We start from the raw sequence: 72,089 nt of genomic DNA on the forward strand, positions 1-72,089 counted from the left end.
TCGAGGCGATAGAAAGGGGGAGTAAAGAACGATATGATGCTGCCGATCCACGGGCCTCTGCGAGAGAAGATCGGGATTATTTGAGTGCCGGTAACTACTCATTTGTGGTGCTGATGGGATATAACATACGGCTACTTCTCGGTTCACTATCGTGGCGGCAGTTTCTCATAACGTGCATTAAAAAGCTCCTGAAAACCAACATACCTTTGGACTGCGGCCACCTCCAGATATTTATTAGTGTTCAAACTTATTCCCATCTTTTTTCATGAAATATTTGCTGGGGCTTATATATCCTTGTGATCATCTAGCGATTTAGTAAGCCGTCTAAGTGGAGTGGACATAATTCGCCACGAACAAGAGCAATCATTAATTCTATTTAGTATCAATTAGAGCTCAACTATCATCGCGTAGGATCATATAACTATTTTGGGCCTTGCGGCATTCCAACAATCTCATAAGTACACCTCGTATGACTTCTAGAAAATCAATCTCTTCGTCAAAGATGCTATATTAAAAGACAAAACAAAGAGAATTCACGCTATCAATACACAGAATCTTTACTAGTTTACAGCATCTGAGTTATCCTGTGCATGCTGAAGTGTTCCAATCATGTTCTGGGATAGGTTGAAATTTGGTTTCTTCCACCGTCCGCCGTCTGGAAAGACAAGGCGCCGTAATCGGTTGACGCAAGGGATCAATGATTGATAATACGGAGTAAAATAGTATTGTGCAATTCGAAGAAAATCCCCCTCCTCACTTATCACTCCTTGCTTCGCAGCCGCCAGCTCTTCAGTACTCATATAATTCCATTTCTCAAACCGTTTGACAGTGATCCCCTTCCCTGGGCTTTCATAGTGAATGCATATCCAGAAAAGAACCCAGAAGAATGACTCCAGATCATGCATGAAACAATGCTTTTCACCGTACAAGACACCGATGGCCATGAATGCTCTGGTGCCCGTTTTGCCCCGTGCGCCGGAAGACCCATCCCGTTCTAACTTGATTGCCAGGTCAAGGTCGATCAGAAAGGCAGGCCATGATGGGTTATTCTTGTCCTCATTCACCATCAGGTTCCGGGGGGAAATGTCGCATTGAATGAGGCCAGCCTCATCATGGAGTGACATGTATCCTTCAATACAGCGGGCCAGCCCAGTGAGAAGTATAGCCTTCGAACTACTCTCATAGATTGGTTTCCCGTAATCCCGGATAACGACACGGCGGTGAACTCGATTGAATGGGGCTGAGTCACCTGCAGATTTGGATGGAGAACTTGACTGGATACGCTTACTTGGAGGAGGAAATGCCTTGTCCATGCAGTCAGATGATCGCTTCTGGCCGGCGGTGCTGCCCTGGCTCTTTTTTCCTCTTTGAGCCCTACTACGCCGCACTCTCGCGTTAAAGCCACCCTTCTCATCTTTTGAAATCGGAATACCGAGGCCCTTTCTGATAGTCAAGACATCATCATCCTTGTTGTCAATGCGAACGGTCTCATGGTGATAATACCTTGCGACATTCTTGACCCCCTTCATCATCGCCTCTCGCAGCAACTCTCCTTCCTCAGTGCGTTCTGGATACTGCCAGGAGTCCTTGACAACCAGTGGCGTCCGTAATTTGTCTGTCTCACAGTATACCTTCCAGCAGGTTGTGGCTCGTCCGGCAACACAACGTGCTCGTCCAACAGTCTCATTGATAATCAGCCGTTCCTTTGTACCATTCCTATCAATTTCAATATACCGTTCGGTCCCGGTCGCGACGATGGTAGGATCAAACCCAAGCTGTTTCCGGCTCATCAAGAGGAATCCAAGAATAACAGACACAAATTGAAGGTCATTCTGATTGATGTTGAATTCCTCTGACGCGATTCCGCCCAGGCGGTCAAAGTTCCACAGTCGTAGGAACTGCCCGCAGAGGGTGAACCTGAGCACAAAATGACGGGTGTCCTGCGCAGCGAGGACCTCTCGGGCGTACCTGTCAAGATCAAACCATGCACCGGATTTCCTGTCATATTTCGGGTCGTTCTTCAGCTCCCCTGGCACCAGGATTTGTGACCAGTGACATTTCGAGTCCACTGTGGCTGTCAGATCATTGACAAGGCCGACATCGAGCTTTCTCTCCGCGACAGACCCTTGTAGTGGCTGGCTTGGCTGTGCGAGAGGTCTATGGTCGACCTTCCAGGACGGCTCTTGTGCTTCAGTTAATCGTACGAGCTCAGTGATGATGTTAGCCAGTCATCTCAGAACATCTTTTTCTGCTGCAAGTTCAGGCCAGCCCTTCCAGCCCTCATCTTCACAGTAAAGTGGGCTGTTCCCCTTCTTGCACTCCTCCAACACCGCTTGTGAAACTGCAGTGAGTTGTGGAATGTCTCCAAAGTACGCGTCAAAGAATCTAGGGATGTCGACGTGTATCTCCCCAAGTTCCTCCTTGAGCACAATGTCAACGTGCTTTCGATATTCTGTAGAATTGGCGAAACTGCTAGTGTTGCGCAGCCAGGGCGTCTGTTGGATCGATGATGTAGGATGAGGAGGAGGAGGGGGAGTGCCTCGCGAGACGGCGTCAATAAGACAAAAGACGGCGTTCCAGATATGGACGTCCAGGTCTTTTTGGATGACGAGCTGCGCCAACGCTCGGCAGTGGTTGTAGATGAGGTGGCCTTGTTGGAGGCGCTTGAATAAACTGGCGAGATCGGAAGCAAGGTTTTCATCGCCGGTTCGTGAGCCAAGTTTGAACGCGGCTTTCTCCCCCATCAAGGTGATAAGGAGTTTCGATATTGCCTGTTGGCAAATTTCATCCTGATGGTCAGTGGTGTCATTATAATTTTGTTCCGCCTCATGAAGTAGATCTTGTAATCGGTAAAGTGAGTCGTTTAGAGGATGCTGTGCGATGATGTCGCAATCGTGGACCGAAAGCTCAGCCATGTATGTGGAAGCAAACACGAAATAAAAGTACAGAATTGTTAGCGAGTTATGATACCTGCGAGAGAAGTTATCAAAGCTTGGCTTTGATGCACAACGCGAAATGTGGGAACGGACAGAGCCGCTGAGCAAGGAACCAGGTGAATATTAATCTTATTTGATCGCGACGCAATGGTAATAAGCGCGAACAAAATATTGAACCCGTGTTGTGATTGTGAGGAAGGTCGGCTATTCAAATTTAGGATTGGTGGAGGGTGTTTTCAAAATATACCCGGAAATAAGATAATCCGTTCCGTTCACCTTGTTTACCACGTTTGCTCAAGGTGGCTTTCCGATTTGTATTTAAGCAAATGTGTTATCTCAGCGGGCTCAGACCCTCTGGCTCGGTTTGAACGGGTTGCAGCATTATTATTAACTAGTTAATCCGGCATGACACTAACCTACTTTTGATACAAGTCATGTGCTCAGAGCAATCCTCGCCAGAGGATCTGAGAAGAAATGATTCCATCTTCAATGAAGATTCCTGAGATTTACAAGGATTTTTTAGATTCTTTAACTTTGACTTTCTATTACTATATATTCACATATCTTTGAGATTTGAAAATCATCTTAGCTTATAGCTAAAGAGAAGAAGAATAGAAATATTTCTTTAATATTTCAAAAAAATCTATATTTAAGATAGATGTATACTCTTGAAAATAATCATATTTTTTAATCTCAGAATTTCTAAGAGCTTTTTTTTATATGAGAAATTGAATTAAAATTCCTGTATTCAAAAACACACTAGTTAACTTTGAGATGATACTTCTATTCTAGAAACTTAAGATATGAATATAAAAATCAGATACATTACAAGAACATTATTATTCTAAGATTTCAAGATAATATGTGATTCAAAGATTGCTTAAGCCAGCATACAATTACAGGCGTACGCCGGCTTCTTATATATTGTAATATTATACACTAAATTAATTAGTAGCTGCTATAACTTCTCTTTACATTTGTACACTAGTAGTTCAGAAGCAGCTGTGTTATTATCTGATAATTGTATATTCTTTCAAATCATATTCTCTCTTATCAGATTCAGTCACACTCACATAATCATGTCATATATTCTAGCTTCATATGAATTAGCTCATCACTAGTGTTTCACAATTATGTAATCTATCTCTGATTTGACTAGTATCTTATATACACTCTTATAAAGAAACTTTCACTATATTATATTACTTATTTACTAACTTTTCTCATTCTTTAATCATCTTCTCTATCATTATCATCATTAAACATTATTATTATTCAAGATTTCTATCTCTTCTTCTATTCAACTCTTTCTATCTGTTCATCTATTATATTATATACATTTCTGACAATGATCTCTCATTTTCATAACAAGCATCATTGTAGTACTTATACTGAGCAGTTCATTAGCAGTAAGTGTAATATGTTGTGAAATATAATCAGAACTTGTTTATCTTCTAATAATTGTCAGAATATACTATTATGAATGATATATCTTCTTCATCTTCTTATACACTTTCTTCATCTTCTTATATACTCTCAATTATTTCTCTTCTCAGCAGATTTCTAATCATGTTTTCTGGCACAATTTTGCATAAATGCAGATGCTGATATGTTGTTTTTATTCACATAGAATCTTCACATATTGACAGATTCATATCTACTGATAATAGTGAACTCAATATTAAATCATTAATTGAGAACTTGAAGAATGTAATAATGAAGAAATTATCTATATTATATGTAGCTGAGTCTTCTACATTTCTTTCTGATCTTTCTGTTTCTTTCTCTACTGCTTTCTCTTAATCTTCTATATCTGTCTCTGTGTCTGATTCTCCTGCTTCTGCTATCTCTGTTCTCACAATTCTTACTTCTATCACTTCTGATTTTACTGTCTCTGCTTTTGTGACCAGCTCTCCCTGTTTCAAGAAGATATTGTATAGACTTAATGAATCACATCTCTCAGTATGTATACTTCTGCTCTTCTTATCAACTCTCAGAATAATTTATTATATAAAGACTGTGTATAATATGACTATCTGAAGCTCAGTTGTGAACATCAATTATTATATTTATTTTAAATATTCATGATAAGATAATTGTTTATTTATATCAGAGAATCACTCTCTTCTTTAACAGTGTTAAGATTGTAAGTTTTTTTCTTTTTCATCTTTTCTTTCTAATACTGATTTTTCTGTTCTTAGAGAAAATCATTATGAGTTTTACTGTGTACAAAGTTATGATGTTCACAGATATCAAGAAGCTTTTCACAACTGTAAAGTTCAATATTACAGAGACATTCACTCTGATGAATTTCTTTAGAATAATAGATCTGTATTAGTCTATTCTCTGACATCTGTCATCTGACTTTGTGATGCAGGTAAAAGATATCTGTGTTTTCAGAAACAGGAACATGAATGTCATACTCTTTTACACTCACAGATGTGAGGCTTGTACATCTTGTCTGAGATGTCATTATAAGAATGAGCTATTCACATGCTGTGTTCTACTTTCTGTATTCTCTCATATCTCTCTCTCTCTTTCTGAGAAGTCTCATGCATGTTGTAATTATGTGTACAACTCTAAGATCAGCAGATATTTGTTCAATAACTATTCTCATCTCTGATTTTACAATTTTCATATACTAATAATAATTCTTAGTTACTTCAGCATCAGAGATCATTCTGATTGAAGATGATAACACTGCTGACACTATTCTCTCTCACTCTCAAGCTTCTTCTATCACTTCCTCTTTCTTCTCTGCAGAGAAGACTGTGTGTACACTGAGTTATAAGTATTCAGTCTCAGATGACTTCTGTTATTCATTCAGTTCTGCATCTCTCTCTTCTATTTCTTCTGTCTTCATTTCTTCTTTCTTAGCTTCTGATTCTGTAGATTCTGTACTCTTCTTCAATTTCTCTACACATATGTGTATGCATTTTTATATTGGCATTTCAGTCAATCTTGTGATAAATGACATTAATGTTGTACACAGAGTGATAGAGAAATCAGAGACATGTATAATATTATTATAAGAGTGACTTACAGCTCTTGAATCTCTTGTAAACCTCAAGTTTTGAGATTTTCTTTATTTTTGACATTTTTCAGATGATATGACTTTGGAAATAGATTAACATGTGATATATGAAAATGAATGAGATGAGTATGATAACATTTGTCTTTTACAGCTGACTCTTATAGTTGATAATCAATTTATTATCTCTTTTCTTACACTTTTTCTTTATCTGCTAGTCACTACTCTTATACAATCTCTATATAATACAGTGTTCAGTGACTAGATTTGACAGCTTTCATGTTTTGTGATTCTATCTTATATATTATACTGTCTCTCTTCACTCACTCAGACTACTACAGTGAACAGCTCATTAAAACTAATCTTATCTGATCTCTGAGTGTTCTCAGAAGTTGAGATGATATGATTTCATGCATCTATGAATGTTTCAGATAGTTTATTCTCTGTGATCTCTGTGATTGAACTGATGTAAACAGTTAAATTCAACTCTGAATTCCTTTTTCTTCTGTAATCTGACTTATGTACAAGTCTGCTGCTCTGAGACTGCTCTTTATCACATTGTGTCTGCTGTCTGCAGTATGTTATCATATAATCAGCTACAGTCTCATCACTTATTGAAGTGTGATATTTATCTGATTTCTTCATTTCTTCTCATTCTTTCCTTATAATTGTGAAAAGATTGAAATAAGTGAGATCATCTGATTTGTAAGCATCTATGATTTCTCTTACTTCATAAGACTTTTTAATTGTAAGTCTCTTCTTTTTCAACACTGATAATAGTGCTGTGAATAATCATAATCTGCTCAGATCTTACATCTTTACTTCTACTAGTTATGAATCATTGATTCAGTTGTATAAGATCTGTCTCTCTGATTCTTTCAATGTGTACATTCTCAGAGAATGTGATTTGAGTATTTTATATGACTTAAATCATCTAGATTGAAACTTCTCAGAACTTTCATTGTGTACAAGAACTTATATTCTCATCTTGAGACTTGATTTCTTAACTAGTGAGTCTCATATTCTTTTCAATTGAATTGCTCAGTTCAGAAGTAACTTGTTAGCTTTTATATATATATAACTGATCTCTTTCAATCTTGATTTCATGTCTGTGACTGCTGTATCTGTAACTGCTGTTTTCTTCTTCATCTTTTCTGAAGCATTCTTCAGAATGCGTGGATGCAATTCATACAATAGATAGAATAATGAATGCTTAGAGACTGCATGCTGCTGAATTTGTGTGACTAATAGCACCTGACTGTGATATTCATTTCATAATCTTATAGGCTTACTCACTAGATATTTTGTCAGCATGTTGCTTAAGATTTCATTCAAGTGTTTCATCTTCCTGTTCATCTGCAGATGATATAGTATTGTTCTACAATATCTTGTCTGTAACTGGCTTATGAAATGCCTCATAAGTTCTTCTATGAGATTTGCATTATTATCAGGTAGAATCTTGCACAGCATTTCATAGTTAACATAGATCTCATTATATAGAAACTTCATCATCATCTTCTCTATCATCTCTGAAACTGCTTTCACAACTGATCAGTCAGTAGTGTAATCAATAGCAGTGATTATTCATCAATTTTTATTTGATGTTCACAGTAATATGTCTATGAGGTTCATTTCTCATTATTTGAATGATTGTATCATATACTTCATCTGATATTGTGCTTTCTTGCATTCTAATTCTTTCTTAGATTCTTTCACAACCTGATAATTCAGACACTTGTGAGTGTACATCTGAATGTTCTCAGTCATGCTTGATCAGTATGCTCTTGATTTGAGTACACTTATAAGTTCAGAGCTTTCTAAGTGACTGAATTTCTTGTATATATAAGTCACTAAGTTGTGTCTAAATAAAGATTCTAGATAGAGAGCTTCTGTGTATTCTAGATTACAGTAAAGCATAATGTTGTTTTTTAATTTTCTTAGCTTAAAGTTCAGAAGCATCTCTTCTACTACTTTTATAAGATACTTATCATCTGACATCTTGTCATTCTTCAAGTGAGAGATCATGATGTTCACTCATTCTGATTTCTTACATTTTCTCAGTGTGTTTAATATGAATGTTTCTTGAGCCTGGTTTGCAGAACTCTCACTCATGAAATCAGATTTGTGACTGATTATATCAGATATCATAGTATCTGATCTCTTTTGATATTTAATATGAAGATTATATACTTGAAACTCTGAGATTCAATATACTAAGTATTTGAAAGGTTTTATTGTTAATTATAGATAGATAAGACTTTTGTGATTTGTGATCATCATTGTCATATGTCTGATATTAATATATCTATTTCACAATATCAGCACATGCTTGATTACTAGCAATTTCTTTTCATGCACTGAGTAATTGAGCTCAGCATCTGATAGTTTTCTATCATTATAAATCACTGAGTGCAGCTTGCTGTTCTTACTCATCTGTAGAAGAGTGTCTCTGATAGCTCATTCAGATACATCTGTCTCAATATAGAAAGATTTATCACAATCTGATTGAATAAGCACTGAGAATGTTATTATACATTTTCTCAGTGTGAGAAAAGTCTCTTTACATGCAGTATTTCAGATAATTGAATGAAACTTCTTCTTTCACAGATTTGCATTCATTTCTCTTAAGAGATCTGAGAGTGATGCAGATATTTATGTGAAATTCTTGATGAATCTGTGATAATATGAGATCAACTTAAGAAACTATTATACATGATATACATTTCTCAGCTGCAGTTAATTCACTATGACATTCAATTTCTCTGAAATGAGATGTATACAGTCACTACTCATTATATATTCTACAAACTTCAACTCTTCTGTTTCAAACACATACTTGATTGATTTGATATAGAGCTTATACTCTGTCAGAGTTGTAAGTACTTTATTGAGATGCTTCAGATATTCATTATATGAGTTTGAAAAGACTAGAATGTTATTGAGATATATGAGATATGAGATTTCATTCTGTTTATGAAGAATTGTATTCATCATTGTTTGAAAGATGATGAATGCATTTATCAGACTGAATGACATTGTCAGAAATTCAAACTTCTCTCATTGTATATTAAATACAGTTCATGAGACTGACAGTTCATCTATACAGATCTGCTAGTATTCTGAGAGAAGATCAATCTTTGATAGATATTAAGTGTTTTTAATTATATTCAACTGTTATTGAATCTGTGACAGTGAATATTCATTCTTGATTATAAGCTTATTGAGTGCTTGATAATCAATATACATCTGTCACTTCTCACTTATCTTTTTCATGAATAGAACTGAAAAGTCTCATGTGCTTGATGAGAGTTGTATAAGACTATGTTCTAGAAGATCTGTGATCTGATGCTTTTATTCTTCAAGATGTGTTTGTGACAGAGAGTATGCATTCTGATTGACTGGTTTTGCATTCTCTGTGTCAATCTCATGTATGAATCCTTGTTTCAGTGACAATTCTGATAAAAGATCTGTTTGAAAGATCTTTTCATACTTCTTCAGAAGCTTCTTCATACACTTATTCTTCTGCATATCTTTTATCTTGATTTTCTCTGCTTGTGAGTTCTGTATGACATACAGAATGCTTTTGAATGAGGTCTTGTGAATCATTCTCTTTGCTTATTGATGTATAAGCAGATTTAATCCTTCTATATCAGAGGCGTGGAATGTTCTTCTTATATCAGTTAATAGAATTGTATGAACTGTTCTCTTTCTATCAGTCAATTGCATATAACATGTATACTATTGAATCTGCGGATTGAATCTTTGAAATCAATTGAGTCTGAGAATAAGATTGTATTTCATGTTCTGCAGCTCTCACACTCAAATATAGTAAGATCATTCTCTGAAGTGTAAGAAAACTCTTACTTTTGTAGATAATATCAAATATCAGTTATCAGATAATCTTATGTATCAGAGATTCTTCACTCAGTGAATCTCTTTCAATCTTCAGATTATATAATTATTAATATATTATATAGAAGCTTCTGTGTCTACTAATACTTTTACAGTCATCTCTCAATTCTTATTCATGTGTCTCTTATACATTAACATTTCAGGTCTCAAGATATTGAGATGAGTATTCACTTTATCATTCTTATCTACACTTTATTCAGAAGCCTGCTTCTTCTTTGCATTTGCAGAATTCAGAGAATCATCTAATACAGACATCTCTTTCACTTTGAAGACTTTTCATAGAATATCAGTAAGTGTCTCTGAGCTCACTGATTCTGCTAGTTTTTTAACTCTCTTGCTTCTCTTAACTGCACACACTGAGTGTAATCTTTTATATCATGATTTTAGCATCTGCAGTTGAAGCAAGCTTGATACTCATAATATTAAGATTTTCACTCAGAGAATTCCTTTTTTGAGGAATTCAGTACTTTAGTAATGATATTCAGATCTAAATTCATCACATCTGAGTGTGTGACTTGTGTTATAGAAGTCTGATTGTCTGTTCTCTGCTGAAACATACTCAATTACAGTATTTTCTATCACAATTGACTCACTTATTTCTGTATGATGAGAATGTTATATACTTCTTTTACTATATCTGATTATGAGATTAAGTATTTTCATTTCACTCTTAACTCAGATATAAGATCATGAATGAAGATCTGTAAACAGAAAGATGTTGAAAGTTCTTCATTCAATATAAGATAGTGTAAACTGAAGTATATGAAGTATAATATAAGATTATTCACTTGTCTACACTCAGTGAAGTGTTTGTAATACTTATCTTATATATTCACTTTCTCAAAGTTGTGTAAGATTTATTTGAAAAACTCATTTTATATTTATAGAAATGAATATCACTCTGAGTCTGTGAGATTTATCTTTTTATCAGTTATTTATAATGACTTTGCTTTTCTGTGTAGAAACACAGCAGCTCTTAAGACTTGTTAAAATTCTGTTAACTGTCTATCTGTGAGTTCTTATTCAATCTGATAATATGATTACATCTGACTTAGTCAGCTGATTACAGCATCATTTTTTCAGTTACTATTAAAGCTTAATAACTTCAGCAGATCTCTTAGCTTAATATATCTCATGCTCAGATTCTCATTCTATGCAGTGATCTCTGATGATGTATACACTTCTGAAGAGATTATGAACAATTGTAATGAAATCTTCAAATTCAGTGTAGTTATCTATCTATATAAATGTTAAATCTCTCACTGTAGATCTAAGATCTGGTTTTCTCTATTCTTATTAATAATGATGATTGTGTCAGTGAAGCTCTTCATAGTAAATACTTAATCTGCAGTGAATATCAATTGTTATTTGACTTCTGTCTCAGTCTGTCACTGTGTATGCAAGGCCTCAATCTTGTTTAGAATTCTTGTATATATACAGAGCTTCAATTCTGATTCAGTAATCTCAGCTGCTTTTCTTACTGTTTTAAGTAAATTCTCTGAGAGATTCTGCATATCTTTCAGTTCAGATAGCAGAGAAGAGTGTTGTTTATATTAACTAAAGAAGATATTCATTTCAGTGATTTCTCATTAATTATATAATATCTATTGTTATATTGCTGTATTATTATCACTATATTATTATATTACTATATTGTTATATAATTTCTGTTATCATTGTACAACTCTGATAATAATCACTTCTCTCTTTTTATTCTTCTTTTGAGTAGAGAGTGAACTTCTTTGAATCTGGTTCATCACTCTCATTTCTTTTCTCACATCTTATCTGTTTGTATATGTGATATTCACCTGAATGTGAAGTTGTTTCTTAATAAGTAAAGTAGTATTAATCAGATACTCTTTCACTCACTGCTCTTTATATGCTATCTTTTGAGACATTCTAGAATCACACTGATATGATAATTATGAATTACTTTGTAGATGAAATTATCATGTTCTGAAGAAGTCTATGCTTCTCACTGATTTTTAGACATGCTATCAGATGTGATTCAAAGGTTGCTTAAGTCAGTGTATGATTACAGGTGTACACCGGCTTCTTATATATTGTAATATTGTACACTAAATTAATTAGTGACTGCTATGGCCTCTCTTTATATTTGTACGCTAGTAGTTCGGAAGCGGCCGCGTTATTATTCAACAGTCATACATTCTTCCGAATCACAAATACAGAAATGATGAATCTATGAAGTTGAGTTGAAATTCTCTTTCATACTCAGAGTACTGAGTAAATTCTTTCTGTGTTACTAATAATCAGAAACTGTTTCTTCTCAGATACTTTGCAAGATATCATCACTCACATGACCTGATTTTACTATTTGAGATTAGCTCATGATATAATCATCAATTCAGTGTTAAAACAGCAATGGATATCTGAAGAAGTGTCTGAGCTTGCTGAGATAACAAATGTGACTGTCTGTTCTTGATGTTTACCTGTTGATTAACTATCAGTGAGAAGTAACCCAGCGCGAATCACGACTCTCACCGTGTGACTCTTTATTTCCTCTGCACACGTTTTGCCTTTTGGGCCACGAAGTCAAGTTGACCGACAGAGAAGATGTACCAGGTTATTATATTGATGATTGTATTAATAAAACAGACTACAAGCCCGCAAGAATAGTGACTCACTAGCACTGTGACAAAGATTGGAACAGACGACTGCGGAGATGGCTGTATTTCTAGAATGACTCACATAAGCTTCAGCAACAGGAATAACTGTTAGGGTCCCGCGGTTGATCGGCCCTTCTACCAGCAGTGCGGTGGTGGTGATTGAGCTCTTTTGCCTCAGTAGTCTACAGGTTATGAGACTGTTAAGTGTGAGTCCTGCTGTGATCAACATGCATGAATTCAATTTCAGAATGAACTTAAAAATTTCTAACAAATACTCTGAACATTTTAACAGTATTAAGAGAGATCTTAGAAGTATATTCTAGAAGTTTTATAAGTTCTAGAACTGACTAAGTTCATTATTAAGAGAAGTCACTGTGAGAAGATTACTGAAAAGAGTCACTGAGAGAAAGTACTATACTCTGTAACAGCTAATCTAAGAAGAAATATTAAATATTCTGTGATTAATCAGCTCTTCTATTAGTAGTGTACTAATAATAATTAAGCTCTTTTACCTCAGTAGTCTATAATAACAGAGACTTTATTATTATTATTATTCTTCAATTATAGATGTATACAGTTAGAGACTATGATATTTATCTAAGAATCTTTAGTTCTCAGGGTTTTTTCTATATCTATAGAGTTAACTATTATACATTTATCAATTTCAGATATGTAAAATCAGAAAATTTCAGCTCAGAATATAAAAACTGTTTATAAATTACAGTATTTTAACATCTTCTAATACTTTGAAATTATTTGAAAATATCATGACAAAGGAAAAGAGAATATAGTCTTAAAGATAGATACATTAAATAGATAGATAGAAAAGAATAGAAAGAAACAAGTACAGTAAAAAGAGACTATAACAAAATAAAATTATTAAAAGATAGTATATAGCTGTTTTAATAGACTATATCTAATTAATTTCTGTCTCTTCATATTCAGATACTTCTGAATTCAGTTATTTTCTTATAGCTGCTTGAGTTTCTGATAGAAAGTCTATTAAGTATTTAATTCCTGTCTCAGTTGAGAATAAGAATCTCATATTTAATTGATTTAAATCATACTTCTTCTTTAATCTGACTCTGAAACTATTGTATAATGTACAATATATTATAATATACTCAGGATTTTCATTCACATTGCAGAATGAGCTAGACTGGCCGCCGGGATCATGAATTTCACGTTTGGTCTCATTTGATCTGATCTCATACATTTCTTGACATGAATTCCGCTGAGACTAATCATTAAATAAACATGCAAAGTGACTATATATTAGATCTCAAAATGAAATCATGACTTGAAAAAAATGAGAAAGTGATCTTATTTGATTTCATTTAGTCTCATTCTTAGCATAAAGTTACTATTTCTATGACATTTTAAGGTTTTTTTTAGACTATTTTTAATTTTTTAAAAAGTAATCCTTTTTGATAACACTCAAATGAGATTTAAAGCCATTTAAAGCAATAAAAATAATTTAAATTGAGAAGTGAAAATTATAATCTCATTTGAAAAATGTGATAAGAGTAGACAGTAAGTCTCACTGTGACAGTATGAGACTACTATCTAATGTTAGAACTGTGTAATGGGATCTGTTGAATTGACAATGAGACTATCAAAAATTCTGGTCCTGGTCTCAGACACGGTCACACGGTCAGTCTAGAATGAGCACTCTATTGAATCAAATCTATCATTAAATCTTTGTATAGTGAATTTGAAATAATTATGTTCTAGTTTCATCTGAATTATAGATGAGAATATTTTCTTTTTACATTTAATTAAACAAGATTTTTACTTTGATTTTATCTCAAATCTTGAATAATGTATGCTCTTCTTTTGTTTCTGTCAGCTTTCATTTCACTTGTTTAAACAAGATTCTTTTATCTTTCTCTTTATAAAAGATCAGAACACTGTTTTTTAAGTAGATCTGCTTAATTCTGAACTCTTTTTTACAGCTGAATCAGTCAATTCATTGTCATGAATATTCATTTAAGCAGGAACTTAATGCAGATGAATTATCAGTTTTGATATTCTTGTCTTTTGAATTTTCAAAACAGAGTTTAAAATCAGTTCAAGATTCATTTGATCATTATAAATCTGACTATTTCTAAGTCTTTTTAAAGCAGCTTGACTATCAGAGAATATTCATGTCTCTTTCAAACTATTTTCTCTTTTATAAGATTTTATTTCAATGAGTTTGAAAGCTTTCACTATTGTAAATAGTTCAGTATCAAAGACTTCAGATTCACAGTCTAAATTTCAGAACTCTGAGATAAAATTGATATTATCTTCAGTATAAGCAATGTCTGTGCCTAATCTATTCAAATTCCCATTTTTTAAGTTATCTGAGTAAATCAGAATAGAGTCTTTTATATTGATTGTAGAGATCTTTTTCAAATGTGGTTTATATTCTCTCTCTTTAGAGAGTTCACTTATTTATAAGTCTATAAGAGATTTCAGCTTTTCTCTTCAGAGAGATATCTTCTCATGATTAAACTGACCGTGTGACCGTGTCTGGAACCAGAACTAGATTTTTTGATAGTCTCATTATCAATTCGACTGATCTCATTACATGGTTTTATCATTAGATAGTAGTCTCATACTGTCTCAGTAAAACTTACTGTCTACTCTTATCACATTTTTCAAATGAGACCATGATTTCCACTTCTCAATTTAAATTATTTTTATTGCTTTAAATGACTTTAAATCTCATTTGAGTGTTATCAAAAAGTGTTACTTTTTAAAAAATTAAAAATAGTCTAAAAAAAACCTTAAAATGTCTAAAAATAGTAACTTTATGTCAAGAATGAGACTAAATGAAATCAAATGAGATCACTTTCTCATTTTTTTCAAGTCATGGTTTCATTTTAAGATCTGATATATAGTCACTTTACATGTTTTTTTGATAGCCAGTCCCAGCGGGATTCACACCAAGAAATGTATGAGATCAGATCAAATGAGATCAAACGTGAAATTTATTATCTCGGCGGCCAGTCTACTCATGATCAATTTTCTCAACATTTAATGAAGAAAATTAATTCTTAATAAGTGAACATAGTCTATACAGTTGAGAGAGCATTTTCTTTAAAGTATTATTCTCATTCTAATCAAGAAATCTATTTCAATCCAGTTCATTTTCTGAGTTAACTGATAGAATAAACTCTGTAAGAAGACTTCAGTGACTTATTCAGTATTTATCTTATTATAAGATTTCAATATTACATCTTTACTTAGTCAGTCAATAATAATCATAATATTTTTACAATTCTTACTTTATTATTATTATTATTATTCTTCAATTATAGATGTATACAGTCAGAGACTATGACATCTACCTGAGAACTTTTAGTTCTCAGAGTTTTTCCTATATCTGTAAAGTTAACTATTATACATTCATCAATTTCAGATATGCAAAATCAGAAAATTTCAGCTCAGAATACAAAAACTGTTTACAAATTACAGTGTTTTAACATCTTCTGATACTTTGAAATCATTTGACAATATCATGACAAAGGAAAAGAGAAAGAGAACACAGTCTTAAAGATAGACACATTAAATAGATAGATAGAAAGAAATTGAAAGAAAAAGATAAAGTAAAGAGAGACTGTAACAAAACAAATTATTAAAAGATAGTATATAGCTGTTTTAACAGACTATATCTGATTGATTTTCTTCTCTTCATATTCAGATAATTCTGAATTTAGTCATTTTCTTGTAGCTGCTTGAGCTTCTGATAGAAAGTCTATTAAGTATTTAATTCCTGTCTCAGTTGAGAATAAGAATCTCATATTTAATTGATTTAGATCATACTTCTCTTTCAATCTGACTCTGAGACTATTGTATAATATACAATGCATTATAATATACTCAGAATTCTCATTTGCATTGCAGAATAAGGATTCTATTAAGTCAAATCTATCATCAAATCTTTGTATATAAGATTTGAAATAGTCATGTTCTAGTTTCAGCTGTATTATAGATAAGAATAGTTTCTTTTTACTTTTAATTAAACAAGATTTTCACTTAGGTTTTGTTTCAAATCTTGAATAATGTATACTCTTCTTTTGTTTCTGTCAGCTTTTATTTCACTTATCTAAACAAGATTCTTTTATTTTTCTCTTTATAAAAGATCAGAACATAATTTTTTGAATAGATCTGCTTAATTCTACACTCTTTTTTGCAGCTGAATCAGCCAATTCATTGTCATGAATATTCATATGAGCAGGAACTCAGTGCAGATGAATTATCAGCTTTAATATTCTTCTCTTTTGAATTTTCAAAACAGAGTTTAATATTAGTTCAAGATTCATTTGATTATTATGAATCTGACTATTTCTAAGTCTCTTTAAAGCAGCTTGACTATTGAAGACTATTCATGTCTCTTTCAAATTATCTTCTCTTTTATGAGATTTTATTTCTATGAGTTTGAAAGCTTTTACTATTACAAATAGTTCAGTATCAAAGACTTCAGATTCACAGTCTAGAGTTCAGAAATCTGAGATAAAATTGATATTATCTTCAGTATAAGCAATGTCTGTGTCTAATCTATTCAAATTCTCATTTTTTGAGTCATCTGAATAAATCAGAATAGAGTCTTTTATATTGATTGTAGAAATTCTCTTGAAATGCTGTTCATATTCTTTCTCTTTTAATAGTTCACTTATTTATAAGTCTATAAGAGATTCAAGCTTTTCTCTTCAGAGAGATAACTTCTCATGATAAACTTTTTCAACATTTAAAGAAGAAAATTAATTTTTAATTAGAGAGCATAGTCTGTACAGTTGAGAAGACATTTTCTTTGAAGAATTATTTTCATTTCAATTAAGAAATCTATTCAAATCCAGTTCATTTCCAGAGTTAATTGATGAAAATGAAGAAGAGACTCTTTCTCTGATTAGCCCCGGTGGCCGAATGGTTAATGCGGCCACCCGGTAGCGCCTTGGCGTGGGAAACCAAGGCGTGTGGGTTCGAAACCCGCAGGGAATACATTAAATCCGGAACTCAAGCACCTCAGGTTTCTAATAAATACAGAGGTGTATAAATCGCTTCAATAAATCGCTCTATGTTCCTGGGCTGAGAAGTTATTATCGCATGTATCTAATTGTCACTTCTTTGTATTTTCTATGTTCTGCAATTTGTAAACAGTTTTTGTATTCTGGGCTGGAATTTTCTGATTTTGCATATCTGAAATTGATAAGTGTATAATAGTTGACTCTATAGATATAGGAAAAACCCTGAGAACTAAAGATTCTTAGGTAGATGTCATAGTCTCTGACTGCATACATCTATAATTGAAGAATAATAATAATAATAATAATTTCCTATGTTCTTGTTATCTTGATGTGATCTCAACACCTGTATTTCCTCCTGTATAATTAACACTTGGCCTGTATTTAACATCACGCAAGGACTCATTATAAGCTCCGCTTGCATATGAGTATAATGAAATAATAATAATAATAATAATAATAATCTTTCTCTGATTATATGATTTGAGCTCATCTTTATAACTCTCAGAGTATAGTTCATACAGGCCTTTTCAAATCTAATAGCAGGAGAAGGAATTGAAGCTTCAATTTCCATTGCTTTAATAAGAGATGATTTGAATACTCTCAGAATTCTTCTCAAAGCTCTGTTTTGCAGACTTTGAAAGAGTTCAGTGAAATTCCCTTGATTATTCCATCAAACTTGAACTTCATAATCAGCTACTGATGTAATACAGGCTATATATAACTGTCTCATAGCCTGGAAGGATAGACCTCTCTCTGTATTTGATAGTCTGATTATGTTGTTCAATAGTCTTTCTGTCTTGACAGTTCTTTGTTGAATGTGATATTTAAAATTCAACTTGGAGTTTAATCATACTCCTAATCATTTGACATTTAAACTAGGTTTAATCTCTCTATTTAAAAGAGTTAGAGATAGTTCTTTCTCATTCAATCTAGAAAAGAAATGAATTAAGTCAGTTTTATTCATATCAAATTGAATTTGACTGATATCTGCTCTGACAAGGATTTCCTTTACAGCTTTTTCAATCACTTTCAAATTCTCTTTGATAGTTTTTACACTGTAGATGAGATCAATATCATCTACATAACTTGAAGATCACACTATTTTCATATTTCTATCTTTGAATAGATATACAGTGTATATTGCAAATAAAATGAGTGAGATTAGAGATTCTTACAGTACTTCTATTTTTATCTCAGTCTTATCTTATTTCATTCCATCAAAGAAAAGTTGTATAATTCTTTTAGATATAAAACAATTAACTTATTTTATTAGAGAAAGTGACAGTTTTAACATCTTCAAAGTCTGAATTAACTTTGACTTTGAAACATGATCAAATGCTTCTTTTATATCAATAAAAACTGCAGTTGAGACCAGATCTTCATACTTTGCTATTTGAATATTATGAATAACTGAGAGAACAGTGTCAATTGCAGAACATTATTTTCTATCTCTTATTTATTCACTGAATAAAAGAGAGTTATTAATAGAGCTTATAAAAGATAGTTAAGTAGCTATTATCTTTTCCAAAATCTGTTCTAGACAGTTTAATAGAGATATTACTCTATATAACTTAGAAATTGAAGTTTTTCTATTAGATTTTGCAAGAATCACTTCAGTGGCTTCTCTTCAGCATTCAGAATAATATTCATTTTTCAAGAGATTGAAAAAGAGCTCAAAATATTCATTCTTTAAGTAGAAATATGTATTTTGAATATTCAAGTGATTAATTGAATCTGGCCCTGCAGCAGTTTTAACAGAACTTGAGAAGATAGCTGACTCTAATTTATCTTGTGTAAGATCAGGCTATTCTCAGTCATTTTTATCAATGTAGTTGAGAAGTGATATATTCTCTTCTTCTGAATCTGAATCTGAATCTAATGAGTTCTGAAAGAGAATTCTCATGAAAGCTTGACATTTTTCCTCTAAAGAGTTTGCTGTATATGATTTATTCTGAAACTCATATTCTAAGGTTAGAAGTTTTGCTACACTTCTTGTTTTAGTATAGTTAAAAGCTTTAAAAACTTCTTTTTCTTATGCTTCTTCAAGAAATTTATTTCAGCAATCTGTTTTAGCTTTTTTAATATCTGAAAAATATTCATTTCTGACAGCTTTGAACTCTTCATCAGATATTACATCATTCTTTCAATCTCTTCTAGCAGTAGCTAATTCTTTCCTTTTAGATAAGATATTCTCATTTCATCAAGATTTTGAATACTCAGAAGATTTTCTCTTTGAAATATTATCTCTAACACTTGTTAGAATAATAGATGTAATAAGCTTCACTCTATTCTTAAGCATTTCATTTGAGATATCTTGATCAGAATTTCAATATAGCTTATTCTGTCTTTCAGATTTTAACAGTTTTATGCTTTCTTCAACTGCTTTTCAATCAGCTTTTTCAAAGTTAAACTGATTAGAGAGAGGAGTATTTTCACTCATTTATTTTTCACTCAGTTCAATATTAAATTGAATAATCTCATGATCTGATTCTGATGTCTTATTTAAATTAATAAACCAGTTTACAAGTCTTCTTTTCATTAGATTTTGTGACATGAAGATTAGATCTATAATAGATTTCTGTTTCATGTCTTTTCTAAAGAATGTTTGTTGATCAGACTTATTAATCAAATCTATTGAATACTGAAAGATTTATTTAATCAGATTATCAGCTCTCACTGCTCTCTTGCATTTTAAATTTCATCAGAGATGATGTGCATTGAAAGCTTCTGCAATAATAGAGTTTCTTGATAGAGTTATGTTCAGAAATCCTCTATCAATTGTTCAGATATTGTTATTTTTCTTCAATGACTTTTTATTATAGATATTTATAAGCTGTATAGTATCAAACTCATTTTCTTTATCTATAATATCACTCATCAGAATATCAGAATCAGACATGATATCAAATCTTAGATTAAATTAATATCTTGATTTCTTTCTTTCATAGATTACTACTCTTGACTTTATCTCAGACTTTTGAGATAGAAAGCAGTAGTAGCTTGAATGAGAAATAATGTAATTTTACTCAGTATCAAAATTCGGTTTCTGAAGTAGTATAAAATCAACTTTTTATTCAAATGCAATTTAAAGATAAGAATAAATACAATTTGAGTTTCTATTCACATTATTTTGAATAAATGTGATTTTTGAAGAGTTTTTAAACTTTTTTTGTTGTTTTTGTTGTATATTCATACTAAAAGAGAGTAGAGATAGAGTAGAATCTAGTCACTATCATCAGATAGTAGATTATAACTATTTTGAAAAGTAGAAATCTCAACTACTTGCATTATATCTAGTTTATTATCAGAGTCATTTCTCAATTCTCTAATCTTAACAGAAGTTTGAGAATTCAAATTCTGTTTACATTTAGTTGAAGAATTGAAGTTTGAAGATTTAGATAGTTAAGAGTTTTTTCTTTTTGAGCTTGTAGTTATAAGTCTACTGACTTGACTCTTCTCTTCAGTTCTAGATTGACTTTGAGCTTCATCTTTTCTTCAGTTCTTTTGAGTTCTAGAAGTAAACATACATTCTTTTGAGCTAGATGCATGTTTTTCTTTACAATTAGAGCACTTAAGCAGAGTGTGTTGACATATTTCATCTCTTTTTAAGCATGTTTCACATTTATACTCACTAGTTTTATGATCTCTGGCACAGAATGCACATTTTAAGTCTCTAAAACATGAGATTGCAAAGTGTCTATATCTTTGACAGTTTGAACACTGTGTTTGAGCTTTGAGATTCATTCTTGAGTCTTTGTATTCATGAACTCTCATTTTCAAACCTGTTACTCTTACTTCAGAGATCTTTGACTGTTCAAGTGTTTTTATATATACTAGAACAGAGGCATTTCTCCTGCTTTATCTGAACTCAATTGAATTTAGTTATACAGGCTTCTTTCTCAGTTGAATAGAGTTGTATTCTTTCAATTTATTTTTGAGAAGTAGCATTTCTTTGTGATTCAAAGGTTGCTTAAGCCAGCGTACGATTACAGGCGTACGCCGGCTTCTTATATATTGTAATATCATACGCTAATTTAATTAGCGGCTGCTATGGCCCCTTTACACTCGTACATGTACACTAGTAGTTCAGAAGTGGCTGTGTATACTAGTAGTTCGGAAGTGGCCGCGTTATTATTCAACAGTCATACATTCTTCTGAATCACATTCTCCCTCACCAGATTCAGTCATGCTCATGTGATCATGTCATACATCCTAGCTTCATGCGGATTAGCTCGCCACTAGTGTTTCATGATTGTGTGATCTATTCCTGATTCAACTAGCATTCTGCATACACTCTTACAAAGAAACTTTCACTATATTACATCACTTATTCACTAACTTTTATCATTCTTCAACTATCTTCTTCATTTCATCATCATTGAACATTACAATCATTCAAGATTTCTATTCCTTCTTCTGTTCAACTCTTTCTATCTGTTCATCTATCACATTGTACACATTTCTGGCAATGATTCTCTATTCTCATAACAAGTGTCATTGTAGTGCTCATATCAGACAGTTCATTAGCAGTAAGTGTAACACATTGTGAAATGTGATCAGAACTTGTTTATCTTCTAACAATCATCAGAACAACATATTAGCATGAATGATGACACATCTTCTTCATCTTCTTATATATCTCTTATCATTTTCTTCTCAGTGAGTTTCTGATCATGTTTTCTGACATGATTTTATGTGAATACAGATGCTGATATATTTGTTTTTATTTGTGTAGAATCTTTATACATTGACGGATTCACATCTGTCTATGATAGTGAACTCAGTGTTGAATCATTGATTGAGAACTTGAAGAATATAATAATGAAGAAATTGTCTGTGTTATATATAGCTGAGTCTTTTATATTTCTCTCTACTCTCTCTGTTTCTTTCTCTGTCACTTCTTCTCAATCTTCTACATCTGTCTCTGTGTCTGGTTTCTCTTCTGCTACCCCTGTTCCTGCAACTCTCACTTCTGCTACTTCTGGTTTTACTATCTCTGCTTTCATTATCAGCTCTTCTTATTTCAAGAAGATGTTGTGTAGACTTAATGAACTATCTCTCTCAGTGCATACACTCTCATTCTTCTTATCAACTCTCAGAATGATTTATTGTATAAAGACAGTGTATAACACAACTATCTGAATAAAGCAGTGTCTGAGTGAGATGAATGAAGAAGTTCTGTTAATTCTTCATGCTCAGACTAGACAACTACAGAAAGTGATTAAGTTCAAACTTGGAATTTCAAACACAGTTTAAAAAACTTTGAAAATTTCTAATACAATCACTGACTCTTCAGTTTGCTCTTCTTTCTTTTCTATAGACTGGCCGCCAGAACTATGAATTTCACATTTGATCCCATTTGGTCTGGTCTCATACATTTCTTGGCGTGAATCCCGCTGGGACTGGCTATCAAAAAAACATGTAAAGTGACTATATATCAGATCTTAAAATGAAATCATGACTTGAAAAAAATGAGAAAGTGGTCTCATTTGATCCCATTTAGTCCCATTCTTGGTATAAAGTTACTATTTTTAGACATTTTAAGGTTTTTTTTAGACTATTTTTAATTTTTTAAAAAGTAACACTTTTTGGTAACACTCAAATGAGATTTAAAGTCATTTAAAGCAATAAAAATAATTTAAATTGAGAAGTAGAAATCATGGTCTCATTTGGAAAATGTGACAAGAGTAGACAGTAAGTCTCACTGAGACAGTATGAAACCACTATCTAATGTTAAAACCGTGTAATGGGATCAGTCGAATTGGTAATGAGACTATCAAAAAATCTGGTCCTGGTCTCAGACACGGTCACACGGTCAGTCTACTTTTCTACTTCTTCTTCTTCTCCTTCTCTGAATCAGAAGAAAACATATGCTCAAGCAGCTGAATCTGCTGCCTCTAAACCTGCTGTCTCTAAACCTGCTGTCTCAAAACCTGCTCAAAATCCTGAGAAAACTGAGAAGAATACTGCTCATGCCTCTATTCATAGAAAAGTAGAAAAGAAAATGCAAAAAGAGAAAAACTTTCAAATCTTCAGAAATAGAAGACTTATTCTCAAAGTCTCAAACCAGGACATTCTGCAAAGAAACAAGCTAAACTCAAATCTCATTTTCAGAATCAGAAATGAAATTAACCAGCAGTTCTTTTCTCAGTTGATGACTGATATTGAAGTTCAAAAACCAGTTATAGCTTCAATTGAATCATCATTCTTTGAAAACTCCATCATTCTGACTACAATGCCTGAATTCAGTGCTGAATTCCTTATTCAGAATGAGAATCTCTGGAAGTCAGCAGTAGAATCTTTGTTAAACACAACAATTCTATCTGAAAGAGATGAAAAGTGAGACAAATTCATTTCTTCATGATATTCCAGTTGAAATTTTTGACTGTGAAGAAGAAATGCTACTTCTCAAAAATGAATTGAAAGAATACAACTCTATTCAACTGAGAAAGGAGCCTGTATGACTAAATTCAATTAAGTTCAGACAAAGCAGGAGAAATGCCTCTGTTCTAGTATATATAAAAACACTTCAACAGTCAAAGATCTCTGAAGTAAGAGTAGCAGGTTTGAAAATGAGAGTTTATGAATACAAAGACTCAAGAATGAACCTCAAAGCTCAAACACAGTGTTCAAACTGTCAAAGATATGAACACTTTGCAATCTCATGTTTTAGAGACTCAAAATGTGCATTCTGTGCCAGAGATCACAAAACTAGTGAGCATAAATGTGAAACATGCTCAAAAAGAGATGAAATTTGTCAATATACTCTGCTTAAGTGCTCTAATTGCAAAGAAAAACATGCATCTAGCTCAAAAGAATGTATGTTTACTTCTAGAACTCAAAAGAACTGGAGAAAAGATGAAGCTCAAAGTCAATCTAGAACTGAAGAGAAGAGTCAAGCCAGTAAACTCACAACTGCAAGCTTAAAAAGAAGAAACTCTCAACTATCTAAGTCTTCAAACTTCAACTCTTCAGCTAAATGTAAACAGAACTTGAATCCTCAAACTTCTGTTAAGATTAGAGAATTGAGAAATGACTCTGATGATAAACTAGATATAATGCAAGCAGTTGAGATTTCTACTTTTCAGAACAGTTATAATCTACTATCTGATAATAGTGATTAGATTCTACTCTACTCTCTTTTAGTATGAATATACAACAAAAACAACAAAAAAAGTTTAAAAACTCTTCAAAAATCACATTTATTCAAAATAATGTGGATAGAAACTCAAATTGTATTTATTCTTGTCTTCAAATTGCATTTGAATAAAAAGTTGATTTTATACTGCTTCAGAAGCTGAATTTTAATGCTGAGCAAAAATATGTTATTTCTCATTCAAGCTACTACTGCTTTTTACCTCAAAAGTCTGAGATAAAGTCAAGAGTAGTCATCTATGAAAGAAAGAGATCAAGATATCAATTTAATCTAAGATTTAATATCATGTCTGACCCTGATATTCTGGTGAGTGATATTATAGATAAAGAAAATGAGTTTGATACTATACAGCTCATAAATATCTATAATGAAAAGTCATTGAAGAAAAATAACAATATCTGAACAATTGATAGAGGATTTCTGAACATAACTTCATCAAGAAACTCTATAATTGCAGGAGATTTCAATGCACATCATCCCTGATGAAATTCAGAATGCAAGAGAGCAGTGAGAGCTGATAATCTGGTTGAATGAACCTTTGAGCATTCAATAGATTTGATTAATAAGTCTGATCAACAAACATTCTTTAGAAAAGGCATGAAACAGAAGTCTATTATAGATCTAATCTTCATATCACAAAATCTAATGAAAAGAAGCCTTGTAAACTGGTTTATTAATTCAAATGAGACATCAGAATCAGGTCATAAGATTATTCAATTTGATATTGAACTGAGTGAAAAACAAATGAGTGAAAATCCTCTTCTCTCTAATCAGTATAACTTTGAAAAAGCTGATTAGAAAGCAGTTGAAGAAAGCATAAAACTGCTAAAATCTGAAAGATAGAATGAGCTATATTGGAATTCTGATCAAGATATCTCAAATGAAATGCTTGAGAATAGAGTGAAGCTTATTACATCTATTATTCTAACAAGTGTTAGAGATAATATTATAAAAAGAAAATCTTCTGAGTATTCAAAACCTTGATAAAATGAGAATATCTCATCTAAAAGGAAAGAATTAGCTACTGCTAGAAGAGATTGAAAAAATGATGTAATATCTGATGAAGAGTTCAAAGCTGTCAGAAATGAATATTTTTCAGATATCAAAAGAGCTAAAACAGACTGCTGGAATAAATTTCTTGAAGAAGCACAAGGAAAGGAAATTTTTAAAGCTTTTAACTATACTAAAACAAGAAGTGTAGCAAAACTTTCAGCCTTAGAATATGAGTTTCAGAATGAATTATATACAGCAAACTCTTTTGAGAAAAAATGTCAAGCTTTCATGAGAATTCTCTTTCAGAACTCATCAGACTCAGATTCAGATTCAGAGAAAGAGAATATATCACTTCTCAACTACATTGATGAAAATGACTGAGAATGGCCTGATCTTACACAAGATGAATTAGAGTCAGCTATCTTCTCAAGTTCTGTTAAAACTGCTGCAGGTCCTGATTCAATTAATCACTTGATTATTCAAAATATATATTCCTACTTAAAGAATGAATATTTTGAGCTCTTTTTCAATCTCTTGAAAAATGAATATCATTCTGAATGCTGAAGAGAAGCCACTGAAGTGATTCTTGCAAAACCTAATAGAAAAACTTCAATTTCTAAGTCATATAGAGTAATATCTCTATTGAACTGTTTAGAAAAGGTTTTAGAAAAGATAATAGCTACTCAACTATCTTTTATAAGCTCTATAGATGATTCTCTTTTATTCAGTGAACAAATGAAAGATAGAAAACAGTATTCTGCAATTGACACTGTTCTCTCAGTTGTTCATGATATTCAAATAGCAAAGCATGAGGGTCTGGTCTCCACTGCAGTTTTTATTGATATAAAGGAAGCATTTGATCATGTTTCAAAGTCAAAGTTAATTCAGACATTGAAGATATTAAAACTGCCACTTTCTCTAATAAAATGAGTTAACTGTTTTATGTCTAAAAGAATTATACAACTCTTCTTTGATGGAATGAAACAAGACAAGACTGAGATAAAAATAGAAGTATCACAGAGATCTTCAATCTCACTCATTTTATTTGCAATATACACTGCATATCTATTCAAAAATAGAAATATGAGAATAGTGTGATCTCTGAGTTATGTGGATGATATTGGTCTAGTCTACAGCTCAAAAACTATCAAAGAGAATTTGAAAGTAATTGAAGAAGCTGCAAAGAAAATCTTTGTTAGAGCAGATATCAATCAAATTCAATTTAATATGAATAAAACTGAGTTAATTCATTTCTTTTCTAAACTCAATGAGAAAGAACTATCTCTAACTCTTTTAAATAGAGAGATGAAACCCAGTGTAAATATCAAATGATTAGAAGTATGGTTAAACTCCAAGTTAAATTTTAAATATCACATTCAATAAAGAACTGTCAAGGCAGAAAGACTATTGAACAACATAATCAGACTATCAAATACAGAGAGAGGTCTATTCTTCCAGGCTATGAGACAGTTATATATAGCCTGTATTACATCAGTAGCTGATTATGAAGTTCAAGTTTGATGGAATAATCAAGGGAATTTCACTGAACTCTTTCAAAGTCTGCAAAACAGAGTCTTGAGAAGAATTCTGAAAGCATTCAAATCATCTTCTATTAAAGCAATGGAAATTGAAGCTTCAATTCCTTCTTCTGCTATTAGATTTGAAAAGGCCTGTATGAACTATGCTCTGAGAGTTATAAAGATGAGCTTAAATTATATAATCAGAGAAAGAGTCTCTTCTTCATTTTCATCAATTAACTCTGGAAATGAACTGGATTGGAATAGATTTCTTGATTGAAATGAAAATAATTCTTCAAAGAAAATGTCTTCTCAACTGTACAGACTATGCTCTCTGATTAAAAATCAATTTTCTTCTTTAAATGTTGAAAAAGTTGATCATGAGAAGTTATCTCCCGGGAGAGAAAAGCTTGAATCTCTTATAGACTTACAAATAAGTGAACTATCAAAAGAGAAAGAATATGAACAGTATTTAAAGAGAATTTCTACAATCAATATAAAAGACTCTATTCTGGTTTATTCAGATGACTCAAAAAATGAGAACTTGAATAGATTAGGCGCAGGCATTGCTTATACTGAAGATAATATTAATTTTATCTCAGATTTCTGAAATCTAGGCTCTGAATGTGAAGTCTTTGATGCTGAACTATTTGTAATAGTGAAAGCTTTCAAACTCATTGAAATAAAATCTCATAAAAGAGGAAATTGTTTGAAAGAGGCATGGATATTCTCTGATAGTCAAGCTGCTTTAAAAAGACTTAGAAATAGTCAGATTCATAATGATCAAATGAATCTTGAACTGATCTTAAACTCTGTTTTGAAAATTCAAAAGAGAAGAATATCAAAGTTGATAATTCATCTGCACTGGGTTCCTGCTCACATGAATATTCATGATAATGAATTGGCTGATTCAGCTGCAAAAAAGGGTGCAGAATTAAGCAGATCTATTCAAAAAATTATGTCCTGGTCTTTTATAAAGAGAAAAATAAAAGAATCTTATTTAGACAAGTGGAATGAAAGCTGGCAGAAACAAAAGAAGAGTATACATTATTCAAGATTTGAAACAAAACCCAAGTGGAAATCTTGTTCAATTAAATGTAAAAAGAAAATATTCTCATCTATAATACAGCTGAAACTAGGACATGGCTATTTCAAATCTTATATACAAAGATTTGATGATAGATTTAACTCAATAGAATGCTCATTCTGCAATACAAATGAGAATTCTGAGTATATTGTAATGCACTGTGCATTATACAATAGTCTCAGAGCCAGATTGAAAGAGAAGTATGATCTAAATCAATTAAATATGAGATTCTTATTCTCAACTGAGACAGGAATTAAATACTTAATAGACTTTCTATCAGAAACTCAAGCAGCTATAAGAAAATGGCTAAATTCAGAATTATCTGAGTATGAAGAGGAGGAAATTAATCAGATATAGTCTGTTAAAACAGCTATACACTCTCTTTTAATAATTTGTTTTGTTATAGTCTCTCTTTACTTTATCTTTTTCTTTATCTTTTTCTTTCAATTTCTTTCTATCTATTTATTTAATGTGTCTATCTTTGAGACTGTGTTCTTTTTCTCTTTTCTTTTGTCATGATATTGTCAAATGGTTTCAAAGTATCAAAAGATGTTAAAACACTGTAATTTGTATACAGTTTTTCTATTCAGGGCTGGAATTTTCTGATTTTGCATATCTGAAATTGATGAATGTATAATAGTTAACTTTACAGACATAGAAAAAACCCTGAGAACTAAAGTTCTCAGGTAGATGTCATAGTCTCTGACTGCATACATCTATAATTGAAGAATAATAATAATAATAATAACAACTATCTGAAGCTCAGTTGTGAATATCAATTATTACATTCATTTTAAATATTTGTGATAAGAGAATTATTCATTTATATCAGAGAATCACCTCTCTCTTCAACAGTATTGAGATTATAAGTCTTTTTCTTTTCATCTTTTCTTTCTAACACTGATTTTTCTGTTCTTAGAGAAAATTATTATGAGTTTTACTGTGCACAAAGTTATGACATTCACAGATATCAAGAAACTTTTCACAACTGTCAAATTCAATATTGTGAGTACATTCACTCTGATGAATATCTTCAGAATGATTAACTCATATCAGTCTATTCTCTAGTGTTTATTATCTGACTTCATGATGCAGATGAAGAATATCTGTGTTTTCAGAAATAAGAACACAGATATTGTACTCTTTTACACCCGCAGGCATGAGACTTATATATCTTGTCTGAGATATTATCATGAGAATGAGCTGTTCACACACTGTATTCTACTTTCTGCATTTCTTCATGTCTCTCTCTCTCTTTCTGAGAAGCCTTGTGCATGTTATAATTACATATATAACTCTAAGATTAGCAGGTGTTCATTCAGTAACTGTTCTCATCTCTGATTTTGTGATTTTCATATGCTAACAATGATTTTTAGTTGCTCTGACATCAGAGATCATTCTGATCAAAAATGACAATGCTGCTGAGACTATTCTCTCTCACTCTCAAGCTTCTCTCATCACTTTCTCTCTCTTCTCTGCAGAGAAGGTTGTGCACATATCAGATTGTAAGTATTCAGTCTCAGATGACTTCTGTCATTTGTCTGATTCTGTATCTTTCTCTTTCATTTCTTCTGTCTCTGTTCTCTCTGCTCTAACTTCTGGTTCTGTGAGTCTCATGCTCTTCTTCAATTTCTCTACACATACATATACACATTTCTATATTAGCATTCCAGTCAATCTTGCAATAAATGACATTAATGTCATACATAGAGCAGTAGAGGAATCAGAGATGTATACAGTGTTATTATAAGAGCAGCTTACAGCTCTCAAATCCCTTGCAGATCTCAAGTTTTGAGATTTCCTTTGTTTTTGATGTTTTTCAGATGATGTGATGTTGAAAATAGATTAACATGTGATGTATGAAAATGAATGAGATGTATATGATAACATTTGTCTTTTATAACTGACTCTTACAGTTAATGATCAATTCATTATCTCTTTTCTTACACTTTTTCTTTATCTGCTAGTCACTACTCTTACATGACCTCTATATAATACAGCATTCAGTGACTAGATTTGACAGCTTTTATCTTTTATGATTCTGTCTTATGCATTATACTGTCTCTCTTCATCTACTCAGACTACTACAGTGAACAGCTCATTAAAACTAACCTCACTCAACCTCTGAGCATTTCCAGGAATTGAGATGACTTAATCTCATATGTCTGTGAATATTTCAGATAGTTCATTCTCTGTGATCTCTGTGATTGAACTGATGTAAACAGTTGAATTCAACTCTGAATTCCTTTTTCTTCTGTGATCTGACTCATATACAAGTCTGTCACTTTGAGATCACTCTTTACTGTGTTGTACTCACTGTCTGCAGTGTGTTATTATACAATCAGCTACAGTCTCATCATGTATCAGAGTGTGATGTTCACCTGATTTCTTCATTTCTTTCCATTCTTTTCTTATAATCATGGAAAGATTGAAATAAGTGAGATCATCTAATTCATAAGTATCTATGATTTCTCTTACTTTGTGAGACTTTTTAATTGTAAGTCTCTTCTTTTTCAATACTGATAATAGTGCTGTAGATAATCATAATTCACTCAGGTCTTACATCTTTACTTTTACAAGTTATGAATTATTGATTAAGTTGCATAAGATTCATCCCTCTGGTTCTTTCAATGTATATGTTCTCAGAGAATGTGATTTGAGTATTTTATATAACTTAAACCATCTAGATTGAAACTTCTCAGAACTCTCATTGTATACAAGAACTCATATTCTTATCTTGAGACTCAATTTCTTAATAAGTGAGTCTCATATTCTTTTCAATTGAATTGCTCAGTTCAGGAGTAACTTGTTAGCTTTTGCACATGCATGGCTGATCTCTTTCAATCTTGATTTCATGTTTATGACTGTTGCATCTGCAACTGCTCTCTTCCTCACCTTTTTCAAAGCATTCTTCAGAATGCGCGGATGCAATTCATACAACAGGTAGAATGATGAACACTTGAAGACTGCATGCTGTCAAATCCGCATGACTAATAGCACCTGCCTGAGATATTCATCTCATAATCTCATAGGCTTGCTCACTAGATATTTCATCAGCATGTTGTTCAAGATTTCATTCAAGCATTTTATCTTTCTGTTTATCTGTGGGTGATATGATGTTGTTCTACAATATCTGGTCTGTAACTGGCTCATGAAATGCCTCATCACTTCTTCTATGAGATTCACATCATTATCAGTTAGAATCTTATGCAGCATTTCATAGTTGACATAGATCTTATCATGTAGAAACTTCATCATCACCTTCTCTATCATCTCTGAAACTGCTTTTGCAACTGATCAGTCAGTAGTGTAATCAATAGCAGTGATTATTCATCAATTTTCATTTGACATTCACAGTAATATGTCTATGAGGTTCACTTCTCATCATTTAAATAGTTATATTGTATACTTCATCTGATGTTGTGCTTTCTCATGTTCTAACTCTTTCTTAGATTCTTTCATAACCTGATAATTCAAGCACTTATGAGCATATGTCTGAATATTCTCAGCCATGCTTAGTCAGTATACTCTTGATTTGAGTATGCTCATAAGTTCAGAGCTTTCTAAGTGACTGAATTCTTTGTGCATATGAGTCACTAAGTTGTGTTGAAATGAAGATTCTAGATAGAGAGCTTCTGCATATTCTAGATCATGATAAAGTACAATATTGTTTTTCTTTCTCAATTTCTTCAGCTTGAAGTTTGAAAGCATCTCTTCTACTACTCTCATGAGATGCTTGTCATTCAACACCTTGTCATTCTTTAAGTGAGAGATCATGACATTCACTCATTCTGATTCCTTGCATCTTCTCAGTGTGTTTAATGCGAATGTCCCTTGTGCCTGGTTCACAGAACTCTCATTCATGAAATCAGATCTGTGACTGATTGCATCAGATATCACTGTGTCTAATTCCTTTCAGTATTTGATATGAAGATTGTACACTTGAAACTCTGAGATTTAACATGCTAAGTGTTTGAAAGGTTTTATTATTAATTGTAGATAGATAAGGCTTTTGTGATCTGTGATCATCATTATTATATGCTCATTGTTAATATATCTATCTCATAATACTAGCATGTGCTTGATCACTAGCAATTTCTTTTCATACACTGAATAATTGAGCTCAGCGCCTGAGAGTTTTCTACCATCATATGCCACTGAGTGCAGCTTGCTGTTCTTGCTCATCTGTAGAAGAGTGTCTCTGATAGCTCATTCAGATGCATTCATCTCAATGTAGAAAGATTTATTACAATCTGATTAAATAAGTACTGAGAATATTGTTACACATTCTCTCAGTGTGAGAAAAGTCTCTTCACACACAGCATTTCAGATGATTGAACAAAACTTCTTCTTTCACAGATTTGCATTCATTTCTCTTAAGAGATCTGAGAGTGATGCAGATATTTGTATGAAATTCTTGATAAATCTACAGTAGTATGAGATCAATTCAAGAAACTGTTATACATGATGTACATTTCTCAACTGCAGTCAATTCACTATGACATTCAATTTCTCTGAAATGAGGTGTATACAGTCATCACTCACTACATATCTCATGAACTTCAACTCTTCTATTTCAAACACACACTTGATTGATTTGATGTAGAGCTTATACTCTGTCAGAGTTATAAGCACTTCATTGAAATGCTTCAGATGTTTGTCATATGAGTTTGAAAAGACTAAGATGTCATTGAGATATATGAGACATGAGATTTTATGCTGTTTATGAAGAATTATATTTATCATTATTTGAAAGATGACAGATACATGTATCAGACTGAATGACATTGCTAGGAATTCAAACTTCCTTCATTGTATATTAAACACAGTTCACAGAACTGACAGTTCATTTACACAGATCTGTCAGTATCTGAGAGAAGATCAATCTTTGATAGATATCAGACATTTCTGATCATATTCAACTATTGTTGAATCTGTGACAGTGAATATTCATTCTTGATCATAAGCTTATTGAGTACTTGATAATTGATACACATTCATCACTCTTCACCTGCCTTTTTCATGAATAGAACTGAAAAGCCTCACACACTTAATGAGAATTGTATGAGATCACATTCTAGAAGGTCTGTGATCTGACACTTCTGTTCTTTGAGATATATTTGTGACAGAGGGTACACATTCTGATTGACTGATTTTGCATCTCTTATGTCAATCTCATGTACAAATCCTTGTTCCAGCGGCAATTTCAGTGAAAGATCTGTTCAGAAGATCTTCTCATGCTTCTTCAGAAGCTTCTTCATACACTTATTCTTCTGTATATCTTTTATCTTGGTTTTCTCTGCTTCTGAGTCCTGTATGATATACAGAATGCTTTCAGATGAGATCTTGCAAATCATTCTCTTTGCTTGTTAATGTGTAAGCAGATTTAATCCTTCTATATCAGAGATGTGAAATGTCCTTCTCATATCAGTTGATAGAATTGTATGAACCATTTTCTTCCTATCAGTCAACTGTATATAACATGTACATCATTGAATCTGCAGATTGAATCTTTGAAATCAATCAAGTTCAAGAATAAGATTGTATTTCACATTCTGCAGCTCTCATGCTCAAATATAGCAAGATCATTCTTTAAAGTGCAAGAGAACTCTTACTTTTACAGATAATATCAAATATCAGTTATCAGATAATCTTATATATCAGAGATTCTTCACTCAGCAGACCTCTTTCAATCTTCAGATTATATAATCATCAATATATTGTATTAAAGCTTCTATATCTGCTAACACTTTTGCAGCCATCTCTCAATTCTTACTCAAGTGCCTCTTATACATTAACATTTCAGATCTTAAGACATTGAGATGAGTGTTCACTTTCTCATCTACATCTCAGTCAGAAGCCTGCTTTCTCTTTATATTCACAGAATTCAGAGAGTCATCTAACACAGATATCTCTTTCACTTTAAAGACTTTTCATAGAATATTAGTCAGTGTCTTTAAGCTCACTGATTCTGCTAGTTTTTTGACTCTCTTGTTTCTCTTAACTGTGTATACTGAGTGCAATCTTTTACATCATGATTTTAATATCTGCAGTTGAAGCAAGCTTGATGCTTATAATATCAAGATTTTCACTCAGAGAATTCCTTTTTCAGGGAATTCAGCACTTTAGTAATGACATTCAGATCTAGATTCATTATATTCAGATGTATAACTTATGTTATAGAAGTCTGATTATCTGTTCTTCACTGAGATATACTCAATTGCAGTATTTTCTATCACAATTGACTCACTTATTCTCATACAATGAGAATGTTGTATGCTTCTTTCATCATATCTGATTATAAGGTTAAGTATTTTCATTTCACTCTTAACTCAGATGTAAGATTATGAATGAACATCTGTAAACAGAAAGATGTTAAAAGCTCTTCATTCAATGTGAGATAGTATAAACTGAAGTGTGTGAAGTATAATGTAAGATTACTCACTTATCTACACTCAGTAAAGTATTTATAACACTTATCTCATATATTCACTTTCTCAAAGTTGTGCAAGATTTATTTGAAAAACTCATTTCATATTCATAGAAATGAATATCACTTCAGATCTGTGAGATTCATCTTTTCATCAGTTATTCATAATGACTTTGCTTTTTCATATAGAAATATGACAGATCTTAAGACTTGTTAAAATTTCATTAACTGTCTGTCTGTGAGTTCACATTCAATCTGATAATATAATTACATCTGACTTAGTCAGCTAATTACAGCATCATTTTTTTCAGTCATTATTAAAGCTTGATAACTTCAGTAAATCTTCTGACTTAATGTATCTTATACTTGAATTCTCATTCTGTGCAGTGATCTCTGATGATGTGTATACTTCTGAAAAGATTGTGAACAATCATGATGAGATCTTCAGATTCAGTATAGTCATCTATCTGTGTAAACATTTGATCTCCTGCTGCAGGCCTAAGATCTGATTTTCTCTATTCTTATTGATGATGATAATTGTATCAGTGAAGCTCTTCATAGTAAATGCCTGATCTGCAGTGAATGTCAATTGTTGTTTAACTTCTATCTCAGCCTGCCACTGTGTATACAAGGCCTCAATCTTGTTTAGAATTCTTGTACATGTATAAAGCTTCAATTTCAGTTCAGCAGTTTCAGTCACTTTTCTTACTGCTTTAAGTAAACTCTCTGAGAGATTCTACATATCTTCTGATTCAGATAGCAGAGAAGAATGTTGTTTGTATCAGTTAGAAGAGATATTCATTTCAGTGATTTCTTATTGATTGTATAATGTCTATCATTATATCACTGTGTCATTATATCAGTATATTATTCTATCACTATATTGTTATATTACTATATCATTATATGATTTCTGTTATCATTGTATAACTTCAGTAATGATCACTTCTCTCTTTTATTTCTTTAAGTGAAGAGTAGTCTTCTTTGAATCTGATTCACTGCTTTCATTTCTTTTCTCACATCTCATCTATTTGCATACATGACATTCACCTGAGTTTGAAGTTTTTTCTTAATAAGCAAAGCAGTATTAATCAGATGCTTTTTCACTCACTGCTCTTCATACACTATCTTTTAAGACATTCTAGAATCACACTGACATGATAACTATAAATCACTTTGTAGATAAAATTATCACACTCTGAAGAAGTCTGCACTTCTCATCAGTTTTTAGACATGCTATCAGATGTGATTCAAAGATTGCTTAAGCCAGTATACAATTACAGGCGTATGCCGGCTTCTTATATATTGTAATATCATATGCTAATTTAATTAGCGGCTGCTATGGCCCCTTTACACTCATACGTGTACGCTAGTAGTTCGGAAGCGGCCGCGTACGCTAGTAGTTCGGAAGCGGCCGCGTTATTATCCGACGGTCGTACGTTCTTCCGAACCACATCTTCTTCACAGTCAAAAATTTCAACTGAAATATCATGAAGAATGAATTTGTCTCACTTTTCATCTCTTTCAGATAGAATTATTGTGTTTAAGAAAGATTCTACTGCTGACTTTCAGAGATTCTCATTCTGAATAAGAAATTCAGCACTGAATTCAGGCATTGTAGTCAGAATGATGAAGTTTTCAAAGAATGATGACTCAATTGAAGCTATAACTGATTTTTGAACTTCAATATCAGTCATCAACTGAGAAAAGAACTGCTGATTAATTTCATTTCTGATTCTAAAAATGAGATTTAAGTTTAGCTTGTTTCTTTGCAGAATATTCTGATTTGAGACTTTGAGAATAAGTCTTCTATTTCTGGAGATTTGAAAGTTTTTCTCTTTTTACATTTTCTTTTTCACTTTTCTATGAATAGAGATATGAGCAGTATTCTTCTCAGTTTTCTCAGGATTTTAAGCAGGTTTTGAGACAGCAGGTTTAGAGACAGCAGATTCAGCTGCTTGAGCATATGTTTTCTTCTGATTCAAAGAAGAAGAAAAAGTAGGAAAAAAAGAAGAAGAGTAAGATAAAGAGTCAGTGATTATACTAGAAATTTTCAATGTTTTTTGAACTGTGTTTGAGATTTCAAGTTTGAACTTGATCATCTTCTGTAGTTGTCTAGCCTGAGCATGAAGAATTAACAGAACTTCTTCATTCATCTCACTCAGACACTGCTTTTCAAGAATCTTACTTACTTTTTCAAGTTTCTGTATTTCAAGAACTTGTTATTTCTCTATTTCTTCTTTCTTTCTTCTCTTCAGAATTTCAATCTCAGAAATAGTATTTGAGAAAGCATCTTTTTCTACATCAACTGAGTGTATTTTTGAACTCATTGTTCTCACTCAATGAAAAGTTGATCAGACTGTTTCAATTGAGATATTTCTAAGTCTGTTTTCAATTGAAAAGTTGATCAGACTGTTTCAAAAGAAGAATAAAAGACTTTTGTGTATAAAACACCTGATTTTTTTCACACTAGTTCAGTAACTAGGTTAGATTTTTGAAGAGAATCTAATAAACTAAAATTGATTTTTGAGATAAATCAATAAAATCTTTACAATCTCTTTCTTAGAATACAGTGAGAAAGAGTATGATATCAATTAATAATGAATCAGATAATATGACAGTTTTTGAGAGAAAAACTGACAAAAAATAAATCAATTTTTTGCAGAGAAATTGATTAAAACTATTCAATTTTATTCTAAATTATTCAATTCTTCTCACACAACAAGTGTGCAACTCAAATTAGTTAATAAAGAGTGTAAAAAAGAATTAAGTATTAATGAAAGCTCTTCAGCTACTGAAAAAGTAATTCATACTTAAAAGAATATGAAATTATAACAGAAAACAGCTCTGTTTTTTATTCTTTGTAAGAATATTATATAAAATCCAGAGAAAAACACCTTACTTTTTCAAGAGAAGTAAAAAACTATTTCTAAGATTTTTTTTTTTTTTTTTGCATTAACTACTACAGAAGAATTAAATAGAAACTGCTAAGATATGCACTACTATATACTCTCTATCAAGACTTTCCCTTTTCAGAGTCTTGATATTATAGAGAATATAAGTCTGTTTCTATATAATAATATAAATATTGTCAGCACAATGTACAGAAACTGGTTATTTATATCTCAAAATAGAAGACTTTGTCAATGATTATATTAATATAGAGTTAATTCTCAAATTCAATAGAAACCTAGTGTTGCTGTTCTCAATTTCTTGCAGAATCTATTAAATATTAAGGTATTAAAACTAGATTTAATATATCTCACTGTGCAGGGATCAAAGGCTCAGTCAGACCTTGAAGTATACTAATTTTATAGTTGTTGATGTGCTGTTGACTTGTTATCTGCTGATTATGTATTAAATGCTGTTGTCAAGGTATCTTTTTGTATTATTCTGCCGGGGATGGGCCAGATTGAGAGGGGTAGTACAAGGGTGAGACTTGGTGTTGAAGTCTAGATACACTGACAACAGACTGTGAAGATTGCACTTCAGAAGTGTCTGTTGATTATGTGCTTGATATTATCACTGAGGTATCTTTTTGTATTTTTCTGCCGGGGATGGGCCAGATTGGGAAGGGCGGTACGAGGGTGGGACTTGGTGTTGATGTTTTGGAACATCAAAGGTGGACAGGGTTTTCGCGGAGGTCGCTTCTCAGATATCTCCACAATTACAGATCGGGGATCTTCCAAAATCAAGAAGATTGGCGCATATGGCTATGTCTCTTCACCTTACAATTTGTATGGCACTTTGGCCCGGGGTTGTGGTGTGGTAGGGGTAGACTGACCGTGTGACCGTGTCTGGGACCAGGACCAGATTTTTTGATAGTCTCATTACCAATTTGACTGATCCCATTACACAGTTTTAACATTAGATAGTAGTCCCATACTGTCTCAGTGAGACTTACTGTCTACTCTTGTCACATTTTTCAAATGAGATCATGATTTCTACTTCTCAATTTAAATTATTTTTATTGCTTTAAATAACTTTAAATCTTATTTAAGTGTTATCAAAAAGTGTTACTTTTTAAAAAATTAAAAATAGTCTAAAAAAAACCTTAAAATGTCTAAAAATAGTAACTTTATGCCAAGAATGAGACTAAATGAGACCAAATGAGACCACTTTCTCATTTTTTTCAAGTCATGGTCCTATTTTAAAATCTGATATATAGTCATTTTACATGTTTTTTTGATAGCCAGTCCCAGCGGGATTCACGCCAAGAAATGTATGAGACCAGACCAAATGGGACCAAATGTGAAATTCATGGTCCCGGCGGCCAGTCTAGGTAGGGGTGAACGGGGGATAATCCCACACGGGAGTTTCGAACAACGTCTAGTTCACGTTTGGCTGGATATCTCCACCACCACACGGGGTATGCGGTCGGCGATGGGGTCCAAATGCTCGTATGATCGAGGGCTTTTCGATGAATCTATCGGCGGGTTCTTATTCGAAAAATGGAGCGAGTTCGTGGTGAGGCGGTTGATCTTTCACAGTTTATTCTGAGAAATTACTTTCGCTTGCATTTCAATCCTTTCTTAGATTCTTTTAGAACCTGGCAATTTGAGCACTTGTGAGTATATGCCTGGATGTTCTCAGCCATGCTCAGTCAGTATACTCTCAGTTCAAGTATGCTTATAAGTTCAGAGCTTTCTAGTGACTGAATTCCTTATGCATATGAGCTATTAAGTCATGTTTAAATGAATGTTCTAGATAGAGAGCTTCTGCATATTCTAGATTGTAATAAAGTATAACATCATTTTTCAATTTCTTCAGCTTGAAATTTGAAAGTATCTCTTCTACTACTTTTGTAAGATGCTTATTATCTGATATCTTACTATTGTTCAAGTGAGAGATCATTGTGTACACTTATTCTGATTCCTTGTATTTTCTTAGTGTGTTTAATATGAACTTCTCTTATATCTGATTTACAGAACTCTCACTCATGAAATTAGATCTGTAACTGATTACATCAGATATCACAGTGTCTGATTTCTTCTAGTATTTAATATAAAGATTTTACACTTGAAACTCTGAGATTTAATATACTAAGTGTTTAAAAGGTTTCATTCTTAATTGTAGATAGATGAGACTTCTGTGATCTATAATCACTATTATTATATAACTGTTGTCAATATATTTATTTCACAACATCAGTGTGTGTTTGATTGCTAGTAATTTCTTTTCATATACTGAGTAATTGAGCTCAGCATCTGATAGTTTTCTACTATTATACATCACTGAATACAGCTAGCTGTTCTTACTTATCTGTAGAAGAGTATCTCTAATAGCTCATTTAAATGTATCTGTCTCAATGTAGAAAGGTTTATCATGATCTGATTGAATAAGTACTGAGAATATTATATTATCATACATTTTCTCAGTGTGAGAAAAGCCTTCTCACACACAGTATTTTAGATGATTGAATAAAACTTCTTCTTTTACAGATTTGCATTCATTTCTCTTAAGAGATCTGAAAGTGATGCAGATATTCATGTGAAATTCTTGATAAATCTGCAGTAATATGAGATTAACTCAAGAAACTGTTATATCTAATATACATTTCTTGATCATGATTAATTTGCTATGATATTGAATTTCTTCAGAATAAGGTGTATACAGTCATTACTCATTACATATTGTACAAACTTCAACTCTTCTATTTTAAACACATACTTTATTAATTTGATATAGAGCTTATACTCTGTCAGAGTTATAAGCACTTCATTAAGATGCTTCAGATATTTGTTATATGAGTTTGAAAAGACTAGAATGTCATTGAGATATACAAGATATGAGATTTTATTCTGTTTATGAAGAATTGTATTCATCATTATTTAAAAGATGATGAGTGTATTTACCAGACTGAATAATATTATCAGGAATTTGAACTTTCTTCATTGCATATTAAACATAGTTCATAAGACTGACAGTTCATCTACACAGATCTGTCAGTATTCTGAGAGAAGATCAATCTTTGATAGATATTAAGTATTTTTAACTGTATTTAACTGTTGTTGAATCTGTGGCAGTGAATATTCATTCTTGATCATAAGCTTGTTGAGTGCTTAACAGTCAATACACATTCATCACTCCTCATCTGTCTTTTTCATAAATAGAACTGAAAAGCCTCACGTGCTTGATGAGAGTTATATGAGATTACATTCTAGAAGGTCTGTGATCTGATACTTCTATTCTTTGAGATGTATTTATGACAGAGAGTATGCATTCTGATTAACTGGTTTCATGTCTCCTGCGTCAATCTCATGTACAAATCCTTATTCCAGTGACAATTTCAGTGAAACATCTGTTTAAAAGATATTTTCATGCTTCTTCAGAAGCTTCTTCATATGCTTGTTCTCTCACATATTCTTTATCTTGGTTTTCTCTGCTTCTGAGTTCTGTATGATATATAGAATGCTTTCAGATAAGATCTTGCAAATCATTCTCTTTACTTATTAATGTATAAGTAGATTTAACTCTTCTATATCAGAAATGTGAAATGTTCTTCTCATATTAGTTGATAGAATTGTATGAACTGTTTTCTTTCTATCAGTTAATTATATATGACATGTACATCATTGAATCTGCGGATTGAATCTTTGAAATTAATTAAGTCTGAGAATAAGATCATATTTCATGTTCTGCAGCTCTCACACTCAAATATAGCAAGATTATTTCTCAAAATACAAGAAAACTCTTACTCTTACAGATGATATTAAATATCAGTTATCAGATAATCTTATACATTGAGAATTCTTCACTCAGTGAATCTGTTTCAGTCTTCAGATTATATGATTATTAATATATTATATAGAAGCTTCTGTGTCTGTTAACACTTTTACAGCTATCTCTCAATTCTAACTCAAGTGCTCTTTATATATTAACATTTCAGGTCTCAAGGCATTGAGATGAGTATTTCCTTCATACTCATCTATATTCTAGTCAGAAGCCTGGTTTCTCTTGATATTTACAGAATTCAGAGAGTCATCTAATATGAGCATTTCTTACACTTTGAAGACTTTTCATAGAATATCAGTGAGTGTCTCTGAGCTCACTGATTCTGCTAGTTTTTTGACTTTCTTACTTCTCTTAACTGTGTATACTATGTGTAATTCTTTGTATCATGATTCTGACATCTACAGTTGAAGCAAGCTTGATGCTCACAATATCAAGATTTTCACTCAGAGAATTTCTTTTTCAGACAATTCAGTACTTTAGTGATAATATTCAGATCTAGATTCATCACATCTGAGTGTATAACTTGTATTGTAAAAGTCTGATTATCTGTTCTCTATTAAGATATACTTGATTGCAGTATTTTCTATTGCAATTGACTTACTTATTCTCATATAATGATAATATTATATGCTTTCTTCACTGTGCCTGATTATAAGGTTAAGCATTTTCATTTTACTTTCAACTTGAGTGTAAGATTATGAATAAAGATCTGTAAACAGAAAGATGTTGAAAGCTCTTCATTTAATATGAGATAGTGTAAACTGAAGTGTGTGAAGTATAATGTAAGTGTGGCGGGCTGCGCCTGATCAATTATATAGACTATTTCATTACACTTCACAGATTCCAACCACTTCATTCTCAAACACGTACACTTCAATTCTCAGTCATTCTTAATCATCAATCCTCGGCTGTCACTATCATGTATAGATTCTTCTGCTCCGAAGCTTCACTATGTACACTATCACGTACATGTATAAATATTCACTTCAATCACTGATTCTCATACTTTCTCTTTCTTTTTCTTCTCTAACATTTTTCTCTTTGTTATATGAGATCTATCAATATTATACTGATCTATTCAGTGTAGACCTCTTACACTAGAAAAACATTCATCATCTTCTTATTAGAAATAATTATTCACATATTATCTTCTTATTAAAAATGATTACTCATCAAGATATCTGAATGTGTAATAACATATAAGAAATAGAGAAACAGTTAAACAGTTAAGCAGACACTGAGTTCTCAGATAGAAGCTTACTTATCAGTCACTCTGATTCTGTAATAGAATCTTATAAAGAGAGTAAGATCTTATAAGAGAATATCTGGGAAAGATGTGAGAGTTCTGACATCTCAGATATATGAGATATTCATACAATTACACATCTGATAATTGATATAATCATGTCTAATAATAATATGAAACTCTTGAACATGAGTATAGATATGATATCATAGTAACTCTGAGCAATGTTGAAATTACAACAATAATAAATAGCTGATATGTATACAACTCAACAACATCAATATAAAGAGATTCAATAATTATTATAATAAGAAACTAATGCAATTTCAATATCTACAGAATTAAATACAAAAGCACTGAAAGAATGCTTAGATACTTTCACATATTTCAATGCTTCTAATCTCACTCTCTACTCATCATAGATGATAGAAATGCTTGTAAAACTGAGTGTAGATGAAGATGTCATCAGTTCATTAATCAATCAAGATTGATATATCAATGAATAATTAAAGAATTATATAAAACAGAAGTTTCACTTATAAATGAAAGCATGTGAACTAGTGTTGTGAACATCTGACAATATTATCAAATATCTTGATATTCTATTCTGCAACACTGTTATACAATAGAAAGTTTTAGATTAATTACAGAGTGTCTGACAGAGAAACATTTCTCTTATAACATTCATTTCTGACTTCAATATCAAGATTCTAGAAGAAGGTGATGAATCTTGAGAGAATCAAATGAAGATTAGTATGCTTAAGAAGACATTAACTTTCAAAAACTTACAGATTCTTGTAAGTGTAGACAAAGACCAGACTTATAAAGATTTCTGTACACAGCTCCGGACATTGAATGACTGTCTTATCAAGCTCAAGAGTATACAGAACAGTGACAGAAGACATTACATCTCAGTCACTTATATACTCATACTGAAGAATAACAATAATGCAGATACTATGAATTGAGTAGACTTAATTATCTATACATAAGCAAGAGTCTTCATCATCTGAACAGACTTTCAAGTTTCTGAGATCACTTCTGAAGAAGTCACTGATCAATATTAATAAGAAGTGTGCATTAACTGTAATTAATCAGAGCACATTGCTTTTAACTGTCAATCAGCCTATGTACCTTCTCTCTCAAAGAATGAATCAGCATCTGTCTATGTCAATTACATTACATTGAAGAAGAATTCAGAAGATAACTATGAGAATGCTCTGATGAAACAGGGAAAAGATTAGCTTCTGTTCAAATTCATAAACAGAAGCTTGAAGAGATCAGATAATAATAATTTGAAGAGAAAATGAATATGATTCTTGTATCTACTGTGATAGATAACATGTATAATATGAAAGCTATGATAGACAGTGATCTATGTTATTACACAATGATTAAATCTTCAATCATAAGATGTTATAATCTTCAGTATATCTCCTTATCAAGATCTCAACTCCTTGCAGGATTTAATGATTTAAAAGACATTTACACTCATTACATGATAAAACTAAACATAGATGTTAAAGAACATCAACATAAAGATGCCTATGTATACAAAGTTGAGAATGTTGACTATAATCTTATACTAGAACTTGTCTGACTATCTGAATAAGATATCTTATTGAATAGTTAAAACAGGAGCTTAATATTCCTGAATAATAATAGAATTCACAAAGATAATATTCATAAAACTATGAATCTTACACAGATCTGTCAATACTTATAAAATGCTCTGAAAAAGAAGTCATTATTAAAATCACTGACAGAGTCACTGACAAAGTCACTGATGACAGAATCATGTATCAATCTATTTCATCAGTCTGGCTAATATCAAGAAAGCTCTAGAAAAGTTATCTTATACTATAATAACAGCTTCTTACACAAAACTCTCTTAATAATATTATAAATATCTAGATATCTTCTGATAAGATAATATTATAAATATACTCTCTTTACAAGACTCAGAAGTGAATCACAGTATCAAGTTAAAAAAGAAGAATGATAAGAACTCTAAGTCACTGTGAGACTCTCTTTATAATATATCTTGAGATGAACTTCTTCTTCTTCAGAAGATACTTAATAATCTGTTAAATAAGAGATTTATATATATTAGTAACTCTTCTGCTGCAGCTTCTATTCTCTTTGTAAAGAAGTCAGATGAAGAACTCTGATTCTGTGTGAACTATTAAGATCTGAACAGATTGATAAAAAAAGATTGTTATCTATTATCTCTCATCAATGAAACTCTAGTATATATCAGACAAGCTCAATGATTTACAAAGCTAGATGTTATTATCATGTTTCATAAGATTCATATCACTGAAGAAGATGAATGACTTACAGTATTTTAAACATGTTATAGTCTCTTTGAATGAGTAGTCACATTCTTTGAACTGATTAATACTCTCAGTACATTTCAGAAGTATATTAACTGAGTACTCTGAGATTTTCTCAATGAGTTTGTATCTGCTTATTTAGATGACATTCTCATCTTCATCAATGAATTCATAAAAGAGTATTAAGAGCATGTATAAAGAGTATTACAATGACTACAAGAAGCAGAACTATCAATTGATTTTAATAAGTATGATTTCAAAATTAAGAGTACTAAATACTTAGATTTCATTATAGAAGCTGATAAGAGGATTTAAATGAATTCTGAGAAGATCTCTGTCATTCTCAAATGAAAAGCTTTATATACTGTGAAAGATGTATGAAGCTTCATTGAATTTACTAACTTCTATCAGTAATTTATACAAAACTTCTCTGATATTACAAGATCACTTACAGAACTCACTAAGAAAGACTCAGTATTTCAATGATTAGTGAACACTGAAGCTGTATTTATATAAATGAAGAAGATATTTATTAATACTTCTCTGCTGACAACATTCAATTCTGATTATGAGACAGTTATTGAAGCTGATTTCTCTGACTATATTACTGAAGAAGCTATATTGTAATATAATAATAAAGATGTCTTATAATCATGTGTCTTCATGTCTAAGAAACTGAGTCCTGCTGAATGCAATTATAAGATCTATGATAAGAAACTTCTTACAATTGTACACTGTCTAGAAGAATGAGACTCTGAACTTCAAAGTATCTCTTAATTTGAGATAATCACAGATTATAAGAACCTTAAATACTTTATAACTATCTGTAAACTCACTGAATAACACATATAATGATCTGAGTTTCTAAGCTGCTTTTATTTTACAATACACTATCATCTTAGCAGCCAGAACTTGATGATAGATGCACTCTCATAATAAGAATAAGATATGCTGTCTGATGTGACAGACACATACTGAATGAATTAATAACATTAGCTCTTGAATCTGAAGATATTAGTTGATTATAATAAGATCACTCATGATACTATACATAGTTCTCTGATTAGAATATTCTCTCTCTGAACTAATACTGATATCTTCAGTTCTTCTACACTGAATGAACTATGATATACAGCAGCTCAGACTGATGAACTTCTTCAAACCCTCACTGAAACAGTATAACAAGAAGTGTCTTAATTCTCTTCAGAATTATATATAAAGACTGATATCTCAGAATGTTTAATAGATGACAGTAATACTCTGCAATTTCATGAATAATTCTGAGTCTCTCACTTCAAACTCTTACACACCTGAATAATGCAGGAAATGCATGATTTGTGTATGATCAGTCATTCAGGCTGTGAATAACTGTATTAAATAATCTCTTGAGAATTCTACTGATCTGAGATATTAAATAGTATCAGACATTTTATCTGCAACTGTAATCATTGTTCTTCTGTCATCTTATGAAAGAACTGTAGAAAAGATCTGCTGAAACTACTTGATATCTCTGATAGAATCTGATGAGATTGATAATTGACTTTACTGTTAATCTCTCTGAGAGTAAGAGTTGTAAAAACATTCTGATTATCATAAATTAATTGAGTAAAGATGTAATATTGAAATCTTGTAATAAGATAAATACTGAACAAGTCACTGAAGCTTTTCTACAGAGCTCATTCTATTAAATGCATGAATTACTGAGATCTATAGTATTGAATCAGAGTCATCAATTCATAAGTACTCTCTGAACAAGAATCTGTCAAGTTCTCAAGATTACACACTGTCTATCAACTGTCTATCACTCTGAGACTAATAATACATCAGAATGAACAATTCAGACTGTAAAGAATTATCTCTATAAGTTCTGCAATTATCTATAAGATGATTGACATGATCTGCTTCTACATGCAGAGGTCACTATCAATGAACAAGATGCTGTTTCAACAGGTGTAAGCCTGTTCTTTCTTACACATAATTATCACATAAAGATGTTGAATCTTCTAGAGATTATACAGTTCACACTGAACTTCTGCAGTTCAATTCAGATCACTGATAATATAGTAATAAAGCTCTGAGATATCTGTGACTGAGCAGAGACCTCTATGATAATTACTAAACAAGATTAAGAAGATTAAGTCAATATTCAATGAGATTCTGCAGAGCAGTATCAGATAGAAGATCTTGTATAATTGAATCTCAAGAATATACAAATCACATGTTCATCTCATATGCTAGATTACTGTCTCATCAGGTATAATTTGATAGAAGTTCTAGATAGTCACAACTATCATCTTAATACATTATCAGAGAGTCAGCGTGGCCCAGTTGATAAGACTGATAATCAAGGCCGCACACATTAGAGGTGCGTGGGTTGGAATCCCACCGCTGGCACCTGCCACTTCTTACCCATGAAAGCCCCCATGTAATAGGGGCTGAGCCTAATTAGTAAGGCTTGGTGCGGGGTAGAACTCTCTACTACAAGCCAAGTCACTAGTTAAGTGAGATTCTGTGAACACTCATCAGGGCCAGCATGAAGTGCCAATGTCCCACTATTCTACTGTGCACCTGTCAAGGTTCTAACAATATAGAGTCAAGCCTAATGTAGTGATTATACACTACTTAAGCAAGTCCCTAACTAGAGCTGCCATCAGAGCCTAGCTCCCCCTCAAAATACAGAGAATGATTTTAAAAATCACTTGACTAGCAGGTCTAGACACACATCTAGGCCCTAGACAGGGCACTCTGATAGGCTAGAGACTGCAAGCTCACTGCCAGTCCCTAATACTGGCAGGGAGGACTGCAGTCATCAAGCCTATGATTAGTCCCTAACACGGGGCGAGGCCATGACAGCTGATTGGTAGGCCTATAAGCATCTAATGGGACCGAGATCAGCAACCGGAAGCTTGGTGTGTACACCACCAAGTGGGCGGTGGCAGCCACTAACTAACGCCCCTGGAAATTAGTGACTGGCCCGAGAGGACGGACGCGGTGGTCGGTTAATTATAGGGGGTTAAATGTAATTAGCTTAAGGTGCATCCTGCGGGTGGCTAGCGCCCGTAGTCATTTCTCACTCAAGCTACTACTGCTTTTTACCTCAAAAGTCTGAGATAAAGTCAAGAGTAGTAATCTATGAAAGAAAGAGATCAAGATATCAATTTAATCTAAGATTTGATATCATGTCCGACTCTGATATTCTGGTGAGTGATATTATAGATAAAGAAAATGAGTTTGATACTATGCAGCTCATAAATATCTATAATGAAAAGTCATTGAAGAAATATAATAATATCTGAACAATTGATAGAGAATTTCTGAACATAACTTCATCAAGAAACTCTATAATTGCAGAAGACTTCAATGCACATCATCTCTGATGAAATTCAGAATGCAAGAGAGCAGTAAGAGCTGATAATCTAGTTAAATGAATCTTTGAGCATTCAATAGATTTGGTTAATAAGTCTGATCAACAAACATTCTTTAGAAAAGGCATGAAATAGAAGTCTATTATAGATCTAACCTTCATATCATAAAATCTAATGAAAAGAAGACTTGTAAACTGATTTATTGATTCAAATGAGACATCAGAATCAGATCATGAGATTATTCAATTTAATATTGAACTGAGTGAAAAACAAATGAGTGAAAATCCTCTTCTCTCTAATCAGTATAACTTTGAAAAAGCTGATTGAAAAGCAGTTGAAGAAAGCATAAAACTGTTAAAATCTGAGAGACAGAATGAGCTATATTGAAATTCTGGTCAAGATATCTCAAATGAAATGCTTGAGAATAGAGTGAAGCTTATTACATCTATTATTCTAACAAGTGTTAGAAATAATATTTCAAAGAGAAAATCTTCTGAGTATTCAAAACCTTGATGAAATGAGAATATCTCATCTAAAAGAAAAGAATTAGCTACTATTAGAAGAGATTGAAAGAATGATGCAATATCTGATGAAGAGTTCAAAGCTGTCAGAAATGACTATTTTTCAGATATTAAAAGAGTTAAAACAGACTGCTGGAATAAATTTCTTGAAGAAGCACAAGAGAAGAAAGTTTTTAAAGCTTTTAACTATACTAAAACAAGAAGTGTAGCAAAACTTTCAGCCTTAGAATATGAGTTTCAGAATGAATCATATACAGCAAACTCTTTTAAGGAAAAATGTCAAGCTTTCATGAGAATTCTCTTTCAGAACTCACCAGATTCAGATTCAGATTCAGATTCAGATTCAGAGGAAGAGAATATATCACTTCTCAAATACATTGATGAAAATGACTGAGAATGACCTGATCTTACACAAGATGAATTAGAGTCAGCTATCTTCTCAAGTTCTGTTAAAACTGCTGCAGATTCTGATTCAATTAATCACTTGATTATTCAGAATACATATTCCTACTTAAAGAATGAATATTTTGAGCTCTTTTTCAATCTCTTGAAAAATGAATATCATTCTGAATGCTGGAGAGAAGCCACTGGAGTGATTCTTATAAAACCTAATAGAAAAACTTCAATTTCTAAGTCATATAGAGTAATATCTCTATTGAACTGCCTAGGAAAGGTTTTAGAAAAGATAATAGCTACTCAACTATCTTTTATAAGCTCTATAGATGATTCTCTTTTATTCAGTGAATAAATGAGATATAGAAAACAGTGTTCTGCAATTGACACTGTTCTCTCAGTTGTTCATGATATTCAAATAGCAAAGTATGAGGGTCTGGTCTCAACTGCAGTTTTTATTGATATAAAAGAAGCATTTGATCATGTTTCAAAGTCAAAGTTAATTCAGATATTGAAGATATTAAAACTTCCACTTTCTCTAATAAAATGAGTTAACTGTTTTATATCTAAAAGAAGTATATAACTATTCTTTGATGAAATGAAACAAGATAAGACTGAGATAAAAATAGAAGTACCGCAGGGATCTTCAATCTCGCTCATTTTATTTACAATATACACTGCATATCTATTTAAAAATAGAAATATGAGAATAGTGCGGTCTCTGAGTTATGTGAATGATATTGGTCTAGTCTACAGCTCAAAAACTATCAAAGAGAATTTGAAAGTAATTGAAGAAGCTGCAAAGAAAATCTTTGTTAGAGCAGATATCACTCAAATTCAATTTGATATGAATAAAACTGAGTTAATTCATTTCTTTTCTAAATTCAATGAGAAAGAACTATCTCTAACTCTTTTAAATAGAGAGATTAAACCCAGTGTAAATGTCAAATGATTAGAAGTATGATTAAACTCTAAGTTGAATTTTAAATATCACATTCAACAAAGAACTGTCAAGGCAGAAAGACTATTGAAGAACATAATCAGACTATCAAATACAGAGAGAGGTCTATTCTTCCAGGCTATGAGACAGTTATATATAGCCTGTATTACATCAGTAGCTGATTATGAAGTTTAAGTTTGATGGAATAATCAAGGGAATTTCACTGAACTCTTTCAAAGTCTGCAAAACAGAGCCTTGAGAAGAATTCTGAGAGCATTCAAATCATCTTCTATTAAAGCAATGGAAATTGAAGCTTCAATTCCTTCTGCTGCTATTAGATTTGAAAAGGCCTGTATAAACTATGCTCTGAGAGTTATAAAGATGAGCTCAAATCATATAATCAGAGAAAGAGTCTCTTCTTCATTTCCATTAATTAACTCTGGAAATGAACTGGATTGAAATAGATTTCTTGATTGAAATGAAAATAATTCTTCAAAGAAAATGCCTTCTCAACTGTACATACTATACTCTCTAATTAAAAATCAATTTTCTTCTTTAAATGTTGAAAAAGTTGATCATGAGAAGTTATCTCTCTGAAGAGAAAAGCTTGAATCTCTTATAGACTTATAAATAAGTGAACTATTAAAAGAGAAAGAATATGAACAGCATTTCAAGAGAATTTCTACAATCAATATAAAAGACTCTATTCTGATTTATTTAGATGACTCAAAAAATGAGAATTTGAATAGATTAGACACAGACATTGCTTATACTGAAGATAATATCAATTTTATCTCAGATTTCTGAACTCTAGACTGTGAATCTGAAGTCTTTGATGCTGAACTATTTGTAATAGTAAAAGCTTTCAAACTCATAGAAATAAAATCTCATAAAAGAGAAGATAATTTGAAAGAGACATGAATAGTCTTCAATAGTCAAGCTGCTTTAAAAAGACTTAGAAATAGTCAGATTCATAATGATCAAATGAATCTTGAACTGATCTTAAACTCTGTTTTAAAAATTCAAAAGAGAAGAATATCAAAGCTGATTATTCATCTACACTGAGTTCCTGCTCATATGAATATTCATAGCAATGAATTGACTGATTCAGCTGCAAAAAAGAGTGCAGAATTAAGCAGATCTATTCAAAAAATTGTGTCCTGATCTTTTATAAAGAGAAAAATAAAAGAATCTTGTTTACACAAGTGAAATGAAAGCTGGCAGAAACAAAAGAAGAGTATACATTATTCAAGATTTGAAACAAAGCCCAAGTGAAAATCTTATTCAATTAAATGTAAAAAGAAAATATTCTCATTCATAATACAGCTGAAACTAGAACATGGCTATTTCAAATCTTATATACAAGGATTTGATGATTGATTTGACTCAATAGAATGCTCATTCTGTAATACAAATGAGAATTCTGAGCATATTGTAATACACTGTGCATTATACAATAGTCTCAGAGCCAGATTGAAAGAGAAGTATGATCTAAATCAATTAAATATGAGATTCTTATTCTCAACTGAGACAGGAATTAAATACTTAATAGACTTTCTATCAGAAACTCAAGCAGCTACAAGAAAATGGCTAAATTCAGAATTATCTGAATATGAAGAGGAGGAAATCAATCAGATATAGTCTGTTAAAACAGCTATATACTATCTTTTAATAATTTGTTTTGTTACAGTCTTTCTTTATTTTTTCTTTTTCTTTCAATTTCTTTCTGTCTATCTATTTAATGTGTCTATCTTTAAGACTGTGTTCTCTTTTCCTTTGTCATGATATTGTCAAATGGTTTCAAAGTATGAGATGATGTTAAAACACTGCAATTTGTAAACAGTTTTTGTATTCTGAGCTGAAATTTTCTGATTTTGCATATCTGAAATTGATGAATGTATAATAGTTAACTTTACAGACATAGAAAAAACCCTGAGAACTAAAGTTCTCAGGTAGATGTCATAGTCTCTGACTGCATACATCTATAATTGAAGAATAATAATAATAATAATAACATTATCAGAGATTCATGATGTCTTTCATACAAGCTTACTCTGCTATGCTGTCACTGACTCATTCTCTTCTCAACTGACTTCTGACTGACAGCTGCCAGGTATCATAAAAGAAGAAAATGAGCTTGAGTGAGAGATTGAGAATATTCTTGATAAGAGACCTCACAGCTACAGCTGAAAATATCTTGTGAAATAAGTTAAATATGATTATCTGACCTGAACTCTGAGTTCTGTATTATTCAAAACAGCAGTTCTTGACTGATAAGAACTGCTTCTAAAAAGAGAGAATTAATGTGGCCGGCTGCATCTGATCAATCATATAGATTATTTCATTACACTTCACAGATTTCAACTACTTCATTCTCAAACATATACACTCTGATTCTCAGTCATTCTCAATCACTGATTCTCAGTCACTACTAACATGTATAGATTCTTCTGCTCTGAAGCTTCACTATATACATCATCACATACGCGTATAAATATTCACTTCAATTGTCAATTCTCACACTTTCTCTTTCTTTTCCTTCTCTAATGTTTTTCTCTTTGTTATATAAGACCTATCAATATTATACTGATCTATTCAGTGTAGATCTCTTACAGTAAGATTACTTACTGATCTACACTCAGTAAAGTGTTTATAATGCTTATCTTATATATTCACTTTCTCAAAGTTATGTAAGATTTATTTGAAAAACTCATTTCATATTTATAAGAATAAATATTATTCCAGGTCTGTGAGATTTATCTTTTTATTAGCTATTCACAATAACTTCACTTTTCTATGCAGAACTATAATAGATCTTAAAACTTGTTGAAATTCTGTTAACTGTCTGTCTGTAAGTTTGTGTTTAATCTGATAATATAATCACATCTGACTTAGTCAGCTGATTGCAGCATCATTTTTTTAATTGTTATTTAAGCTTGATTACTCTGATAGATCTCTTGACTTAATGTATCTTATGTTCAGATTCTTATTCTGTGCAGTAGTCTCTGATAATATGTATACTTCTGAAGAGATTATGAACAATTGTTATAAGAGCTTCAGATTCAGTATAATTATCTGTCTGTGTAAATATTCAATCTTCTGCTGCAGGTCTAAGACCTGATTTTCTCTATTATTATTAATGATAATGATTGTGTTGACAAAGCTCTTCATTGTGAATGCTTAATCTGCAGCAAATGTTAATTGATATTTAACTTTAATCTGAGTCTGCCACTGTGTACACAAGGCCTCAATCTCATTTAGAATTCTTGTATATGTATGAAGCTTCAATTTCAGTTCAGTGATCTCAGCTGCGTTTCTTACTGCTTTAAGTACACTCTCTGAGAGGTTCTGCATATCTTTCAGTTCAGATAGCAGAGAAGAGTATTTATATTAACTAGAAGAGATATTCATTTCAATAATTTCTTATTAATTGTAAAATATCTATTCTTATATCACTATATTATTATATAATTTCTGTTATCATCATATGACTCTGATAGTGATCACCTCTCTTTTTATTCTTCTTTTGAGTCAGAAGTGAACTTCTTTGAATCTGATTCACTGCTCTCATTTCCTTTCTCACATCTCATTTATTTGCATATATGATATTCATCTGAGTGTGAAGTTTTTTCTTAACAAGTGAAGCAGTATCAATCAGATACTCTTTCACTCATCACTCTTTATATACTATCTTTTGAGATGTTATTAGAATCACACTGACATGATAACTATGAATTACTTTGTAAATAGAATTATTACACTCTGAAGAAGTCTGTGCTTCTCACCAGGTTTTTAGACATGCTATCAGATGTGATTCAAAGGTTACTTGAGTTAATATATAATTACAGACATACACTGACTTCTTATATACAGTACATTAAATTAATTAATGGCCGCTATGGCCTCTTTATATTTGTAAGCAAGTTCGGAAGCGGCCGCGTTATTATCCGGCGGTTGTACATTCTTCCGAATCACATGTATCTGTCACATTGAACAGCATATCTTATTCTCATTATGAGAGAGTATCTGCTATCAAGTTCTGACTACTGAGGTAATAGTGTATTATAAAATGAAAGTGACTTAGAAACTCAGATCATTGTATCTGTCATTCAGTGAGTTTATAGATAGTTATAAAGTACTTGAAATTCTTATAATCTATAATTATCTTAAATTCAGAGATATTTTGAAGTTTGAAGTCTTATTCTTCTAGACAGTATATAATTATGAGAAGTTTCTTATCATAGATCTTGTAATTGTATTCAGCAGCACTCAGTTTCTTAAATATGAAGATGTATAATTATAGAATATCTTTATTATTATATTATAATATAGCTTCTTCTGTAATATAGTCAGAGAAATCAGCTTTAACAACTATCTTATAATTAGAATTGAATTATTATTATTATTATTATTATTCTTTTATTATACTTATATGCAAGCGGAGCTTATAATGAGTTCTTGCGTGATGTTAAATACAGGCTAAGTGTTAATTATACAGAAGGAAATACAGGTGTTGACATCATATCAAGATAACAAGAACATAGAAAATACAAAGACGTGATAATTAGATACATATAATAATAACTTTTCAGCTCAGGAACATAGAGTGATTTTATTGAAGCAATTTATACACCTCTGTATTTATTAGAAATCAGAGGTGCTTGAGTTCCGGATTTAATGTATTTCCTGCGGGTTTCGAACTCACACGCCTTGGTTTCCCACGCCAAGACACTACTGAGTGGCCGCATTGACCATTGAATGTTATTAGCGGAGAAATGTTAATAAACATCGTCTTTATCTGTGTAAATGCAGCTTCAGCATTTACTGATCATTGAAATACTGAGTTCTTCTTAGTAAGTTCTGTAAGTAGTCTTATAATATCTGAGAAGTTTTATATAAATTGCTGATAAAAGTTACTAAATTCAATGAAGCTTTGTATATCTTTCACAGTGTATAAAGCTTCTCATTTGAGAATGACAGAGATCTTCTCAGAATTCATTTGAATCTCTTTATCAGCTTCTATGATGAAATCTAGATATTTAGTACTTTTAACTTCAAAATCATACTTATTAATATCAATTAATAGTTCTGCTTCTTATAGTCATTATAATACTCTTTATACATACTCTTGATATTTCTTTCTGAATTCATTGATGAAGATGAGAATGTCATGTAGATAAGTAAATGCAAATTTATTAAGAAAGTCTTGAAGTGCTCAGTTAATATACTTCTGAAATGTACTGAAAGCATTGATCAGTTCAAAGAGTATAACTACTTATTCAAAGAGATTATAATATGTTTAAAATACTGTAAGTTATTCATCTTCTTCAGTAATACAAATCTTATAAAATGTGATGATAACATCTAACTTTATAAATTATTGAGCTTATCTGATATATACTAAGGTTTTATTGATAAGAAGTAAGAGATAATGATCTTTCTTTATCAATCTATTCAGATCTCAATAGTTTACACAGAATCAGAGTTCTTCATCTAATTTCTTTGTAAAGAGAATAGAAGTCACAGTAGAAGAGTTACTAATACATAAGAATTTCTTATTTAACAGATTAGTGAGTATCTTCTGAAGAAGAAGAAGTTTATCTTGAGATATATTATAAAGAGAGTCTTATAATAATTCAGAGTTCTTATTATTCTGCTTCTCTAACTCAATACTGTGATTTATTTCTGAATCTTATAAGAGAAGTAAATTTATAATATTATCTTATCAGAAGACATCTAGATATTCATGATATTATTAAGAGATTTTTGTATAAGAATCTGTTATTATAGTACAGAATAACTTCTCTAGAGCTTTCTTAATATTAGTCAGACTGATGAAATAGATTAATATATAATCTTACTGTCAGTGATTTTATTAATAGTTTTGATAATGACTTCTTTTTCAGAGTATTTTATAAGTATTGACAGAGATCTGTGTAAGATTCATAGTCTTGTGAATATCATCTTCATGAATTCTATTATTGTTAGAGAATATCAAGCTTTCATTTTAAGTATTCAATAAGATGCCTTATTCAGATAGTTAGATGAGTTCTAATATAAGATTATAATTAAGATTATTAACTTCATATGTATAAGCATCTTCATATTGATATTCTTCAACATCTATGTTTAATTTCATTATATAACAAGTGCAAACATCTTTTGAATCATTAAATTCTGTGAGAAGTCAGAGTTTTAATAAGAAGATATACTGAAGATTATAACATCTTACAACTGAAGATTTTATCATTGTATAGTAGTATAGATTACTGTCTATCATGACTTTCATATTATATCTATTATCAATCACAGTAGATATAAGAATCACATTCATTGTTATTTTCTCTTCAAATTATTATCATCTGACCTCTTCAAGCTTCTGTTTACGAATTTAAACAGAAGCTAATCTTTTTCCTGTTTCATCAGAGTATTCTTATAGTTATCTTCTAAATCTTTCTTCACTGCAATATGATTGACACAGACAGATACTGATTTATTCTTCAAATAAGAAGGCACTAATCTTTCTCTTGATTGAGAAGACATATAGATCAATTAACAGTTGAAAGTAATATATTCTAATCAGTGACAGTTGATGCATACTTCACATTGACATTAATCAGCAACTTCTTCAGAAGTGATCTCAGAAACTCAGAAGCCTGTTTAAACAGCAGAAACTCTTGCTTATGTATAGATATTTGAATCTATTTAGTTCATGATATTATTGCTGTTACTTCTCTTCAGTGCAGATATATAAGTGACTGAGATGTAACATCTTCTATCACTGTTCTATATAGTCTTGAGCTTGATAAGACAGTCATTCAATGTTCAGAGTTGTGCACAGAAGTCTTTATAAGTCAGGTCTTTATTTACACTCACAAGAATCTGTAAGAGTTCAAAAGTCAATATTCTCTTAAGCATGCTAATCTTCATTTAATTCTCTCAAGATTAATCATCTGCTTCTAAGATCTGAGTGTCAAAGTTAGAGATAAATATTGTAAGAGAAGTGTTTCTCTGTCAGATACTCTGTAATTAATCTAATACTTTCTATTGTATAATAGTGTCTTGAAACAGAATATCAAGATATTTGATAATGTTATCAGGTGTTTTAATACTGATTTACATGCTTTTATTCATGAATGAAACTTCTATTTCATACAATTCTTCAATCATTCATTGATATATTAATCTTAATTAGTTAATGAACTGATGACATCTTTATCTATACTTAGACTGACCGTGTGACCGTGTCTGAGACCAGGACCAAACTTTACAGTTGTCATGTTGTCTAAAAGCATTACTTCTGGTCATAGTTTGTGTTCATCACATTGATTTCAAATCCTGTTATTTCAAATATTAAAGGTCTCAGATTCACTTTTCAAATAAAAATCTAGTCTCAGATAAAGAATATGTTTGAATTCTTAGTCACATTTTCATTCTGATTTCATTATTGAAAATGACATTAAATGAGACTATGAAATCATTTCTTACTTACATAATATCACAACATAGTGCTTATTTGTTGAAAATTCAACAGAGAGTGTTATCAAATATCATTACTTTTCTGAATACAGATCATAATTAATATCATTTTAATTAAAAAAAAAATGTAAAATATAAAAAATAACAAAAAAATAAAAAACAAAACAACAAGAAAAAATCACAACAAAAAAAAAAAAAAAAGAGAAAGAAAAAAAGAAGAGAAAGAAAAGAATAGAAAGAGAAAGAAAAATAAAAAAAAAAAAAGAAAAGAAAAAGAAAAAAATAAAAAATAAAAATAAAAAAAAATCAAGATTGCAGAGCTACAGTATTCTTAAAATACTTACTTCTCAGAGTCTTTGCAATATTCATTATTAACTGTGTATTTCTTATAGTAAGAGTAACACAGCTGTGATGAGTCATTGTCTTAACATTATCTAACAAATAATCAGTATATATCTATATAAATATGAATAATTAGAAAATATACACTTAAAAAGTGTGATCAGAATGAACTCTGCTGCTACTTGAATGACATTAAGAACAGAATGCTGAAATTAATAATTTCTCTCATTGATTTCACAGACAAGGCATGTGAAGATGATCTTGAGAAATATAAGATTCTCTGACTTCTGATAGAAATGAATCTCATGAAGAGACTCTATTTTCATCATATCAGAGACTGAGTGTTATCAAAAAGTATTACTTCAATGCACATACACTTACTGTGACAATTCACTCTCTGCACATGTGACTGAGAGTTGCAGCTTTCCCATGCCATACAGCTCTCTCTGAGATGCTGCTGCTGGTTTGCAATTCATACAGTCTCTCAGTTCAGCATGCACTGCATATATACAGCCCTGCATGCTGAGGCTGTGTTGATCATTATAATCTGGCGTGGTACTCACTTTTTGCAGGCCATGTTTTGTTTGATTAAGAGAGAGGGAGGGATGCGACTGCTGTTTTATTTGAAGAGGAATGAGTAATTGAACCTGTAGAAGATAATTTGATTTCTTCTGCATTTGAAATTTGATTAGTCTATACTCTTCAATTTGAGGATTTCTGAGAGTGTTTTAATAGTTTTCATATCAGCTTGGAATTAGTGATTGATTGAAGAAGAGAAAAGAGAGAAGAAAGAAATGAGAATAACTTATCTTTATGATATGAAAATAGAGAATTGCTGCAATCATTTACTCTAGCAATAAAGATCTGTTTTCTGCATGTATCTCTGATACAGATTATATAATAACTGCATATAAAGAATATCAATAGTGCATGTATTGAATGAAGATGATGTTATTATACAACACTGTAGCTGTTTCTGTACATTGCTGAAAGCTGTTAATATTTTCTTTGAGTCTCTTTATATTTGATAAGTCAGTAATATATTTCAATGCACTCTCTCTTTCATCATCATCATCATCATCATCATTATCATTATTATCATTATCATTATCATCATTATCACTATTATCATCACTATTATTATTATCATCATTATCATCATCATCATCATCATAATCATCATTATTATCATATTATTTCTGACCGCCTCTTCTGCCTTCATCTCTCTTCAACACTCACTGAAATTAATCATATCATCTCTCTTTAAATATTCTGTGGTTCTGCAGATCATCAAGGCGTGTGAGCATTATCACAGATTGAAGAGAGAGAAGAAGAAGATGTTTAAGTAAGAGAAGACAGATTGTAAGACATGTTATGATACCTTGAAGAGACTCTATAAGAGAGTAGAATGATAACAATTTTAAGTAACACTTCTGATAGATTTAGACTGAACTAAGTATAGAAATAATGCAGATAGCATCACCTGTGAGAGATTGAAGAAGAAGACAGTGAAGAGTCTCATACAGTAGTAATAAGATTAGAAGAAGTTCTGAGAATGATTTAAGATCAAGATAAAGAGAGAGAGAGAGAAGAAGAGTGTTACTGTAAATAAGTAATGATAGAAGAAGATTAAGAGAGTGTTAAAGTGAGAGATAAAAAAGTCAAAACTGATAAGTTTTTTATTTATTGAGAGATAACAATTTTTGATAATACTTCTGTTCTCTAATTGATTAGTAGAAGCTGACAGAGAAGAAGAGAATTGAGGCCTTGTTCAGATCTTGAATGCACTTCATGATTCAGAATATTGAGAAGACAGCTCTGCTCTCTGAGCATGTCAATCTGCTTATCACTGAGATGGAACCTGAGACAGCAGATCAGAAAATGCGGGATTTTGAGATGCAGATTGATCTGGCTAAGAGAGAGCAGCAGAAACCCTTTCCTGAGAAGGCAGTGAAGAGAGATTTTGAGATAATTATCATCTCAGATAAGGAGGAGAAGAAGGAGAAGAAGAATGAGAAGTAAATTATGAAGAATAATAAGAAGAATAAGAAAGAGAAGAAAGATGATGAGTAGAAAAAGTTTTTTTCTTTTTATATTAGTTAGTTTAGTTATAAGTTCATAATTATTAATAATTGAAATTAATTTTGAGTTTTTAAAAATTATTGTACAAGTTGTAATCAAGTCAGGAACAATATATATATATATATATATATTTAACTATCATGATTCACAAATCACTATAATGTATAAGTATCAACATTTTTTCAACATTGATATTCACAATATTAATATATTTTTAATGATATTATCTGATAATGCAATTTAGTAATACTCTCTTTCACAATATTAATATATTTCAAGAAATATGTCAGAGATTAATCAAGATTGTTTATTTACTTTTATACATTGATGATATTCAATCTGAGTTAGTACTAAAATTATAACTAAGCTAAGAAACAAGATTATTTTCTCTTATATTAATTCTTCTTACACACATCAGTGATCAGTTATTGAAAATAAATTATCATCTTTCTCAAATTATTATCATGTCTTCTGAATTCACTTCTTTTACTTCTATTGAAGATTCATAAACTCTTCAAGAAATCACTGTGAATTACAAAGTCTATGTTATTTACAATTCAACACAGAATGCTCTCTTTCAATCATAATGAATAATCACTTCATTCTTCACATCTGATTCCAGGTCATGAAATTTATGAAAAACTCAACACAAATATCAAGATAAACTATGAAATAATTATCAACAGATTGCATTGCAGATTACTGAAGAGTCATCTCTCTACTACAATTACTGCAACTTCATTCAGAAACATTCATTATGAACTAGTCATAGCTCTGAAGAAATTTCCTGACATCTGAAGTCATCAGAATGCAGACAATAAAAGAAAAATAATCAGAAAATTACTACTGAGCTGATAAGTTACTCTATCAGATAACAATTTTTGATAACACTAACTTTCTAATTTGAAGAAAATCATGTGAAAATGATCTTATATCAGTACTCTGATTTCACAACTCTCATCTGATAACTTCTGTGAATAATTACTTTATATGTGTATATCTCTGAATCTTTCTCTTCAATCAATTGAAAACCCTGAATTTCAAACACTTCTTCAAATGCTTAATTCAAATCTTCATATTTCATATCAATTCTGTCTTCAGTTCAATCTTGAGACACACTACAAAATCAATATGCAACATCTAGAATCAGAGTTGAAGAATCATCAAAGAGTGTCTCTCACAGTGAATGCATGAACTAGTATAAACAATCTTGCATTTATAAGAGTTACATGTTATTACATTAATGAGAACTGAACTTATCAAGAGACATTAATTGAATTTGAATCATTGATCAGTAGTCATACTGGGAATTATATGACAGAGATATTAATGACTGTGATTAAAAATGACTATTGAGATATTAGTCTCAGTCTTCTTACAATTACAACTGATAATGCTGTGAATAACTACACTATGATGAAGAGCTTAGAGTAAAAATTGGCTTTGCATTCCTGAAATGATAAACAAGATCATATTCTCTGCATTGCTCATGTGGTTCAACTTGTGATACAAACACTGATAAAGAATCTTAATATCAAGATGAAGAATAATGAGATGACTGATTCTTGAGATGAGAATGAGATGAAAGTGATTACTCAAGTAACTTTTACATTCACTTTGCAAAAGATAATGTTTTTTGATAACACTTTTTAATATTGCTTTTTGATAATGCTTTTTAATAATGCTACTGTTAATTTTGAATAGATTGACTAATAATTTAAATATCATAGATTTGAAACATTACTAATGTGATTTATACCTCTTCTAAATAATAATAACAATTCCATAATATTCAATAAATAAACAAATCAGTCACATCACTGAATATAATACAGAATGTTAGAACATAGTGAAGTTCAACATATAAGATAACTTTTCAGACTCTTCAATTGTATCAGATGATTAATCATTGAGTGCAACACTCTGATCAGAAAAAGATTCAGATATTGAAACTTTCTGATATGAAGTGAACTCAGTTGAAATATGTGATTGATTTACTGTTTCAGTTTTATAAGATAACAAAGACAGTCTCAATCACTCATACATCAATGCTGCAGTCAGTCTGGTGAGTGTATAACAGTTTATTTACTCATCTTGAGAAGCAGTTGAATCACTCAAAAAGAAATTCAGTCTGGGATAATGCTATAGCACAGACTATTATTACTGTAAGAGATAAACTGATATATTACTACAGTAAAATGAAACAATCTTTTGCAGAGTACTATGCTGTAGCAGCTCTACTAGATTTCTTCTGTTAAGTTAATATCTACACTTCTCAAGATTGAACAGAGGAGGAATAAGACTCATATGTCAAATTAGCCTGAGACTACTACAATGTCAACTATCAGAGATTTGAATGAGCAGATGTTTGAGATATGAAGACAGTGAAATACAATTCTCTAGTAAGTAACAATCTTTGATAATACTTCATATCATATAGAAGTATAATACTAACTTTGAAACAGAACTTGCATACATTGATTGCAACTGAAAATCAGGCAAAACTACATGCTTGTAAAACTGAATTTGATCACTATCTTCAAGATAATCTGACAAATTTACACATCAAATCAATTCTAGAGTTATGAAAAATTATTAAGAGTATATATTCAACTGTTGCACTGATGACATATGATATTCTGACAATTCCATTGACAGAGGTGAGAATGAAGCAAAAGTTCAACTCAAGTTGAGATATTTATCACTATTATCAGAGACAATTACAAGAAGAAACAATCAAGAAACTCATGATTGTAAAACATAGAATTATCAGACAGTTTAATATCTCTGATCACAGTATATCAGATAAGTGTAGTTTTCATGAGAAAGTGAAGAATAAACTTGCATAAGAATGTATTTAGTTATTTCATGAGCATTATCAATAATTGTTATCAAATTCTAATTATATAAGCAATCACTGAATGAACTGAATGAGACTGATTTTGATCTTCAGTCTCAGTCTCATTCTGATTTTGAAAGAATGATCATCTTTCACAGTTTATTCTGGAAAATTACTCTCATTTCACTGTTCTTAAATTAAATCTGGTCATTTTTCATGCCATTTCTCTCAGAAATGGTCCATTTTCAGATTTTTTTTGAGGCTTGGTCCTGGTGGGACTCACGCCAAGAAATGTATGAGACCAGACCAAATGGAACCAAATGTGAAATTCATGATCTCAGCGGCCAGTCTATCTATACTTAGTTTCATAAGCATTTCTGTTCTTTATAATGAGTAGAGAGTGAGATTGAAAGTATTGAAATATATAAGAGCACTTAAGCATTCTTTCAGTGCTTTTGTAGATGCTGAAGTTGCATGAGTTAATTGTTGAATTTCCTCATATTGAAGTTGTTAAGTGACATGTATATCAGCTATCTATTATTATTGTAGTTTCAACATTGCTTAGAGTCACTGTGATATTACATCTATACTTATATTGAAGAATTCTCTCACATTATTATTAGACATGATTATATCATTTGTTGAATATGTAATACCTGTGAAATCTAAAGAAGTGTAATTATATGAATATCTTATACATCTGAGATATCAGAACTCTTAGATCTTTCACTGACATTCTCTTTATAAGATCTTATTACAGAGTCAGAGTGACTAATGAGTAAGCTTCTATCTGAGAACTCAGTGTTCACTTAACTGTGTTCCTCTTTCTTATGCATTATTACATGTTTAAATATCTCTTGATGAATAATCATTTCTAATGAGAAGATAATATATGAATAATTATTTCTAATAAGAAGACAATGAATATTTTTCTAGTATAAGAGGCCTACACTGAATAGATTGATATAATAAATAGAACTTATATAACAAAGAGAAAAACATTAAAGAAGAAAAAGAAAGAGAAAGTTCAAGAATCAGTGATTGAAGCAAATATTTATACATGTATGTAGTGACATATACAGTGGAGTTTTGAGGCAGAAGAATCTATACATGTTCATAGCAGCTGAGGATTGACAATTGAGAATGGCCGAGAATCAGAGTGGCAGCCGAGAATCGGTGATTGAGAATGACTGAGAATTGAAGCATACGCGTTTGAGAACGCGTTCGAGAATGAAGTAGTAGAAATCTGTGAAGTGTAACAGAATAGTCTATATAATTGATCAGGCGCAGCCTGTCACAATTATATAATATGAATAAGATTATTCTTTAAGAGATTATAAAGCTCTTTATAAGCAATGAATAACTGTAATAGTATGTTAATTATATCTTTATATATTATTATATATATCTAGATGTTTTTTTTATAATTAATTGAACTTATAATTAATCTAAGATTCAGAAGAATGTCTGACTTAATGAAGAATTACATATTAATATATAGAAGAAGAAATCTGTAAATATTTAAAGTATAAGAAGAATTGAGTATAAGCTTATTAATAACTGTAATGAACTGAAAAGTGACTGTCTCAGAGACTTATAAGATGAATAATATAATTATAAAAGAATAATCTGATAAGTTTAATAATAAATATAAAGACTCAGTTGAAGATATCAGTGAGATATTAGATAATATAGAGAACTTAAGTAATCTGAATAATAATAGCTTAGTAAGTGAGAAGACTTATATAAGACTAGAAATTATAAGACTTTGTGATTCAAAAGGTTGCTTGAGCCAGCGTACAATTACAGGTAGACTGGCCGGCGGGACCATGAATTTCACATTTAGTCTCATTTAATCTGGTCTCATACATTTCTTAACGTGAGTCCCACCAGGACCAAGCCTTAAAAAAATCTGAAAATGAATCATTTCTGAGAGAAATGATGTGAAAAATGACCAGATTTAATTCAAGAACAGTGAAATGAAAGTAATTTCTCAGAATAAACTGTGAAAGATGATTATTCTTTCAAAATCAGAATAAGACTGAGACTGAAGATTAAAATCAGTCTCATTCAGTTCATTCAGTGATTGCTTATATAATCAGAATTTGATAATAATTATTAATAATGCTCATGAAATAACTAAATACATTCTTATACAAGTTTATTCTTCACTTTCTTATGAAAACTACACTTCTCTGATATACTGTGATCAGAGATATTAAACTGTCTGATAATTTCATATTTTATAATCATGAGTTTCTTGATTATTTCTTCTTATAATTATCTCTGATAATAGTAATAAATATCTTAACTTGAGTTAAACTTTCACTTCATTCTCATCTCTATTAATGAAATTATCAGAATATCACATGTTATCAGTGCAATAGTTAAATATGTACTCTTAACAATTTTTCATAACTCTAGAATTGATTTGATGTGTAAATTCATCAGATTATCTTGAAGATAGTGATTAAATTCAGTTTTATAAGTATGTAGTTTTACCTGATTTTTGATTGCAATCAATGTATATAAGTTCTGTTTCAAAGTTAGTATTATAGTTCTATGTGATATGAAGTATTATCAAAGATCATTACTTACTAGAGAATTATATTTCACTGTCTTCACATCTTAAACATCTACTTATTCAAATCTCTGATAGTTGACATTGTAGTAGTCTCAGATTAATTTAACATATGAGTCTTATTTCTTCTCTATTCAATCTTGAGAAGTGTAGATATTAACTCAATAAGAGAGATCTAGTAGAGCTGCTACAGCATAGTACTCTGTAAAAGATTGTTCAGTTTTGCTGTAGTAATATGTCAGTTTATTCCTTGCAGTAATAATAGCCTGCACTATAGCATTATCTCAGACTGAATTTCTTTTTAAGTCATTCAACTACTACTCAAGATAAGTAAATAAACTGTTATACATTCATCAGACTGACTAGAGCATTAATGTATAAGTGATTGAGACTGTCTTTATTATCTTATAAAACTGAAATAGTAAATCAATCACATATTTCAACTGAGTTCACTTTATATTAGAAAGTTTCAATATCTGAATCTTTTCTCAATCAGAGTATTGAACTCAATAATTAATTATCTGACATAATTGAAGAGTCTGAACAGTTATCTCATATATTAAACTTTACTATATTCTAACATTCTGTATCATATTCAGTGATGTGACTGATTTATTTATTTATTGAATATCATGGAATTATTATTGTTGTTTGGAGAAGATACAGATCACATTAGTTATATTTCAAATCTGTGATATTTAAATTATTAGTCAATCTATTCAAAATTAACAGTAGTATTATCAAAAAGTGTTATCAAAAAGTAATATTAAAAAGTGTTGTCAAAAAATATTATCTTTTATGAAGTGAATGTAAAAGTTACTTAAGTAATCACTTTCATCTTATTCTTATTCTAAGAATCAGTTATCTCATTATTCTTCATCTCAATATTAAGATTCTTTATCAGTGTTTATATCACAAATTGAATCATATGAGTAATGCAGAGAATATGATCTTGTTTATCATTTCAGAAATACAAAGTCAATTTTTGCTTCAAGCTCTTTATCATAGTGTAGTTATTCACAGTATTATCAGTTATAATTAGACTGACCGTGTGACCGTGTCTGGGACCAGGACCAGATTTTTTGATAGTCTCATTATCAATTCGACTGATCTCATTACACGGTTTTAACATTAGATAGTAGTTTCATACTGTCTCAGTGAGACTTACTGTCTACTCTTGTCACATTTTTCAAATGAGATCATGATTTCCACTTCTCAATTTAAATTATTTTTATAGCTTTAAATGACTTTAAATCTCATTTGAGCATTATCAAAAAGTGTTACTTTTTAAAAAATTAAAAATAGTCTACAAAAATCCTTAAAATGTGTAAAAATAGTAACTTTATGCCAAGAATGAGACTAAATGGAATCAAATGAGATTACTTTCTCATTTTTTTCAAGTCATGATTTCATTTTAAGATCTGATATATAGTCACTTTACATGTTTTTTTGATAGCCAGTCTCAGCGGGATTCACGCCAAGAAATGTATGAGACCAGACCAAATGGGACCAAATGTGAAATTCATGGTCCCGGCGGCCAGTCTAGTTATAATTGTAAGAAGACTGAGACTAATATCTCAATAGTCATTTTTAATCACAGTCATTAATATCTCTGTTATATAATTCTCAGTATAACTACTGATCAATGATTTAAATTCAATTAATATCTCTTGATAAGTTCAGTTCTCATCAATATAATAATATATAACTCTTATAAATGCAAGATTATTTGTACTAGTTTATATATTCACTATAAGAGACACTCTTCAATGATTCTTCAACTCTGATTCTAGATGTTGTATATTGACTTTGTAATATATCTCAAGATTAAACTGAAGACAGAATTGATGTAATATATGAAGATTTGAATTAAGTATTTGAAGAAGTGTTCAGAATTCAGAGTTTTTAATTAATTAAAGACAAAGATTCAGAGATATATATATACAAAGTAATTATTTACAGAAGTTATCAGATAAGAGTTATGAAATCAGAGTACTGATATATAATTGTTTTCACATGATTTTCTTCAAATTGAAAAGTTAGTATTATTAAAAATCATTATCTGATAGAGTAATTTATCAGTTCAGTAGTAATTTTCTGATTATTTTTCTTTTATTATCTGTATTCTGATAACTTCAGATGTTGAGAAATTTCTTCAGAGCTATAATCAGTTTATAATGAATATTTCTGAATAAAGTTACAGTAATTGTAGTAGAGAGATAACTCTTCAGTAATCTGTAATATAATCTGTTAATAATTATTTTGTAGTTCATCTCAGTGTTTATGTTGAGTTTTTCATAAATTTCATGATCTGAAATTAGATGTGAAGAATGAAGTGATTATTCATTATAATTGAAAGAGAGCATTCAGTGTTGAATTATAAATAATATAGACTTTATAATTCACAGTGATTTCTTGAAGAGTTTATAAATCTTCAATAGAAGTAAAAGAAGTGAAAGAAGTAGATTCAGAAGATATGATAATAATTTAAGAAAGATAATAATTTATTTTTAATAACTGATCACTGATATGTGTAAGAAGAATTAATATAAGAGAAAATAATCTTATTTCTTAGCTTAGTTATAATTTTAGTACTAACTCAGATTGAATATCATTGATGTATAAAAGTAAATAAACAATCTTGATTAATCTCTGTCATATTTCTTGAAATATATTAATATTATGAAAGAGAGTGTTACTAAATTGCATTATCAGATAATATTATTAAAAATATATTAATATTATGAATATCAATGTTGAAAAAATATTGATACTTATACATTATAGTGATTTGTGAATCATGATAGTTAAATGTATATATATATATATATATTATTCCTGACTTGATTACAACTTGTACAATAATTTTTAACAACTTAAAATTAATTTCAATTATTAATAATTATAAACTTATAACTAACTAATATAAAAAGAAAAAAACTTTTTCTACTCATTATCTTTCTACTCTTTCTTATTCTTCTTATCATTTTTTATAATTCATTTCTCATTCTTCTTCTTCTTCTTCTTCTTCTTATCTGAGATAATAATCATCTTAAAATCTCTCTCTGCTGTCTTCTCAGAGAAGAGTTTTCACTGCTTTCTCTCAGTCAGATCAATCTGTATCTTAAAATCCTGTATTTTCTGATCTGCTATCTCAGGTTTCATCTCAGTAGTAAGCAGATTGACATGCTTAAAGAGCAGAACTATCTTCTCAATATTCTGAATTATGAAGTGCATTCAAGACCTGAATAAGACCTTAATTCTCTTCTTCTCTATCAGCTTCTGCTAATCAATTAGAGAATAAAAGTGTTATCAAAAATTGTTATCTTTTAATAAATAAAAAACTTATCAGTTTTAACTTCTTTATCTCTTACTTTAATATATCTTTAATCTTCTTCTACTACTATTTATTTACAGTAACACTCTTCTTATCTCTCTCTCTCTTTATCTTAGTCTCAAATCATTCTTAGAACTTCTTCTGGTCTCACTGCTGCTGTATATGACTCTTCACTATCTTCTTCTTCAATCTCTTACAGATGGTGTCATCTGCATTATTTCTATACTTAGTTCAGTCTAAATCTATTAGAAGTATTACTTAAAATCATTATCATTCTACTCTCTTACAGAGCCTCTTCAAAGTATTATAATATGTCTTATAATCTGTCTTCTCTTACTTGAATATCTTCTTCTTCTCTCTCTTCAATCTGTGATAATACTCACGCGCCTTAATGATCTGCAGAACTGCAGAATATTTGAAGAGAGATAATATAATTAGTTTCAGTGAATGTTAAAGAGAGATAAAGACAGAAGAGATAATTAGAAATGATATGATAATAATTCTAATAATGATAGTGATAATGATAATAATAATGATAATAGTGATAATGATGATGATGATAATGATAATGATAATAATAATGAAAGAAAGAGTGTATTGAAATATATTACTGACTTATCAAATATAAAGAGACTTAAAGAAAATATTAATAGCTTTCAGTGATATATAGAAACAGCTACAGTATTATATAGCAACATTATCTTCATTCAATACATGCACTGTTGATATTCTTTGTATGCAGTTATTATATAATCTATATCAGAGATACATACAGAAAACAGATCTTTATTACTAGAATAAATGATTACAGTAATTCTCTATTTTTATATTATAAAGATAAGTTATTCTTATTTCTTTCTTCTCTCTTTTCTCTTCTTCAATCAATCACTAATTTCAAGCTGGTATGAAAACTATTAAAACACTCTCAGAAACTCTTAAATTAAAGAGTATAGACTAATCAAATTTCAAATGCAGAAGAAATCAAATTATCTTCTATAGATTCAATTACTCATCTCTTCTCAAATAAAACAGCAGTCACATCTCTCTCTCTTCTCAATCAAACAAAACATGACCTGTGAAAAGCAAGTATCACATCAGGTCATAATGATCAACACAGTCTCAGTATGCAGAGCTGTATATATACAGCATATACTGAACTGAGAGACTGTATGAGTTGCAAATCAGCAGCAGCATCTCAGAAAGAGTCATGTAGTGTGAGAAAGCTGCAACTCTCAGTCACATACACAGAGAATAAATTACTGCAGTAAGTACATGTGTATTAAAGTAATACTTTTTAATAACACTCAGTCTCTGATATAATGAAAATAGAGTCTCTCTGTGAGATCTGTTTCTATCAGAAGTCAGAAAATCTTATATTTCTCAAGATTATCTTCACACATCTTATTCATGTAATCAATGAAGAAAATCATTGATTTCGGTGTTCTGCTCTTAATGTCATTCAAGTAACAGCAGAGTTCACTCTGATCATACTTTTTAAGTGTATATTTTCTAATTATTCACATTTATATAAATATATACTGATTATTTATTAGATGATATTAAGATAATAACTTATTATAACTAGACTGGCCGCCGGGACCATGAATTTCATGTTTGGTTTCATTTGGTCTGGTCTCATACATTTCTTGACATGAATTCCGCTGGGACTAATCATTAAATAAACATGCAAAGTGACTATATATCAGATCTCAAAATGAAATCATAACTTGAAAAAAATGAGAAAGTGATCTCATTTGATCTCATTTAGTCTCATTCTTGATATAAAGTTACTATTTTTAGATATTTTAAGGTTTTTTTTAGACTATTTTTAATTTTTTAAAAAGTAACGCTTTTTGATAACACTTAAATAAGATTTAAAGTCATTTAAAGCAATAAAGATAATTTAAATTAAGAAGTGGAAATCATGGTCTCATTTGAAAAATGTGACAAGAGTAGACAGTAAGTCTCACTGAGACAGTATAAGACTACTATCTAATGTTAGAACCGTGTAATAGAATCTGTTGAATTAGTAATAGAACTATCAAAAATTCTGGTCCTGGTCTCAGACACGGTCACACGGTCAGTCTAATTATAACTGTGTTACTCTTACTGTGAGAGATACACAGTTAATAATAAACATTGTAAAAACTCTGAGAAGTGAGTATTTTAAGAGTACTGCAGCTCTGTAATCTTGATTTTTTTTTTCTTTCTCTTTCTTTCTCTTTTTTTCTTTCTCTTTTTTTTTTTCTTTCTCTTTTTTTTTTTTTGTTGTGATTTTTTCTTGTTATTTTATTTTTTGTTTTTTTATTATTTTTTATATTTTATATATTTTTTTTAATTAAAATGATATTAATTATAATCTGTATTCAGAAAAGTAATGATATTTAATAAGACTCTCTATTAAATTTTCAACAAATGAGTACTATATTATGATATTATGTAAGTGAGAAATGATTTCATAATTTCATTTAATATCATTTTCAATAATGAGATCAGAATGAAAATGTGACTAAGAATTTAAATATATTCTTTATCTAAGACTAGATTTTTATTTGAAAAGTGAATCTGAAACCTTTAATATTTGAAATAACATGATTTGAAATCAATGTAATGAATACAAATCATGATCAAAAGTAATGCTTTTAGACAATGTGATAACTGTAAAGTTTGATTCTGGTCTCAGACACGGTCACATGGTCAGTCTAATTACAGGTATACACCGGCTTCTTATATATTGTACACTAAATTAATTAGTGGCCGCTATGACTTCTTTACATTTATAAGCAAGTTCAGAAGCAGCCGGGTTATTATCTGACAGTTATACATTCTTTCAAATCACATTCTTCTTTATTGAATGCAGTCACACTCACATGATCATAACATTCACTCTAACTTCATGCGGATTAGTGTGTCACTAGTGTTTATAATTATATAATCTATCTCTTATTCAGCTAGTGTTCTGTATACACTCTTATAAAGAAACTTTCACTATATTATATTACTCATTCACTAACTTTTTTTATTCTTCAATCATCTTCTTCATTATTATCATTATTGAATATTATCATCTTATTGAAGATTTCTATTTCTTCTTCTATTCAACTCTTTCTATCTGTTCATCTATTACATTGTATGTGCTTCTAACAATGACTCTCTGTTCTCATAACAAGTATCATTGTAGTACTCATACTG

The 72,089-nt window shown here is 31.0% G+C and overlaps 5 protein-coding genes across 5 annotated transcripts in view; 4 read left to right on the forward strand and 1 right to left on the reverse strand.

Moving 5' to 3' along the window:
* BDCG_06865 (uncharacterized protein) overlaps positions 1–12 on the forward strand; it is a gene marked incomplete at both ends in the record, with an annotated part of 411 nt that extends 399 nt beyond the window's left edge. Inside the window, one exon of the mRNA XM_045422623.1 lies at positions 1–12. This exon is cut by the window's left edge and continues 225 nt beyond it. Coding sequence (XP_045278222.1) covers positions 1–12 — 12 coding nt within the window.
* A 113-nt stretch (positions 13–125) lies between these two features.
* Positions 126–2,920, reverse strand: BDCG_06866 (uncharacterized protein). The gene is made up of 2 exons (XM_045422624.1): positions 2,241–2,920; positions 126–2,168 (listed from the first exon to the last, which is right to left on the reverse strand). The coding sequence occupies exons 1-2, from the start codon at positions 2,913–2,915 to the stop codon at positions 561–563; spliced, it is 2,283 nt and encodes a 760-aa protein (XP_045278223.1). The 5' UTR covers positions 2,916–2,920; the 3' UTR covers positions 126–560.
* A 20,344-nt stretch (positions 2,921–23,264) lies between these two features.
* On the forward strand, positions 23,265–23,861 carry BDCG_06867 (uncharacterized protein; the record flags this gene model as incomplete). Its single annotated transcript, XM_045422625.1, has 1 exon — positions 23,265–23,861. The coding sequence occupies one exon, from the start codon at positions 23,265–23,267 to the stop codon at positions 23,859–23,861; it is 597 nt and encodes a 198-aa protein (XP_045278224.1).
* A 14,205-nt stretch (positions 23,862–38,066) lies between these two features.
* BDCG_17410 (uncharacterized protein) lies at positions 38,067–39,201 on the forward strand (the record flags this gene model as incomplete). The annotated part of the gene is made up of 2 exons (XM_045426539.1): positions 38,067–38,469; positions 38,984–39,201. The coding sequence occupies exons 1-2, from the start codon at positions 38,259–38,261 to the stop codon at positions 39,199–39,201; spliced, it is 429 nt and encodes a 142-aa protein (XP_045281875.1). The 5' UTR covers positions 38,067–38,258.
* A 20,648-nt stretch (positions 39,202–59,849) lies between these two features.
* BDCG_17411 (uncharacterized protein) lies at positions 59,850–60,080 on the forward strand (the record flags this gene model as incomplete). The annotated part of the gene is made up of 1 exon (XM_045426540.1): positions 59,850–60,080. One exon carries the CDS (start codon positions 59,850–59,852, stop codon positions 60,078–60,080), a length of 231 nt encoding a protein of 76 aa, XP_045281876.1.
* Between the last annotated feature and the right edge of the window lie 12,009 nt (positions 60,081–72,089).

Source organism: Blastomyces dermatitidis (genome assembly GCF_000003525.1).
Source record: "Blastomyces dermatitidis ER-3 genomic scaffold supercont1.7, whole genome shotgun sequence".
NCBI lineage: Eukaryota > Fungi > Ascomycota > Eurotiomycetes > Onygenales > Ajellomycetaceae > Blastomyces > Blastomyces dermatitidis.

Coding starts and splice junctions, on each gene's coding strand:
- BDCG_06866 (XM_045422624.1), bottom strand. CDS start 2,915: ATGGCTGAGCTTTCGGTCCACGATTGCGACATCATCGCACAGCATCCT. Junction 2,169..2,240: donor AACTTGCAGCAGAAAAAGAT/GTTCTGAGATGA, acceptor CCGTCCTGGAAG/GTCGACCATAGACCTCTCGC.